We start from the raw sequence: 66623 nt of genomic DNA, 5'->3' as shown, positions 1-66623 counted from the left end.
TTCTCTCTTCTTCCCAAACCCATGAGATGCTATGACCTCTGCCTTTTATCTATCACAACCCTATCTGCAAACCATGACACCACCAAGAGAATCAAAAAGAGAAAATGTACGTATTAGCGAAGGAGTGTCTAAAGTATAACCAAAGTCTGAAGAATAAAGAAATTAAAATATGCTCTAAAGATTTAATGTACCGATATTACTAAGGAAGAGAAAATAACACAAAACTGGGACTTCTGTGAAAAATCTGAGATGTGCAGCCACTTCTAATCTCTCTCCCTTGGCAGTCCACACTACATTAAACCCTCTCTGTTTATTGGGAAATTAGGTTTTGGGTGCTAAATAATGATTATGTTTGGAGAATCTGAGAATGCTAACTCTGAAAAATAAAATCTGATTCTATCTCCTGACCAGGAGACCACCAGACCCAATCCTCCTGCTCAGGTTGCTAGCCAGGGAGTGGGTAAGGTGGGGCAGGCTCTTACCTTGGAAGGCCTCTTCACACTCATCCAGCCTTCGCTTCTTGTAAGTGGGCTAAGGACACAGAGACGGGAATTAGCCTGCTCTTGACATACCCCCATCACAAGTCACCCTTCAAGCAAGTCCAATCCCTTCTTTGGCCCCATTAGTTGTTTTATTAATTTATGCACAATTTACTAAGCACACACAAGGCTTTAAGAAAACATTCTTGCCACAAAACAACTTACACTTTTTCCTTTCAAATAACACATTAAGCAATTAGGGGAGGGGGTGGATACTATACACAACAGGGAAAATGAACCATTAAATGCAAGATGAGGATAATTAAGGGAATATGTACAAATCTTCTGGTTCCACAAAGAAGCACAATATTCAATCAACAAACATGTATTTAGCACTTAATACATGTAGCAGGTACAGTACTAAGTGTTGGGGATACAGATGATTAAGACAGTTTCTGCTTTCCAGAATTGCAAGCTCTATCGATGAGACAGTAATTCAAACAACAATACAGTGTTATCAGTGTTATTTTAAAATGTGAACGAACAACTTGACAAGCGCTAGGTGCTAAAGATGCAGGGGCAAAGACAGGGACTACAATTCTATAGCAAGAACTACTCATCCTGTAAACAATGCTCAAGACATTTGGATGGGTAAGAAAAATCTTGCTTAGAGCCAGAGGGACAGACCAGATAACTTGAGGGAACCTGTAGCTATTAGTCCTATTTGGAACTCACTCCAGGACAGTGGAGCATTAGGTTATACACTTCATGCTATAAATGAAAATTAGGGTTGAAAAGGGGTGTACTGGAATCATCATGTCTGTAAGAGCCCTTGTTCCTAGATCCGAATCCCGCTGTCTCCTCGTACATGTTCAAACTGACCAGGAAATAGAGAACAGAGAATAGAGAACCTATTGCTTCAGAATACAAAGAAAAACACAGGACACTCACACCGTCCAGTCCATCGTGGCTATTGGTGAGAAGAATGGGGTCAGGGACTGGGAGATTCATGTCTGAGTGGATCTGAGTTAGGTCATGGATGTTTAGGATTGGTTCCTGAAAGAGAGACACCCACCCCCAAAACAACATTAGTCTTTTCAAAATGAACAAAGAAGTATTTCATTTGAAGGGCAAGAAATGAGTTTTACAGTACAAAACAAAACAGAATCAACACATGATTTGTCCCACTTGACAGAAAGACCAGTGCCAAAAAAATTGGGGAATCAGAAGAAAATAAAAGGGTCTCTCACCTTCAAAAAACTATCAAGTTCTAACAACTTCTTTGGGAAAAAATTTGCCACCAAGTCTTCTGCCTACAGATGAAGGAAAATACAGCTCAATTAATAATTGTGGGATGGTCTCTCTCTACAGATCTCTTCTTTGGAAACTCCCAACTACCAACCAACACTTATGTTTCTGTTTATTGTACTCACCTCACTTGTGATCCGCTCCCTGAAAGAATCAACCTAAAATTAACAAAGAGAGCAATTCAGTAACAGCCAAGTCAGTACCTGGCCAATAGAGGTAAGGGCAGGATGGGAAAACCCAAATCCAGCTGTCTTCCCCTCACCTTGTAATTGTAATGAGAAGCTGAGAGGCCCCCAGACTGTAAATACTTTATTTTTTTGAGGATCCATTTCTCCATCTCGGAGAGGGAAGCGGGGCTTAAGAGCAGCACCCACCTGTCTTCCCTCCCACCCTCCCTCCAGTGTCTGAAGCTGTCTGAATTTGAGAGCAAACAAAAGACAGGTAGAGAGGGGAGGTGTGAGCTCACAAACGTGCCATCCCCATCCAGACCCAGCCTTTGATACCAGGCAGGCCTGACGCCAAGGGTAGGGGGAGAGCAGCGGTAGCATCCGGAGGCGGGGGGACGTTTCTGGGCTGGGGGACTTCCAGCTGTCACTGGCCTACAGTGCTGAGTCCACCACGTGTCCGCGGAGGTCTCCCAGGGGCTCTCCACCACCAGACGCGGTTTAGAAGGCCACCCTATAATATCCTCTCCCCCGGTGCCATCTCTGGGAGTGGGGGGCTGGGCTGAGCCGAGCGGAAGCTCAGAGCTGATGTCCCCAGGGAGACAAAGACGCCATGGGGAGTGGGGAGCCGGTCAGACTGCTCGGAGATCGAAGCGAGGGGTAAGGAGGCCCGGACCGGTGCCGCTACCTTGAGCTTCACTTCCTGATCCACCTTCAGCAACGAGGCCATGGCCGGGCCGGGCCGTGTCCGCTCCACTGGAGACCGGAGGCGCTGTGGGCTCCGGGGAGGGGGTCAGAGGGACGGGAGGAATCTCGGCTGTTCTAGGGACTCGGCCGCCCTCGCTGGCTCACTCACTGCTCGCTTGCACCCTCCCTCCGTGCCGTCCGCCCGCCCGCCTGCTGCCTGCTGCCTGCTCGCTCTCTCGCTCGCCCTCCCGGCTTTCGCCGCTCACGCCGGAAGTTACGTCACAGCCAATCGCCGGGACTCCGGCGAGGATGAGCACGTGCCCTGCGCAGCCGCGCTGAGATCTAGCTCTGGACGCGGCGGGCTGGAGTCTTATCTCCCGGCTTCCTGAGCGGGTAAGGGTGAAGAAGTGGGGAGGGCGGCAGAAGGTAGTTTGCCGAAAACTGAACATTAGAGAGACTCGAGTACTGTTTGACCCTCTGTCGGCTCGGCACTCGCCTTCACCGAAGGGACCTTCTGAACCGCAGCCGCCTCGAGGACAGGACGGACAACGCCGTCGCGCCCCAGTGACGTGGGACCGAGGAAGCCGGCGGTCCCGGCGCTGGGCTCGGGGGTTCTAGTCTGTGACTCTTGCTGCCTCCTCCCGTCGGCCCAAGCTCTAGTGTTAGGCTAGAGCCAACTGAAGACAAGTTCTGTTGTACCAGGCTTCCCCGCCTTTCTCCGCCACTTACTCTCATACACTTCCAGACCTCAGAGAACAGCTGCCTGCCTGATGGGCAAGTTGGCGCCCAGAGTCAGGCAGTGCTTGTCCAAGGCTACACAGTGTTTCCAGTAAATCCTGGACCAGAACCCAGATCTCCTGACTTCCACGACAAACGCCATATCCATTCTCCTAATAAAAGGCAGAGACCGTATCTCTTCACTCATCCATTCATTCGGCCTGTCTCTTAACATTGGTTCTTTCACTCAATAAAGTAGAAGACACTGCACTAGGCCGTGGGACAGCGTTGTCCCGGAGCCTAGAAATAATGTTCTTTATGTAATTAAAATTAGATAGTAGCCACATTAAAAAGTAAAACAGGTGAAAGTAATTTTGATCAGTGCTTCAACCCAGTTTATCCAAACATCATTTTAACATGTCATCAATATAAAAATATGAATGAGATCTTATACACTCTTTTCTCATGCTAAGTCTTCGAAATCCAGTATGAGTTTTATACATACTGTACATCTCAGTTCAGAGGTGCCACACTCCTGTATTGAAAAGCACATCTCTGGGACATCAAAGGTAAACAAGCGTCAAGTTCTCTGGCCTCCTGGGTCTTAATACTGGGGAAAGACATTAAAAAATAACCTGACAACATAATTGCAAAATATGGTAAATATTAGGAAACAAGTGACTGACATAGAGAACACCAGGGGTCTATTTTACGTAGAATGGCCAAGGACAGCCTCTCAGATGGTGTGACAAGGGAGGATCTAGAGGATGTAAAGGGTTTAACTGGGGAAGAGTGAGGGGAAGAGGCTCCGAAGGTACAAGGTACTTAGAGATGCAGCACAGGCAAATGCCCTGGGGAGGGGAAGAGGTTGTTCTGTTGAAGAAATTGAAAGACTCCTTAGTGAACTGCGGGTGGGAGTGGGGTGGCAGGATTGTTAGGAAAACACTTTGGATTAAGTGCAAAGGCAGGTCGTCTGATTTACGTTTTGGGGTCATTCTGGCCGTTCAGCATTATTCCTGGGCAGGCCAGGAATAATGTGGGAAGCACAAGAGAGATGGTGGGAATATGCGGTTAAATGAAGTGCCACTGACTGGGGTCTTCAGAATCAGACCTAGCTGCAGATCCCACCCCAACTCCTTACTAACTGATATTTTGGGGAAGATGACTGAAACGCTGAGTCTCAAATCCCCCATCCGTAAAATGGAATTTTGGTAACAAATAAATAATATGTAACTCCGTGTTTGTGAATATTGGAAATTAGGAATATGTAAAAGAACTAGCACAGGGGCGCCTGGGTGGCGCAGTCGGTTAGGCGTCCGACTTCAGCTCAGGTCACGATCTCGCGGTCCGTGAGTTCGAGCCCCGCGTCGGGCTCTGGGCTGATGGCTCAGAGCCTGGAGCCTGCTTCCGATTCTGTGTCTCCCTCTCTCTCTGCCCCTCCCCCGTTCATGCTCTGTCTCTATCTCAAAAATAAATAAACGTTAAAAAAAAAAAAAAAAAAAACCCCGGGGAAATTAAAAAAAAAAAAAAAGAACTAGCACAGTGTCTGAACACAAGGCAGGCAGCAGATAAATAGCAGCCACCAGTCGGATATGCTACCTGCTAGTGCTTAGCATGAAGAGGTTACTCCTTAAACTATATAATTATTATCATCCCTGCTTCCAAACTCAAAGTCCTTTTCCATTTCTTCCAGACTACATACGACATAGCCCATACTGCCGATCTTGCTTATTAACGTCTGCTAGTTTTCTCTCTTTTACCTCTGCTTTTTGTTAACACTTTGCACCTGGTAACTTTTGAACTCTGATCTGGAACCTCAGGAATCCTTTCCCAAATCAACTTCATCCTATGGTAAGTATGCCATTGCCCTGCATTTCTTTCAGAATCAGTAACTTTAAGTTGAAAACTTAATGTTTGTGCTTGTCGAAATATGACTTTGTTCTCAAATAATTGTATTTTGTCTTCAGATAGGTTGTAAGAAGATGGATACAGGGTACACATTCCTTCTTTATTTCCCTTCCTCTCCTATCCAAATGTTTTATGTAATACTCCACTCATTTTTTATTTATTTGTTCAGCGAACAGTTGTCGAGGGCACCACTATATTTAACAAACTGTTCATTCTTGGTGCTTGTGAATCAAACGTGATCACCGATGACTGGTCTCACCTTAAATTCATGTTCACAGATCTCAAATGGGTGCACAACACTGCCTGAGAGCCTACTACATGCTCTTGACAAGTTTACTCTCCCACACTGCAAAGTCATTTCCCTAATCATTTATCACCCCTCCCCTCCCCCATGTCCCCTTCCAGTTGCTACTCACCCCAAGGGTAAACAATACCCTCAGTTCTAAAACACCATAGATTAGTTGTTTTGAACATCACGTAAATGGAATCATACATTATGTACTCAGTGGAGATGGGGGAGGGAGTCGAGGGACAGTTACATGGGTGTGTTCATTTGTGAAAATTCATTGAGTTGTACATTTAGGATTTTTGTCCTTTTCTATATGTGTTTTATACTTCAGTACACAGTTTTGTTTGTTTTAAGTATGCCAGATGGAGAAAACAAGGAAGATGGTGGTGGGGTTGGAGGACCGTAGGCTAGTCTCGTCTTTTTTTCTTTTTTTAATGTTTATTTATTTTGAGAGAGAGAGAGAGACAGAGACAGAGTGTGAGCAGAGGAGGGACAGAGAGGGAGACACAGAATCCGAAGCAGGCTCCAGACTCCAAGCTGTCAGCACGGAGCCTGACGCGGGGCTTGAACTCATGAACCGTGAGATCATGACCCGAGCCGAAGATGGATGCTTAACCGACTGAGCCACCCAGGCACCCCCACATCCATCTTTGTATCCAGATTGTCCCTTTTTATTCAACGTTTTTTATTTATTTTTGGGACAGAGAGAGACAGAGCATGAACGGGGGAGGGGCAGAGAGAGAGGGAGACACAGAATCGGAAACAGGCTCCAGGCTCCGAGCCATCAGCCCAGAGCCTGACGCGGGGCTCGAACTCACGGACCGCGAGATCGTGACCTGGCTGAAGTCGGACGCTTAACCGACTGCACCACCCAGGCGCCCCAAGATTGTCCCTTTTTAAAGGACATCAGTCAAATTGGATTAGGGCCCAACCTAATGACCTGATTGACTTGATCATCAGCAAAGACCCTATTTCCAAATCAGGCCATATTCACAGGTACTGGGGGGTTAGGACTTGAACACATTTTGTGGGGACACAATTCCACCCTTAATACCTACCATTACTGATCATCTTATTTGTTTATAAGTTTACTGTCAAATTCTCTCCTCCAGAATATAAACTACTAGAACAGTTCATTAGTGTATCCTTACAGAGGTAGAAGAGTAACTAGCACATAGTAGGTCCTCAATAAATATTTATTGAATTGATGACTTAGGGTACTGTTTTTTGAGAGACAGTACATAAGCGGTAGAGGGAGAGAGAATCTTAATCAGGCCCCAGGCCCAGTGCAGAGCCCAACGTGGAGCTTGGTCTCACAACTGTGAGATCATGACCTGAGCCAAAATCAAGACTCTGATGTTCAACCACATGAGCCACCCAGGCACCCCAATGACAGTGTATTTTGTCCATTATTGACAATCCCTCAAGCATTATGCATGCTGACTGTCACATATTCCCCAAGCAGCAGGGCACAGGCACTTTACTAAATGCCAGGCATTGCTCTTTGTGTTTAATATTAGTAGTTTATTTAATCATCACATCACTCTATGTGACATATACTATTATTCTCATTTTATAAATCAGAAAACAAGGCACAGAGCAGTTGAACAACTTGTTCAAGGTCAGAGCTGGGGAATGACAAAGATAGGTTTTGAACCCAGGCAGTCTAGACTTCTAAGTCCCTAGTTGTAATCTCTATATGCTCTTCTCTGTTTTTTTTTTAGTTTTTAAAAAAAATATTTATTATTGAGAGACAGAGCAAGACATGAGCATGGGAAGGGCGGACAGAGGAGGAGACACAGAACCGGAAGCAGGCTCCAGGCTCTGAGCTGTCAGCACAGAGCCCAACACGGGGCCAGAACCCACTAACTGGGAGATCATGACCTGAGCCGGAGTCGGATGCCCAACCGACTGAGCCACCCAGGTGTCCCTATGCTCTTGGCTTTAAAAGCTCATTACATCTCTGGACCTTTCTGAGATGGTGTTGGTGGCAGCCAAGCAGGAAGAAATGTAGAACTATGAACCGGCCAAACCAGGCCAAGGTGAGAATTCTTTGGGGATGATTCCATTCACCTCCTCCAGGTTGAGTATGTGTTGGAGGGGAGGGGGTGTCATGCTGAAAGACCCAAGAGGAAAAAGGTTGTAATCTCTAATTAGTTAGCAATACCAGGAGAAGAGCAATCTAGTCCCACACACTGCATCTAATACCAGTTATAGAAAGGTCACATAAACTTAAAATAATAGGAAAGTTATTTCTGGAAGTGGGAACAACTGTCTTTTTTTTTAAATAGAATTTAATTTTAACATTTATTTATTTATTTATTTATTTATTTATTTAGTACAACCTTCTAAGCAATATAAGTCACCAAGAAAAAAAGGAAAGATTTGATTTCATAAAACTTTGAAACTTTTCCACATCTGGAAAACACCTTAATAGACCCTTCACACAGATTGATGAAAAATATTGAGAAAAATATTAAGGGCCTAGCAGATAAATGAGCAAAGGATGGAAACAGAAAATTCACAAAAGAGGAACTCCTACAGCAAGCCAGTATATACAAGTAACAGATGATGCCAATTAAAATGACAGGCAAGTGCCATTTTTTAGCCCATGTTCCTCAGATATATGATACCTAATACTGGCCAACACATCGTGAAACAGGCTCTCTCATTCTGGAGGCAGAATGTAATTATGTGCAACCTTTTTTGAAAGCAATTGCTAATGTTAATCAGTAGACATGGAATAGCCATGCTCTTTTAATTCAGAAATCCCAATTGTGAGACCCTATCACAAGGCATCAGTCAGCTCTTCATGGCAGCATGAATGTAACCACCAAAACTGGAAGCGATGGAAATTTCCAGCAAAAAAGAAACACATCGGGGTGCCTGGGTGGCTCAGTCAGTTGAGCGTCTGACTTCGGCTCAGGTCGTGATCTCACGGTCTGTGAGTTCGAGCCCCGGGTCGGGCTCTGTGCTGACCTGGAGCCTGTTTCAGATTCTGTGTCTCCCTCTCTCTCTGCCCCTCCCCCGCTCATGCTCTGTCTCTCTCTCTCTCTCTCTCTCTCTCTCTCTCTGTCAAAAATAAATAAACATTAAAATTAAAAAAAATACATTAAGGTCACTCATTGGATGTAATGCAGCCATGAGAATGACAACTATGAAAATTATGTAGCAAAATGAAAAATAATATATAATGTTAAATTTTAAGGTTTAAAATTTTTTTTAATTTATTTTTGAGAGAGAGACAGAGAGAGAGAGACAGAGTATGAGTGGGGGAGGGGCATAAAGAGAGGGAGATATGGAATCCAAAGCAGGCTCCAGGCTCTGAGCTGTCAGCACAGAACCCGACGTGGGGCTCAAAAGTGTGAACTGCCATATCATGACCTGAGCCAAAGCTGGACGCTTAACTGACTGAGCCACCCAGGCACCCCTAAAGTTTGTTTTTTTTGTTTTTTGTTTTTTTTTGAGAGAGAGAGAGAGAGACAGAGAGAGAGACAGAGAGAGAGAGAGAGAAGGGGAGGGGCAGAGAGAGAGGGAGAGAGAGAATCCCATGCAGGTTCTGCGATTTCAGCACAGAGCCCAATGCAGGGCTCGAACCCATGAACCCTGAGATCATGACCTGAGCTGAAATCAAGAGTCGGACACTTAGCTGACTGAGCCACCCAGGTGCCCCTGTAATGTTAAATTTTAAAAGCAGGATACAAAAATTGCAGATAGGTTATAAGTACAAATACAACTGTGTTAAAATCCATAGGAAAAACACACCTTAATGGAGAATATAAAAAATAATAACTTCTTGTATTTGTTATATTATCTTTCTATAAAGGTTTGATTTTGTTGTAAATGAATTACAGGCTTATTGTGGAAAACAAAACAAAACAAAACCCAGCAATACAAACTTGCATTAAGTAGAAGAAAAAGTCTCTGTCCTATTGTTCAGTCACAGCTTGTTGTGTATCACTTCCTGTAACGTGTAACATCATATCATATACCATGTTTTTTTCTGTACAAATAAATTCATACCATGTATACTGCCTATAATTTTTATTTCAATTGACAATCAGTCATCTCTTGCCTCAATTCATGGAAAACCTCTTAGCTGGTCTCCCTGCTTCCACCCTTGCCCTGCTTCAGACTATTCTCAAAGTGGCCAAATGAACCAAAAAAGCAAGTTTACTTTATTTTCTTTTAATGATTGCATGGTATTCTGCTGAATGAATAACACCATAATTTATTTAAACAATCCCCTATTGCTGAAAGACATTTAGCAGTGAACATTCTTGTACATATACATTTGTGCACCTGAATATCTATTAGGAAAATTCCTAGAGATTTTGTAAGTCAAAGAATATGAACATTGAAAATTTTGATAGACATTTCCAATTTGACCTCTGAAAAGATTATACTAATGGACACTCCCAGCCAATGGTATTCTATAGTTGTGCAGATGTTAACAGTGGATGTTATCAACCGGTTCAGCTTTTATCAATCTCATAAATGAGAAATGCTGCCTCACTTAAGTTTAATTTCCATTGACTTGGTTACAAGTTAAATGAAACATCTATTTCTTTATCAATCATTTGTTTTTCTGTGAGCTGCTTTTTCATATTTTTTGCCCATTTCATTCCAGGCCCATTGGTATTTTTATGCATTGAATAGAGTTCTGTATATTGAGGAAATTCCCTTCTATCTTGAGCTGCAACCATTTTCTACATTTTTCTTTTGTAAATTTTTTTTACAGTGTCATTGATGGTGCAGAAAGTTTTAATTTCTAACGAGTAAAATTCAATATTTTCCTTTTTTCGGGTTTTGATTTTCATGTCCTGCTTAGACAGACCTTCTCTACTGAAGATTATAAAAAATATTCACCAAATGCTTTCATCGAGTGCCTTTAGTTATTGTATTTTTTAAAAAAATATTTTTAATGTTTATTTATTTTTGAGAGAGAGAGCAAGCAGGGGAGGGATAAAAAGAGGGGAACAGAAGATCCAAAGCAAGCTCTGTGCTGACAGCAGAGAGCCGGATGGGGGCGCTGGAACTCGTGAATCATGTGATCACGACCTGAGCCAAAATCAAAGGCTTAAGGACTGAGCCACCCAGGCGTCCCAATCATTGTATTTTTGATGCTTAAATTTGTGACCAAACTTGGAGCTTCTTTGGTGTAACCAGGGAGGCAGAGATTCAGCTCACTACTACGCACTATCTACTATCTTCAGGCTCTTTGGCTCCATTCATCACTTATTAAGTAGTTCATTTCCCCACTGAAATGGAATACTAGCTTTACCACCTACTAAATACCCTGTACACTTGGTCTATTTTTGAACTATATTATTTCCATTGATCGGTCTATTCCTGCACCAAAACAAAAAGGTTTTCGTTTTATAATTTTAATATCTGAATATTTAGTATCAGAAGGGCTCGATTTTTCCTGATTAATAACTGAAAATTTAAAATATATAATAAAACAATAAAATTTACCTTCTCACCTTCCCCTCCAAGTGTGTCTACCACTTTCAGGGGTGTTTATTTTTATTTATTTATTTTTTTAATTTTTTTTTCAACGTTTTTTATTTATTTTTGGGACAGAGAGAGACAGAGCATGAACGGGGGAGGGGCAGAGAGAGAGGGAGACACAGAATCGGAAACAGGCTCCGAGCCATCAGCCCAGAGCCTGATGCGGGGCTCGAACTCACGGACCGCGAGATCGTGACCTGGCTGAAGTCGGACGCTTAACCGACTGCGCCACCCAGGCGCCCCTCAGGGGTGTTTAAAAGAAAGCCGGGTTCTCCCAAGGAGAAACTTTTAAAACTGATACTGCAAGAAGAATTAAAGTGGTTCTGCTCGGAAGTGACACATCTAAAGAAAAGTCACAGAATTACAAATCGGCAGTCTCCTCATTCTCAACTCGTCCTTCACCTCCCCTCGCTACCGTTGCCCACCCGCCGACGCCTGCCGCGCTTCCCAGCTTAGCCTCTAGGGGGCGCGACGGGGCCCGTAGGCGAGTGGACCCGTTCTGACCTCTGGAGCGCCGGCAGGGCGGTCGTGGCGTCACGTCCGGTCCGGGCGGAAGTCCTCCCCTGGCCGACCGGGAAGTAGCTGAAGACTGGGCGATGGCAGTTCTGGAGGCCTCCCTCCGGGGCAGACCCGACGCCACGGTGCCCCCGCGGTAGACCGGACCACGGTGGCGGGCACCGGGTTCCAAGGTGACGGGCGTCGGGGGCTGAGCCGGGGACTTAGAAGGGAGCCTGGGAACCCTGACGGCCCCTGTTGCAGCCCCTCCCTGACTCTGGGCTGGTAAATTGCCTTTGCCAGCGCTGCCCCGGAAACGGGTCTGCCTGGTATCAGACCGTTCCTACAGGGAACGGCGCGGGCGAGGATTTGCCCCCTTGACTACACCAGCAAGGCAGGTGGTAGCCCCGGACCAGGGGCTCGAGGGCGCTGATTCTCCCTAACATCGCCTCCTCTCCACCGCCGCAGGGATGGAGGGGTCTAAAACGTCCAGCAGCACCATGCAGGTGAGCTTCGTGTGCCAGCGTTGCAGCCAGCCCCTGAAACTGGACACGAGCTTCAAGATCCTGGACCGTGTCACTATCCAGGAGCTCACAGGTCAGCGAGACCCTTGAAAAGAGGGTGGTCAAGATCGTGGAAAATGGGCAGCTTTAGAGATGTAGGTCTTAAGGTAGCTATCTTTGTAGTCGGCCATAGACTCTCGCTGTATGAACCTAGGAAAGTCATTTCATCTCTCGGGCTCCCTATTTTCTCTTTGGGAACGTGAAGAAGTTCTGACACTGTATCCTGAGAGCTTCCTATTCTAAGGAGAGGTCCTTAGTGTTCTGCTCCTGCTGTTTCAGAGTAATGTGTGTGTATAATAATAAGCACCATTTGTTGAGGGCTTACCATATACCAAGTGCAGTGCGTGCATTACTTCATCTGTGCAACAGCCCCTACGGGAGAGTACAATCATCATTTTACACATGAGGAATTGAGGCTCAGAGAGCTTAAGTGACTTATCAGTGGCCAACAGCTGGTAAATGGAGGAGCAGAGTGTTAAAGTCCCACAGTAAGATGAAGTTAGAAAAGGAACAAAAAGGCTGAATAGGTAGTTTAAATAAGCTCAAGGGTCCAGAGTCAGCCTGCTTGGATTTAAATCATAACTCAATTACTAGCTGACTGACTTTTTGCAAGTTACTCTATTTTCTAAGCCCTGGTTTCTTGGTTTATCTGTAAAATGTAAAATGACCTCAGGATAGTTGTAAGGATCAAATATGATGAACATAAGTACTTAAGAATATACTGGGCAAATAGTACTCAATAAATGTTAGCTATTATCATTACTACCAATTTCTCTTTTTTGAGTAGAATTAACTCTGATACATTTTTAGCCTTTTATTATGGAAATTTTCCATCGTATGGTCAAGAGAACAGCGTAATGAACTCCCTTGTATCCGTGACCCAGCTTCAACAATTAGCCACATTCTGCCATTCTTGTGTTCTCTGTATCTTCACTCACCTCCCATCCCCGCTCAATTATTTTGCTTTTTATTCTTTTTAAAAAATAAATTGGCATGTCTTTATTTTTTTATCTTTTTTTTTTTTAATATGAAATTTATCGTCAAATTGTTTCCATACAACACCCAGTGCTCATCCCAACGGGTGCCCTCCTCGATGCCCATCACCCACCTTCCCCTCCCTCCCACCCCCCATCAACCTTCAGTTCTCAGTTTTTAAGAGTCTGTTATGTTTTGGCTCCCTCCCTCTCTAACCTCTTTTTTTTTTCCTTCCCCTCCCCATGGTCTTCTGGTAAGTTTCTCAGGATCCACATAAGAGTGAAAACATATGGTATCTGTCTTTGTAGGACTTATTTCACTTAGCATTACACTCTTTTCACTTAGCATAATACTCTCCAGTTCCATCCATGTTGCCACAAAAGGGCATATTTCATTCTTTCTCATTGCCACGTAGTATTCCATTGTGCATATAAACCATAATTTCTTTATCCTTTCATCAGTTGATGGACATTTAAAGGCTCTTTCCATAATTTGGCTATTGTTGAAAGTGCTGCTATAAACATTGGGGTACAAGTGCCCCTGTGCATCAGCACTCCTGTATCCCTTGGGTAAATTCCTAGCAGTGCTATTGCTGGGTCATACGGTAGATCTATTTTTAATTTTTTGAGGAACCTCCACACTGTTTTCCAGAGAGGCTGCACCAGTTTGCATTCCCACCAACAGTGCAGGAGGGTTCCCGTTTCTCCACATCCTCGCCAGCATCTATAGTCTCCTGACTTGTTCCTTTTTGCCACTCTGACTGGTGTGAGGTGGTATATGAGTGTGGTTTTGATTTGTTTTTTTCCCTGATGAGGAGCGATGTTGAGCATCTTTTCATGTGAATTGGCATGTCTTTAAATGCACAAGTGTTAGCTGTGCTTTAAAACAATTTTTTTTTAATCTTTATTTTTGAGAGGTGGGGGGGGAGTGCAGAGAGAGAAAGGTACAGAGGATCTGAAGCAAGCTTTTCACAGACAGCAGAGAGCCTGATGTGGGGCTTGAACTCATGGACCATGAGATTATGACCTGAGCCGAATTTGCACACTCAACTGACTGAGCCACCCAGACACCCCTAAAAAATTTTTTTAAGGTTTATTTATTTAATCTCGACACCCCACATGGGGCTCAAACTCATAATCCTGAGATTAAGTTGCATGCTCTCCTGACCAAACCAGCCAGTTGTCTTTAGCTGTGCATTTTTGACAAAATGGGTAACTCAGTATAACTCAGATCATGGTGATGTAGAAAGTTTCCTCATGTTCCCTCACTTTCCTTCCTAGTTACTCTGGAGGAAAGGGGATGTTGACATTTGTTGTGGAAAACCTCAAAGTATATAATGAGCCCTCACATACCCATCACCTCCACAATTATCAGTGCCTATTTAATCATGTTTCATCTACAGCCCCATCTATTCCCCTCCCACCCTGGAGCAAATCCCAAACATAAAAATACTGTAAATGTTTTGGTAAATATTTTTGAAAGACAAGGTGTCTTTTTGTTTTTAATTTTTTTTAATGTTTATTTATTTTTGAGAGAGAGACAGAGTGTGAGCAGGGGAAGGGCAGAGAGAGAAGGAGACACAAAAGTCGAAGCAGGCTCCAGGCTCTGAGCTGTCAGCACAGAGCCCGATGCGGGGCTCGAACCCACGAACTATGAGATCATGACCTGAGCTGAAGTCGGCCGCTTAACCGACTGAGCCACCCAGGCGCCCCAATAAGGTGCCTTTTTTTTTTTTTTTAACGTTTATTTATTTTTGAGACAGAGAGAGATAGAGCATGAACGGGGGAGGGTCAGAGAGAGAGGGAGACACAGAATCTGAAACAGGCTCCAGGCTCTGAGCTGTCAGCACAGAGCCCGATGCGGGGCTCGAACCCACGAACTGTGAGATCGTGACCTGAGCTGAAGTCGGACGCTTAGCCGACTGAGCCACCCAGGCGCCCCAATAAGGTGTCTTTTTAAAAACACAGCCATTAGAGGCTCCTGGGTGGCTCAGTCAGTTAAGCATCGGACTTTGGCTCAGGTCATGATCTCACAGTTTGTGGGTTCAAGCCCCTCACCGGGCTCTGTGCTGACAGCTCGGAGCCTGGAGCCTGCTTTGGATTCCATGTCTCCCTCTCTCTCTGCCCCTTCCCCTCACACACACACACACACACACACACACACACACACACACTGTCTCTCTCAAAAATAAATAAACATTTAAAAAATTTCAAAACACAATCATACACATAATCAAACACAATATAATCATACACATAATAATGATACACATAATAATCATACACAATTATCAAACACATAAAAAATTTAACAGTTCCTTAATCTGATTTTAATGGGGGCAAGGGGAAGAAGAGATTTCATCTATGTGCAATTGGTACTTTAAGAAAAGGGTGGTGGGGCGCCTGGGTGGCTCAGTCAGTTAAGCTTCTGACTTTGTCTCAGATCGTGCTCTCGCAGTTTGTGCTGAGCTCAGAGCCTGGAACCTGCTTCAGATTCTGTGCTCCCTCTCTGCCCCTCCCCCACTCACACTCTGTCTGTCTCTCAAAAATAAACGTTAAGGAAAAGGTGGAAGGCAGCGCATGGGTGCCTCAGTCAGTTAAGCGTCCTACTTCAGCTCAAGTCATGATCTCACAGTTCCTGGGTTCGAGCCCCTCATCGGGTTCTTTGCTGACAGCTCAGAGCTTGGAGCCTACTTGGATTCTGTGTCTTCCTCTCTCCCCAACCCTCCCACCCCCACTTGTGCTGTGTCTCTGTTTCTCTCTCTCTCTCTCTCTCTCTAAAATAAATAATAAACATTAAAAAATTTTTTTTAATAAATTTTAAAAATTAAAAAGGTGGAGGTGGGAGTGGTGATGAGAATTTGTTTTTATCATTTCCCATATTTTCATACACAATCTGACTTTGTTAAGACTCTAACTCAATATTTTCCTTGTCCTTAGCTCCATTACTTGCCACAGCCCAGGTGAAACCAGGAGAGACCCAAGAGGAAGAGGCTAACTCAGGAGAAGTATGAAACACTGGAATGCAAACTGGGTTTCTGCAGGGTACTTGGTGCTTCTAGAGTGCCCAGACTTTTGGAAACTCTGGTTAACAAGAGACATTCTACATGATCAGGCCACTGTGGGTCGTTGGGGAGGTATAGAAGTACACCTGAGGTTACAGGATTACTGACTGAGGCATCAGTTTAAAAATGTGGGGAGGGGTTTTTTAGTTGAAGCAGAATTACAAGCCATTAGAGGTAGGAGGTGAGATGACCTATGTGTCCAGGTCATCCCAGGGCATGCCTGGTTTATGTCTATTGTCCTAGCTAATTATTAATATCTACTGCTCTCCATTCTCAAAAGTGTCTTAGTTTGGAGTAGAGTATGATTACGCTAGCCAGAAGGGATTGTCAGTATCAGAGAACATGTCATTTTTAAGCTGTGGTAACGTTAGTAATAATTTTCTTTGCTGAAGGTAGATGTCATAAGAGTTTGATGACATATCAATTATGTCAAAGTATCAAAAACATATAAATCATCTACCTTGTCGTATGCCATGGCAAACTTCATTGCAGTCTGATCTGCCTTTTTCCATTTGCCATGATTTAGGGCCTTCTCTCCCCTACCCCTGACTGGTCAGTGTTGAGAAAATGCAGATTTAACCACACAATAACTACTATCACATAGATATCACATGGTTTGCCACAAAAAATCACATGGGACTTGGGGTTTGTCTGTATGAGGGGTCCTTTCTTAGTGCACATATACCAAGGATTGGCTAGATCATACCCATTTCTTACATCTCTGTGGTTTATCAGGTCCTGTGGTTATCAATCAAAGGTAAAGCCAAATGGTTCTGAGGCTCTTTGGGAAATAGACTCCCCTTGTAAGCTGCCAGAATTCTAATGCCCTCTTATTTCCTTCCCAGGAGCCATTTATTGAAACTCGCCAGGATGGTGTCTCTCGCAGATTCATCCCCCCAGCCAGGTGCCTACTACTCCTCAGCCCCCTGTTCCTTGCCAAAGGCCAGTAGAATTTTAATGGAACCCAGAATTGAGACCTGGAGCCAGGTGATGGAAATAAATCCTCATCCAGCCTTTTGGCTCTTCCAGAAAGGGCGTATTCTCTTATACCTGGCCCGTCACCTTCAAGTATTGATTTTTTCCTGTAGCCGTTCACACAGTGGGAAGGGACAGTAGCTCTCATGACGAAGAATTGAGAAAAGTTGAGGAAGTGAATGACTAATAAGAGAGAGGGGCTCTTGAAAAGTTTTAAAATAGCAGATGTTGTTAGATGTTCAAGTTCTTAATCGTTGATGCATGTGAAGGCTGCTGGTGAGGGGTATGATATTTAAAAATGGTCTTTCCTGATTGTCCTTCCTTTTCTACTATAGACACACACACATGTCAGTTTTTGATGCCCCCTCTCCCTCCTTAGTCCATCCAGGCCAACCTTCGTGCTGAGTGCCCCTGTGGAAGACCAGCATGGCCTTCCCTTGGGAGAGAGGTACCCTTGGGAGGTCAGTCGGGCTAGGAGTGGGTATGCGCCTTGAGGCCCCTCAGCCAGTGCTTGAGAGTCTCTGCCACTGCCACTGCAGTAGGTGGAGTGGAGGAGGCCTCTCTGCTCCCTCATGTGGCCCGTGGGCGGGGGGCTGTCTGCAGGATGATGTCCACAGAAAGTGCCAACAGCTTCACTCTGATCGGGGAGGCATCTGATGGCGGCACCATGGAGAACCTCAGCCGAAGACTGAAGGCAAGTCAGCACCGTAGCAGCATCAGGCGGCGGGCCTGGCTGGTAGAGGGGGTGGCCGGGCAGGTAGCCTGGGGCAGGCCCTCCCCTGACTCTCCCACACCCCACGCTTCCAGGTCACTGGGGACCTTTTTGACATCATGTCAGGCCAGACAGATGTGGATCACCCACTGTGTGAGGAATGCACAGATACCCTTTTAGACCAGCTGGACACTCAGCTCAACGTCACTGAAAATGAGTGTCAGAACTACAAGTGAGTGCCTCTAGAGCCAGTGCCCGGAAGCGGAGATCTGGACCGTGAAGCTGTCACTGCTCGGAGACTGCTTGGCTCTTACCCAGGCGCTGTGCTCCGCTCAGGTAAACAGAATGACAGGTTCCCCGCGGTGAGTGTATTCTGCCCGTGTCTTTGGCAGACGCTGTTTAGAGATCTTAGAGCAAATGAATGAGGATGACAGTGGACAGCTACAGATGGAGCTGAAGGAGCTGGCGTTAGAGGAGGAGAGGCTGATCCAGGAGCTGGAAGACGTGGAAAAGAACCGCAAGATAGTGGCAGAAAATCTCGAGAAGGTCCAGGCTGAGGCTGAGAGACTGGATCAGGAGGAAGCTCAGTGAGTGGTCACCCTGTTCCTCTGTCTCCCTTCCCACGAGGCTCCAGGAGAAGCAGTGGCTTCTGACTGAATGTGTCTGAGCAGTTTGTCAGCTGCAGTCGCCTGTCATTTGGTAGCCTGTCTGCTCCAGATCCCGCATACTGTTTGCGGGCCCTGCTTCTCAAGGTCTGTTGGGAGGGTTATGTGTGAAGGGTCAGCATGATTAAGTGAAAAAAGCATGTTGGTTGAATAGAGAGCAGAGAAAGAAGGGTTCTAAGTTGCATTGCTGCCCTGCGGGGGGAGCTGAGCTCGTTTGGGTAAGTCAGCCACCGAAGCTGGCATCCTCCTCTAGAAAGATGGACGTGTTGGCCTACATTCGTTCTTTCCCAGCCCGGAAATGTCACTGGTGATCTTGACCTGAGAGAACCCCCTGTGTAGTGGAGGAGACACAGTATCCACATTAACTAAAGTTGGGGGAGTGATGGACAGAGAAAAAAGTTAATGTTTTCAAAGGAGTGAACAAGTTACATCGGAAATGGTGTATGCCAACTATACAGAAGGACAGTGAGTGCACAGAAGTGAAGTTTTGGAAGTTCACCTGTGGTCAGTTCCTGGAAGAAGCCACTCTTAACGCCCTGACCCCACTTCTGGAAAAAAATTAGAAATACAAGAGGCATTTGGTCCTGGTTTAGGAAGAGTCCTGTTTGCCTCTATCTTTTGCACGTGGGCAGCTGCAATTTGAGACATTTCTGTCCCTCGCAGGCAAAACAGCTAGGATCTGTATGTTCCTTTGAATGGGATCTGTGCCAAATGGAAAGGATGCTGTGACTAGGTCTAACCATAACCACTAGAATACATCGTTCTGGGGGGTGGTGAGAGAGAAATTCTAGCCCTGAACCTACAGCCTTCAATGGCCACCTTGCTGCTCACAGGTATCAGAGGGAATACAGTGAATTTAAGCGACAGCAGCTGGAGCTGGACGATGAGCTGAAGAGTGTGGAAAACCAGATGCGTTACGCCCAGATGCAGCTGGACAAGCTGAAGAAAACCAACGTCTTTAATGCAACCTTCCACATCTGGTAATGCGGGTTGGAGGGTGAGGAGTGCCCGGAAAGCACTGCACGCCTGCGCCTTAGCTGGTGACTGCCAAGCCGGGGTGCCCGCCTCCATGAAATAGGGCTGTGCGTCGTCTCCCCATCCAGGTTGCTTTCATTCCTTGTGATGGGATAGACGTCTCAGGGGGTTGGAATTCTAGAGCTTGGTGACATTCACTCTCCCAAGGAAAGGGAAAGATCTGAGCCCTCCAGCCCCATGAAAACTTTGTCATCTGCCTGGTGCTGATTTCTTAACCCCTAGGGTCATTGATGTATTTATTCGACATTTCATCCATTTAACTAGTATCTGTTGAGTATCTCACACGTGGTAGGCACTATGGTAAGCGCCAGAAGGGCAACAGCAAACAACATGCGTTCTGCCTTCTGGTTGCTTACAGCCTCGTGGAAGAGACGGATACGTGACAGACTGTCGTTATGCGGTATGATAGCTGTAACCCTCGGGTGCTCTGGGGCCACCTAAAGACACTTTGCCCAATTTGGGAAGGCCGCATGCAGAGTTTTCCCCAGGGGAGGTTGATGCTTAAGCTGAGGCACGAAGTGGAAGTTTGCAGAGGGAGGGGGCTTGTTCCTGGCAGAGGAACATCATGTGCAAAGACACGGAGGAACGTGGGAGTGGGGCATCCGAAGAACTGAAAGGAGCTTATTGTGACTGGAGATCGAGTTGAAGGGGAGAGTGACAGGATATGAAACTGGAGAGTGACCAGTTCCCCCAAGGACCTTGTAGGCCTCATTAAGGGATTTGGACTTCATCCAAAAGGCACTGGAAACCACTGAAGCATTTTAGGCAGGAAAGTGACATAATTACTTTTGCATTTGTAAATGATAGTTTCACCTGCAATGTGGGAGATGATGGGGGCGGGGCGGGGAGAGGACGCCCCCTTTGGTAAGGAGACTTGTCAGTAGGACTCTAAGCAGGAAAAGATAGAGCAGTGGCATGGAGTTTGGAAAAAAATGGACAAATTGAAGAGATTTAGGGAGTCCAATCAAGAGAGCTTGGTGGTTTTTTTTTTTTTTTTTAATTTTTTTTAACGTTTATTCGTTTTTGAGACAGAGAGAGACAGAGCATGAATGGGGGAAGGTCAGAGAGAGAGGGAGACACAGAATCTGAAACAGGCTCCAGGCTCGGAGCTGTCAGCACAGAGCCCGACGCAGGGCTCGACCTCACAGACTGCGAGATCGTGACCTGAGCCGAAGTCGGACGCCCAACCCACTGAGCCACCCAGGCGCCCCGAGAGCTTGGTGGTTTTTGAGGGGAGGGAGCAGGGAGAGAGCATTCAAGGGTGATGCCCCTGTTTCTACTTTGGCATCTGAGCACAAGGGGTAAAGATGACAGTTCATATTTGGACGTATGTTTATTTATTTACTTACCTACCTATCTGTGTTTGTATTTGTTTAACATGTTGAGTTCATTTATTTTGAGACAGAGAGTGCGAGTAGGGGAGGGGCAGAGAGAGAGAAAGAGAATCCCACACAGGCTCTGCAATGACAGTGCAGGGCTTGAACTCACAAACTGTGAGATCATGACCTGAGCCAAAATGAAGAGTTGGATGCTTAACCGACTGAGCCAACTCATGTGCCCCAGACGTGTATTTAAAGTGCCAAGTAGAGGGGCGCCTGGGTGGAGCAGTCGGTTAAGTGTCCGACTTCGGCTCAGGTCATGAACTTGCGGTTTGTGAGTTCGAGCCCCGCATATCAGGCTCTGTGCTGACAGCTTGGAGCCTGCTTCAGATTCTGTGTCTCCCTCTCTCTCTGCACCTTCCCTGCTCATGCTCTGTCTCTCTCTGTCTCTCAAAAATAAATAAATGTTAAAAAAAATAAATAAATAAAGTGCCAAGTAGAGGGGCGCCTGGCTGGTTCAGTCAGTAGAGCATATGACTCCTGATCTCACGGTTGTGAGTTCAAGTCCCACGTTGGGTGTAGAGCTTACCTAAGAAAAAATAAAGTGCCAAATAAAGCTTACCATGAATCTGAAGATGAGGGAGATCTATACCAGCGTTTAGGTGCAAACAGGAAGCCTCAAAGTTGCCGAGTGTTGAGTTCTCCCTGTATTTTCTCCTGCCCTCCTGCCTTAGGCACAGTGGACAGTTTGGCACAATCAATAACTTCCGACTGGGTCGCCTGCCCAGTGTTCCTGTGGAATGGAATGAGATCAATGCTGCGTGGGGCCAAACAGTGCTGCTACTCCATGCCCTGGCCAATAAGATGGGTCTGAAATTCCAGAGGTAAGAAGTGCACCCCTTTCTTGGGGTGTGGCATGTCTTTGGGTTTTTTTTTTTAACGTTTATTTTTATTTTTGAGAGACAGAAATAGAGCATGAGTGGGGGAGGGTCAGAGAGAGAGAGAGGGAGACACAGAATCTGAAGCAGGCTCCAGCCCCTGAGCTGTCAGCACAGAGCCTGACATGGGGCTCGAACTCATGGTCCGCGAGATCATGACCTGAGCCGAAGTCGGACGCCCAACCGACTGAGCCACCCAGACGCCCCCGGGTGTGGCATGTCTTTGATGTAATTTGTATTTCCAGCCTGGTACTCTCCTCTGCTGCGGCAAGAACCCTTGTTCACAACACACCGAGAGTTTTCTGCCTGTGGAGACTCCCGTCGGCTTCTGGTCGGCTTCTGGTAGAGACTCCCAGAAAAGTTGCTTTCCACTCATCAAGCAGTCCTTGAGCTGCATGACCGTGGCTGTGGTCCCCAACCCATCGTCTCCAGAACCTTGGGGGTTCCTCAGGCTGTTTTTAGCTTTTGTTTTGTTTTTTTTTTCAGCCTAAACCAAAACCTACATTTACCTGTGAAAGACCCCCAGACAATTATGTAATAAATGTAGTTCAGCAAACAGAATCTTTTAAACATGGGAGTCTATGGGGAGATGAGAGACAGAGGTGGAAATAGTAAAAGTAGTCCTTGGATAGGATGAAGCATGAAAATCACTGGGTTATAACATTTCAATAATCGCTTCAGGAGGAGCCCTGTATCCACCTCTGTATGCGTCTCCATTTTAGGTATCGACTTGTTCCCTACGGAAACCATTCATATCTGGAGTCTCTGACAGACAAATCTAAGGTACTCTGGGAAGCCCCATCTTCAGTGGGATGCAGAATCCTGGTACCTCCTGACAAAATGGTTTGCTTTTGATAATAGCGTTTCTTAGTTTGTTCCTTAGGTGGAGGTGTCTCATGATCCTATGTCTTGTTCAATGCCTTGTCTAGTTCAGGATTAGCTCTTTGGGGCCTACAGACAAAAAGTAGGTTTTTACAGTCTGTTGAAAAGGGCTAAGGGCAGATCAGAGGGGGATGTGTATGGTAGGCTAGGAAAGGAGTCACTGTGAGGTATTTAATACATCTCTGGTGATAAAACAGTTCCTGGGCATTGCATTTGCCCAGGATTACTGCTTCCAGTGAAATACAGACAAACAGGACTTGAGAAATGGAGAGTCTTGGGAACACCCTCTGGTAGCCTGTCTTGGTGCCACACCCTCAGCCAGTTCTCTCTTCTTGGGCAGGAGCTGCCATTATATTGTTCTGGGGGGTTGCGGTTTTTCTGGGACAACAAGTTTGACCATGCCATGGTGGCTTTCCTGGACTGTGTGCAGCAGTTCAAAGAAGAGGTTGAGAAAGGCGAGACACGTTTTTGTCTTCCTTACAGGTCAGTATTCCCTAATGCTCCATGAACCTAGAGTAGGACCAAATAGAGCATAACCAAAGGGACAGTAAGAATGGAGGCAAAACATAGTCTAAATGGTAGGAAAGCAAAATCATGACACTGATGGGCAAAGAGTGATTCAACACTATAAGCAGGACAGAATATGACCATCTGGTCACATATTCTCTTCGGTGCTCTGGGGGATTTTCTTAGCACAGAGCTCAAGCTGGCTCTCTAATTTCAGGAAGCTTTCCTCTTAAGCCCTTGGAAATACATAGGAATGCTTCCTTTGGTCAAATGTTGTAGGAGCCCAGTGATAGATGCAGACCTTAGTTCAAGAGAACAAGGCTGAGCTGCTTCTGTCACCCCAAAACAAAGCATTTCTTTTCTCCTGCCTCCCTTCTCTCCCCATGAGTTCAGGGATGCCTAGGAAAACAGTCAGGGGTACTGTAACCCTCACTTACCCTCTGCTCCAGGCTTCTCATTTGTTTGGGTGTGTGTCCTGTCCCTGTACTCTGCAATGACAATGAGGCTCTTGTGACAGCCTTCTTGATGTTTGGCTTTTAAGCAAATCCAAAATACACTACCATTCCTCGCCAAGAGTTCTTTAGTAGATAAAATGACGTGAATGGTCCCATGATCAAGTCCCTGCCCATTTGCCTGAACTGACTTAACTTGGATCTCAGTTACTAATGAGCTCTGCTGTGTGCATCTGCAGGATGGATGTGGAGAAAGGCAAGATTGAAGACACAGGAGGCAGTGGCGGCTCCTATTCCATCAAAACCCAGTTTAACTCCGAGGAACAGTGGACAAAAGCTCTCAAGTTCATGCTGACGAATCTTAAGTGGGGTCTTGCTTGGGTATCCTCACAGTTTTATAACAAATGACTTTTTTTCTTAGGGAGATGTTTGCCTTAAAGGTTTTAATTTTTTTTTTTTTTGAAAAAAAAAAAAAAAAAAAACGTTTTAAATTAAATTCGGGTACTATTAACAGCACATGTTTACAATACCAAAACAGAAAAAAATCTACAAAAGCCACTTTATTTCAGGATATCATGTGACAGATAGTTTCCAGAGCTACAATGTGTCATGTACAGATATCAGCCTTTGTCATAAGTTTGACTCTTAACCCCAAACCTTCCTTTCCCTCTCTCCCCCCAAAACAACTAATTTAAAATTGTTTTTGTTTTTGTTTTTGTTTTGTTAACTGAGTTGAATTGAGATCAATGTGTTTTCACTGGGTTTTATCTCTCTCAACTTCCTGCACTTACAATATGAAATAGAAACTTTTGTCTCCACTGAGACGACGAGATGTGTGAGATGTACAGCTGGATAACGTGAGAAAATGACACATAAGCTTTGGTCACCAGATGATGTGATCAGAAGCTTGAAATTTAACACTTGTCCTCACTTGCTTCCAGTGCTGAATGCCTACTCTGCTCTCTGTTAGAGATATGAAATGGTGTTTGATATTGTTTGAGACATTATGGAGAGATTTAATTATTTGTAATAAAAGATTTACTGCAGTCTGATTACTGCCCAGAAGTGCACTGCTGGTTTTTTTGTTGACTAAAATAGAGCACTTTGTATCCTGGGAGTATTGAGTTCAAGTGCAGGTATGTGAAAGCTCTGTTGAAACATGTTTAGAGATGGATTGGTGTTAGTTTTAAAAAAGACTAATGGAATAGACAGCTGTGGAGGAAGCCCTATTTGTGTACATGTCAATGACAGAACAGAGATGTTAAACTAACTTTAAGGGGAAATAAAGGCTGCCTCCTTGATGCTCAGTCAAGGTCACCCAAACAGTCTCGGTTTTCAAGCCCCTGGTTAACACTAATTTCCACATCCTATGTTCTCTTTCCGTGAAATGAACAGTTAAGGAAAAGCTATAAATAACTTGTTAAACAAAAACGAACCAACTTCACTAATGTTCTATCTCCTCCCAGCTCCTTGACGTTTTCAGTCTGATACAACAAAAAGGACATGCTTGTCAACTTTAACTCTTTGTCCGATGCAGAAAAGTGCACATGAAGTTGGAACACAAAACATAGTCCAAAAGATACTTGGAACTTTTGTACCCTGAGTTGAAGAGTAAACAAAAGGAGGGATAAGCGCAGTGGTGAAGGCTGTTGAATACTTGGCGGGTGGAGCCCGCCTCACGTGTTGGAGGAAGTGGCAGCCCGCAGAGCTCTGGCCTCCAGGTGGGGGGGGACAGGCTGTCGCCCCGGAGTGTTGGCGCCCACGCTGTGAGTCAGGATTGCGTAAGAGAACTCAGCGATGCTTTCCAGGGCAATGCCAGTGATGCTCTGCAAATGCTCCACAACCTTCAGAAATAGACGGATTTTTTTTATTACTAAATAATCTCCACGTGTTTTAGTGCACAGACACATCGCTCATGCTGTTCTCTCAAGCCAGATGTAAATTTTTTCATTTCAGTTTACCGAGAAGATTAAATCCAGATCCCAGTGTTTGCCAATGGCCGAATTACATTAGGATGGATACCTTTACCCTGATAGTGTTAGCCTGGAAAGTTTCTGCTAGACATCTCATTGTGCTGGAGATAAGGTCTGTGAAATATAAATGGGACACTTGGGCCTTGACATTGTCTTCTATTTGGGACGATATACTTATTGGACTTGAACTATCTGATAGTGGATGTTGTCAGAGAGGGAAATGAATGAGCTGAACACGGACCTCCATTTCCAGCTCCATAAGGGAAAAACTGGAGAGCGCTTTTCAGACCTACTCTAGCATTTCCTCTCCCAAATCCTGCTTATTCATCCTAATCCTGGGTCTTGACTTATCATTTAGAAGTTGTCTTTTCTTTTCCTTTAACTGATGGGAGAATGCTTTCTATTAAGTGAATTCTGACCGTGCTGGTCCTGCTCAGTGGTGCGTACCTGGCTCCAGCACTCATGGTTTTGGATGAAAGCACTTGCCGCAATGATTCCTACTCCCAACAGCATGAAGTCTTCCTTCACTGAAACAAACTTTTCCCTGAGTGATTAAAACCATATTAATTTTGGAGCTAGAATGAAATTTGGTCTTCCAAACCCGAGGGTCATGGAACTTCAACTAAGAGTTGTTTATGTTGATCATCTTGGACTTTTTGAGATATGGAAGGAAATGGCCAAATAATAGCTAATTGACCCCCTCCCCAGCCCAACTGGGATTAAAACCTGAGCCTTCTGACTCGTTTATGGGCCTTTTGTTGTCCCATCGGTCTTCCTAACAAATGTAACTGCGAGTCTTTTTACCAGTCTGACTTTACAGTAATCAAACACTTTTGTCCAAGTTGCAGCCCTGTGACTATAAGGGCCGTCCAGTAATCTCAAATTTAAGCAGCCATAAAGGAAGAACTAAGAAAGAAAGTATGTTAATTACCTGAAGTCATTTAAATTTAAAACGAAATACTTCAGAGTTTTGCTGATTGGGCTTAGTCATCTGCATCCAAGCAATACTGGAAGTTAATTAAAAACAGGTAACCTGTGCAGGTTATCTGTGGCCTGGATGCCTTACTGGGGAAATTCCATTCCCATGGTATGTTCTCGAGGTATGTTCCTAACTCGCTATTTCTGGAAGAGGCCTACCCTAAAGGAGTTGCCTTACCCTTGCAGCTGACTGGGTATGGAGTTTTCAATTGAAGCCCTGAGCAGGCTCTCATATACGGGTTCGTGCAGGAGATAGACAAGGTCGAGCAGAGTCAGGCAGGTTGCATGCAGCTGTGTGGCTGGAACCAAACAGCCATTGTATCCTAGATGGAGTGTGGGCATGGTAAAGAACATTAAGTGCATCTTCTCTGACCGTAATCACCATTGTCATGTGACATAAAGCTCTTGAGCTAATGATAATGAGTTCTGTAGGAGATCTCTTTAGTTGGGAGGTCAATTTTATTTTATTTTTATTTTTTTGGAGGTCAATTTTAAAATGTTTATTTTGAGAGAGAGTGTGTGCGTTCGAGCAGGGGAGGGGCAGAGAGAGAGAATCCCAAGAAGGCACCGTGCTGCCAGTGTAGAGCCCGACATGGGGCTTGATCTCACAAACCATGAGATCATGACCTGAGCCTAAACCAAGGTGCCCCAGGAGGTCAATTTTAAAGGATAAAGGGAGGGGTGCCTGGTGACTCAGTCCATCAAGCATCCAACTTTGGTTCAGGTCATGATCTTGCAGTTCACGCATTTGAGCCCCATGTCAGGCTCTATGCTGACAGCTCAGAGCCTGGAGCCTGCTTCAGATTCTGTGTCTCCCTCTCTCTCTGCCCCTCCCCCCCCACACTCTCTCTCTTTCTCTCTCTCAAAAATAAACGTTAAAGAAAAAAAGGATAAAGGGAGAGGTAGAGAACTCTCCATCTACAGTATATATACAGATAAGAGTATATTTGTTTGTTCCCATCTTATCTCATACCTCTCTAGAAAATCACCTCTTTGATCCTACAGCAAGAGTGCCTAGTGAGTCCAAATAGAAGCCAGGTGCTGAGACCTGAGTTTCCTTCCCTGACAAGTACCAGAGGGGACACTTGACTGTGTCCCCAGTCTTCCTGCTCCCCCCCGCCAGACTTCCTGCTGTTTCTCATTGGCAGGTTCTTTCCACGGCTTCCAAACCTCTGGGCACATTCTTGTTGCCTTCTATGGATGACTCCAACCCATATTCTCTGACACACGTAATAAAGTACCTAAAACCTCCAGAAGCATCTCTACATATGCCAGGGGAGTAGGCAGATTGATTTGGAAGTTCAGGGACTTCAAAACATCAAGCTCTGACTCCAGCAGTTCCTCCTTAGTGTGCACATACCCCAGAGACTGGAGGAAATTCAGGACTGTAACGTTGCTGATAATCTGAGCAAAGAAAAACAAAACAGTGAGAGGGAGAGAAGGGTGTCAGAATAAAGGTCATACATCTTGGCACAGTATACAAAGCTTTTCACAATCCAGCCCATGCCTTCATCGCGTCTTCTCTCTTAGTAATTGCCCCTTACGCCCCCACGCCGTCATATAGGATTACTTGCAGTTTCTGAGCCCGTCCAGCTCTCCAGGCCTGTATGCGTGCTGTTTCCTAGGTCTGGATCTCCCTTTCCTCCCCCTCCTCTCCCCCCGCTTTCCTTAACTCCTCTCCATCTTTTTTAAGGACCTTCCCATCTCCTGCCCATACCCCCTTCAAAAAGTCATGGTCTCTAAATATACTTCCTTGACTCTCCAAGGCTGTGGGTGTACATTCATAGCCATCTGTATTTACACTAATCAGAGCACTCTCCCACATTATTTGCCTGCATGTCTTTTCTCATTGGATAATAAATTCCTTGAGATCGCAGGCAATATGTTTAATGTTGTACCCATGGCACCTAGTGCAGCATCTGACCATAGAAGACAGTGAACATTTGTTGAGTGAATGGTATTTTACTATACAGGCATTGGGTAGGGGTATGGAAACATTTTATCCCCTATAAATGTGACCATTTGTCTTTAATACTGATAGGTCTGTTGGTAATTCAGGCACCTTATCTAAACTGTCCTTGAGTCCAAGGGGAGGAAAGGTGACCTGTATGAATGGTGGCATCTGTCCAGCAATTATACTTTGGGAACAGAACTTCAGGCTATTTAATAACTGCCTCTGTGTGACTGTGTGTGTGTGTGTGTGTGTGTGTGTGCGCGCGCGCATGTGTAGGAGGTATGCCTAGGAAGCATAATCACACTCTGGAATTTCCACAGGAGTAGTAACACCTAGCTTAGGAGCAGGTTTCTCACAGTCACCTTTGGACGAGCTGGTTTCTCCTAACATTCAGGTGTCCATGAGAGACCCCAGTTCCTTACTTTGTAGTGGAAGGAAAGTTTGCTCGCCAGTTGAACACATGACACAAGACGCAGGATAAACTTGTTGAAAAGCTGTTCTTTCAGAGCTTTCCAATTCTGAGGCTCTGTCTTCTCTCTCAGCTGGGTCGTGGCTTGCCTACAGATATTCTCTGCCTGCTTAACCATAAACCTGTAAGGAAGGGCAGAGGAGAGTAAACCATCCGCACTCACTCAAACTAAAGGGAGTTTGTGCTATCGAACTATGCTATGTCTCCTCCTCTCCGATATCAGTCCCTTGGTGAGACATGTGCATTTGTAAGTAACAGAGGGTGTAAAACCAGGTCTCATGGTAAGGGACAACTGTACTTTTTTAAGACTTGGAGACATTAGCTATTCTGAGAGGTACCACTCACAAAGACCTATGCTCAGGGCTTTACCTTTCTAGGATTTCTACAGCCTGGTAGCTCACGGATTTCTCCAGACACCATTGTTCAGACAGGAGAAAAACAAACTCTGCCAAAACAGGAAAGAAGAGCCTAATTCACAAGGTGCAACCAAAACCACTCTGTGAACTCCTGGCATTGTGTAAAAGCCACGAGGGGGCCGAGGGAAGAGGGTCAGGGGCTGAGAAGGCGGAGACTGGAACAACACAAGCTGAGCTTAGTTCCCTTTCCTGCCAACAGGCAGATCCAAGCTGACAGAGCCCCCTTGGTGACCCTTGAGCCTTCCTGTGGGTCTCAGCTGATAAAAGGCTTGGCCAGCTACACACAAACATACCAGCTGGTCCAGTTGGCCTCTACACCATGCTGGGAACCTCCAGCTTCAAGAGAGATTCTTGGATGGATAAAAACCCTAACCCCTATATTCTGTTTTCAGTGGAATGTTGACAGGAACAGAAAAGTCCCTCCTGGAGCTTCAATACTCTTCGTAACAGTGTTTGTTTAGTAACCACCCTCTGGAGAACTCCCATTGCTTTACAAACAGGATTCACCTTACAGCTGGACACCATCTCTCCACCACCAGTTTGTTGGGTAAATCTGCAGTGGCTGAGCCTGTCCGCAGGAGCAAGTTTGTTACTGGGGAGTGGCTTGTTTTGAAGAAATATCCCCTACGTCAGGGACCACAGCCCACTTTGTGAGGGGGGCAAGGGCATTGGGAAGATGGGAAGGGCAAGATACCTTGGCAAAATCTTAGGCCGCCTCTGTTTCTCTTTGAAAGAACAGCCCCAGATAGAATTCTATTTAGTTTGCATTATCATTAGAGGGTGGAAACAAGGGTAAATGTTAGTTCTCAACAAAGAAAGCTCCACAGAACTTGGGACTTTTAGCGCTGGTTAGCAAAGAATTATGCATAGTCAAATGACCATGTGTCTTCAGAGAAAATTTGCCTTTCTTAGGCACATAAAAGTTAAGCTGGCGCAAGACAGTTGAACAGTCTGCTCAACACATGTTACACATATGTACAAAACCTGCTGTTATAGAAACTAAAGCCCTGCTAGCAGTGCCCAATGCAGAAGATAATTAGTTTAAGCAATTAAGCAAAATACCCTAGCACACGTAACTGTGTGTTATTAGTCCTTTTGTTTGCTGGAGGTTAGGCCTTACTTCTTCGGTGTGTGTGTGTGTGTGTGTGTGTGTGTGTGTGTGTAGTTCTTTGGGTTTGGTTTGGGACTGAATTATCTGGGCAGTTGTTTCTATTTTCTAGTTTAATTTGCCAAGCAAACTGAGCTAGGGTTAGATGCAATAGATGATGGTTACGCTTTCCCTTCCTGCTGGCTCTCCCTCCAGCACTTAAAAACATACATCATTTACCTAAAAGACCCTCCCCTTCTATCTTCTTAAGCTAGTTTTGCATCACTGTTAACTTTCTCGAGAGCCTTTGCTTAAACCTGCTGCTTCCACTTCCTCGTAAATTCCCTGACGTTCTGTGGTTTGGCTTCTGCTTTTATCAACTTGCCGAAATGATGGTCTCAAAGGCCAGAAAACAGGTTCAAACTGTTAAACATCATCACCTTTTTGCAACTTTCAATCCCGTCGTTCATATCCCTGAGGCAGCTGAAATTGCTGACCATCATCCTTCTTGAAACTCTCCTCTTGGCTTCCAGAGGTGCCTTGGTTCTGTTCCTATCTCCCTATTTGTAAGAATTTCCTTCATGACTCTTCTCCCTACTCCAGTTGCCTGAACACAAAATGTTTCCCAAGGGAGGAAATGTCTTTGACTTGCTTCTCTTTTCTCCTTCTCAGACTCATTCTCTACCAGTTTCAACAGTATCACTATGGAGATAACTCCAAAACCATTATCTCTAATTCTGACCTCTCTTCTGACTTTTTTTTAAAAACATCTTACTAGAAACCTTCCTTTAGAGGTTCTACAAGCCCCTGAAACTCAGTGGATCTGAAACCAAAGCTGTTCTCTTTCACAAACAAAAGTCATGCCCTGTTTTATTATTTTTTACTAGATGTATGTATTTCTCTTAATGGCACCACTATATTCCCATTGTCTTAGACTCAACCCTTTGGCATGGTCTTCTTTGCCTTCTCCACCTCTTAAATTCACCCACAGCAGAACCCAAGATTTTGTCTCTGAAATGTTTTTAATCCATCCTCCCCTGTCATTCCCTCTGCCCTATTGCCTAAACTAGTGACAGAAGATTCCTACTGGTCTACCTCTCTCCTATCCCTCCCTACTCCACTCCATTCTATACATCGCAGCCAAAATAATTTTTTCTAGGGGGAAGGTTACAGTCATATCACTCCCCTATTTGAAAACCTTCAATGCCTTCTTGTTTTCCTACTAAGCCAAGTATAAACAGTCCCCCACCCCGGCCCTTGGCGTTCAAAGTCCCATATGGAATGTCTCCAAACTACTTTTCTGGTCTTAATTTCAACTCCTCTTCCACATGCTCTGGACAACCTGGACTTAACCACTGTACCCACACTCACCCGAAGCTTCCCTGTTTCCATGGCTTTACTCAGGTTAGCCCCTTCTGGTAGAAATGCTGCCCCCCTCCTCCACCTTCATCAACCAAAACCTCATCCTGCTTTGTGGTCTACCATGCCTGGAGAACACTCTTAAATCTTCCTAACCTCACCTCACACTATCGCTCCTTTCCATCCCCAGAAAGCTTCTTTTATCTGCTATGTCACTTAACTAACAGTACCTGTACCTGGTCATTTACAGATTTGTTCTAATATCCTCTAAAGATTAGGCATGGTTTGAAAGCAGGGGCTGAATCTCTATTTTGTCCTTCTGTCCCAAGCGGTGTGGGGAAGCACTCTACATGGGTTGAAATCAAGGGTAGGGTGCTGGTGTTATCTTGTTCATCACTGTATCCCCCGTACCTCGCATATAGTGGTTACTAACAACACTTATTTGAATGAAGAAGGCAAACAGAATCTCCAGGCTGGGGTGCCTCCCAGACAGGTGCCCCAGTCTCCCACAAAACCATCTCCCGGGCCCTGGGTCCACACCCACGATCCGGGTCTCCCTGAAGCTGCCCATCCGGCCGGCAGCCCCCTGCACGGCTCGCTCATTCTGCTGCGCCAGGTGAAGCAGAGCGTCTTCGATCGTCTCTGTGGCAACAGCTCCAAATTGAAAGTCACTGAGGGAGGCCAATCTTGACCTCACAGGTTCCTGCATTTTCAGAAGCCTTTGGGGGCACCCGGACGGCTCACGGGATCCATAAACCGACCCCCTTAGCTTCACCCCAGAGTCCTCCGCCACACTCTGTCTGGGACTCCTCGTCCCCTTCTGTGTGCTTGTCTTCACCTCGAGTCTGAGGAAAACCCAGTTTCCCCCACTGCCTCGAGCCTTCTACAGCCCTTTCTCGCCCTAACGGCCACGGACCCCTCAGCCAATCAGAGAGCTCGGCTGGTTCGCCACCCCCCCCCCCCTTCCCCTAAGGCCAAGAGCCGCACTCCCCTCGCGAAAGAAAACGCGGACTACAATTCCCAGAGTCCGCTGCTGCGGCCAAGGACGGCTATTCCCAGCAAGCCCCGCGCCTTGGGGCTACGAAGGGCGGAGCGGCAACATGGCGGCGCCAGGAGCTGGTGATTCTCTCGATGCCAAGAGTGGAAAGGCCCCCGTGGCTCAGCGCATCGACCCAACTCGCGAGAAGCTGACTCCCGCGCAGCTGCAGTTCATGCGGCAGGTGCAGCTCGCCCAGTGGCAGAAGACTCTACCACAGCGGCGGACCCGGAACATCGTGACCGGCCTGGGCATCGGGGCCCTGGTGTTAGCTATTTGTATCCGTTCGAACTGTAGGCTCAGGAGACGGCATATGGGGGCAGGGACAGGGGAACAGTGGCGAGTACTAGGTAGTGTGGGGGTGGTAAAAAGAGCCAGAGCTGTGAAAGTCTTGGCCATTTCTGATGCTGAGCCAAGCGTTTAATGTACCTTACTTTGTCACTGTAAGATGCTCTTTTAATATGCCTTGTCAATAATAACGGAATAATCAAGGCTCAGAAAAGCAGAGGGCGGAAGATCCAATCACTGATTTGGGAGGGTGAGAGAATAACAAGGGCGGTGGAACAAGGCTAGGAAAAGGCAATGTGCATACTCCAAGTGGTTTCCTGAACCCACTTCCCCAGATGGTTACACCTTCTACTCCGTGTCCCAGGAGCGTTTCCTAGATGAGCTGGAGGACGAGGCCAAAGCTGCCCGAGCCCGAGCCATGGAGAGGGCATCGGGACCCTGAACCAGATGGGCGCTATGCATCTCCAACCTGCTGGAGCCCCTTCACGTGGTGGATGATGCCCCATGACCCTGTGGAAATCAAACCCTGCACACAGATTTGCTGGCCTCAACCTTGGACGATGAATGAGCCCAAGAAGCCAGGGATTTATTGCGTTTGGCCTGGTCAAGGGAATATTGGCCACTTCATGCTCACTGTGTCCAGTCACTGAGCCCTTCTTATAGTATGTTTCCTTATTTGAGAGTTGTGCAACCTTGACCTTGGCTTTTCTTGGTCTTTCTAACTTTGTGGTTTACCTTCTCCACCTCCCAGGGGCTTAGCTGTTATAGGGGTGGGGTGGCAGCTCTGTGTGGTGTTGGAGCCTAAAGTGGAAAAGATGGGGTTAGGTTGAGAATAATAAACTGAGTCACCTCTCTTGGAGCCAAGATGAGTGTGTTGAAGCTGAGGGATGGCATGACCATGCTGGAAAGCTCCACAAGCAGTAGCTGCAGCAGTGGCATTGCCCCAGGGAGCTGTAAATGTTTAACTAGAATTACTTTTTTCCATGAGATGTTTCCATCTGATTTAAGGGAGAGATCATGGTAGGTCACTGGGCTGTGTGAGACCAAACTATGTCTCCAGGGAGGGAAGGTCACTCTTTTGTCCTCTACCCTTAAAAACAATACACCCCAACTCCAACTTTCCTGCCTTTACCCATTCTGAGAGGTGTAGATGAAAGATGAGGGAATTAAAATTCTTTGAATTTCCACTTGGACCTTGCTTTGTAGGCCTAAGGTGGAGTCTAGATGAGATCTTAGCTTGGTCAAGTGCATCGTTGGTTGATCTTGCAGTTTCCTCATGAACTGCTGGCAGGAAGCCAGAAAGCTGGGCAGCTTCTAGCCTTTCTCCCATTGTGAGAAGAGTCCCTTCTAAATTTTCCCCTGCCTTACCCCACAAGCCTTTACTCCCAGTTCTTAAGACACAACAGAGTCAGAATCACAGATTCCTAGTTTTCAGCATTTTAATTGACTGTTGCCAATTCTATGTGAGTACACCCCCTACACTTGTTCAGCTGGGAGTGTGCCCTCTAGAAGCATTAGGGCTTGAGTGGAATTGCTTAGTGGTTGACCTTTGGCTGGGGAGGTGGAGGAATGAGGATGGTAGGTTGCAGAATTGACACCTTCTACACAGTAAATCATTCCCTGTGTTTGGCTCTTCCTTCTAATGGAGCAGCACTCTCCATGCCCCTTTGGCCTTCTACTTCCTCAGTACTGGGGTCTTCTTGCGGAGCTGTGTTGGTCAGCAGATTCTGAGAGCACGAACTCCATCATGGGCCCTGGTATGGGAGAGACACATGGCTTCTGTTCTGAATTCACTGGAGGGAAAAGAAAAAGCACTGACGAAACCTTCAGGATGGGAGAAGGGTGAAGCTGCAGCCAGTTACCATTCCCTGGGCTCGCCCTCCCTTGGGCCTGCCCTCACCATCCTGCCAACATCCCCGGCGAATGTCACCCCCTTGCTTGCCCGCTGCTCCTGGGAGCCGGTGCTGCTGCCACTCAGGGAGTTCCTTCGCATGATGCCTGGGTGCAGGATGGGGAGGGAGAGCACTGAGTGAGGGAAGGGGCCACGGGGAGAGGGGGGCTAATGCCCCCAAACCAAGGGGCAGACCCCCAGGGCCTGGAAGAAAGTCAGATCAGTAGGGAAGGGGACCTGGGAAAGAAGGGAGCCTGGCCACTGCGGTCTCACCAGGGCCCGGGGGCTCAGAGCGCTGCAGGCTGTTGCGGCGGGAGGTGGGGAAACTGCCCTTGGAGAGGCGGCGCTGGCGGCTGGACAGCATAGCAGCTGGGGCCACAATACCCGGCGGGGGCTGCTTCCCAAGCCGGCTGTACAAGTCCTCAATTTCCTTTTTCTGTAGTGTCTGTAGTGCCTCCACCTCCGACAAGTGCCTGAGGAAGCACCAGGACCATGAGGGCTAGCCACATGCTTTGCTCTCCCAAGTCCACCTCTTATCCTTCCTCCCCAGACTCACTTCTGCCGAAGACTCTGAAGCTGAGCCCAGAATTCCTCATCCTCCCCGCTGCTCTCTGACTCCTCACTGCTCAGACACAGGCTGCTGTATGAGTAGTTCATCCACACTGGGCTGGGATGGCTCTGGGGTGGGGGGCTGCCCCCCCCTCGGGGTTCCTTCCCATCGTCCCCTTCCTCCTCAGCTCCAGCCGCTAGGCCTTCAGCTGCACGGTCACTTTCGGCTAGAGCCTCCCTGGCCTCCGGCCCGCCTCCAGCACTATCCTCTGTGTCTGAGCTCTCCGAGGTCAGCTGAGGGGTTGGAGGCTTCAGGGAAGTGGAGAGAGTTGGGAATGTTGGTTGCAGGGGTAGAGGCTCAGCTGGTTCCTTGGATGAAGTCACTTGGAAACGCCCCACAAGCTGTGGCTTTCCCTCTGTCGAGAGAGAAGGAAAGAGTCATGAAAGAAGGGAGAGAAATTGGCAGGGTATGAAGTGGAAGGTGGCAGGGGAAGGTCAGTGGTCAGAGGCCTCACCTTCAGAGATGGGCGCTAGTCTGGCTTCGCCCAGGAGTGGCCGAGCAGGATTTGGTGGGACCTGCAAAGTGTGGGTCCATGAGAAGGGAAATGATCCAGAGTGGAGCTCCCCTAACCATCCCTCTTGGTTTCCTACTCACCTCACTCTCGGTCTCAGCTGTTGGGGGTGAAGGCCTATCCTGGCCACAAGGAGCAGGGGGAGGGGGCAGGGGCAAGCTAGGGAGGGGAGCAGGAGGGGCTGGAGGAGACTGGGACAGGAGCCCAGGTGAGGGAGACAGCAGGGACTGGGCCACGGTCATCACAGCCAGTGAGAAGGCACTAGCCAGAGAGAGGAGAGGGGCTGCTGTGGTGGAGGGAAGGGGGGAAGCAGAGGGGCAGTGGGGAAAGGAAGGAGGAGTAATGGTGACCTGAGAACAACTGGGAGAGAAGGCAGGTGGAGAAGGGAGAAGGCAACTCGGCAGAGACTGAGAGGCAGGGCCAGGGAACTGGGCAGCACTGGGGGAGAATGCCAGTGGGGAGCTGAGGGTCTGTGGAGAGAGATTTGAAGAGACTTGGGAGAATGGGACAGGACTGGGGCAACATGGGGGAGAAGTGATGGGGAAAATGGGACTTGGGGAGACAGGAGTTCCGGGGGAAAACAGGTTTCCAGGAGACAAGGGGGTTCCAGGAGAAGATGGCGAGGTGGAGAAGGCTGCCCAGCAACTCTGCTCCAGGGAGGTGCTGCTCTGGAGCTCTGCTGGCGAGAAAGGTGTGCTGAGTGCCCTGTCCCCCAATCCCTAAGCCCTTCCCAGGAGCAGCTGCAAAGGTTGTGATGAGTAGGGACAGAACGCAGTACATACCACGGGATGGGTCTGGGAGGGGGTCAGAGAGGGCAGGCAATGATGCTGGCTCCACCTGAGGGAGAGGAAGGGGCCCATGGTCACAGTGGGGAAGAGCTGAGTCTTAGATGGCAGTTCAGCCAGGGCTTAATCTAGGGCTCATGAACTTCTAGGAGCCTAAAGAGGAGTTTCAAGGGACTCAAAAGTGCATGTGCTAAAATATTTACAGGTAGGGGGGTATGATGTCTGCAATTCACTCCCAAATGGTTCAGAAAAAAATAATATGTGCACATACATACAGAGACGGGAGAGAAGAAGAGAATGATAAAGCTAACATGACAAAACAGTAATAGTTGGCAAATCTGGGCAAAGAGTAGGAGTTCTTTGTACAATTCTTGCAACTTCTCTCTGTAAGTCTGAAATTCTACCAGAATAATGGGTTAAAAAGAAAAGTATGCATTGAACACATTTTTCTAGAACAAGGGCCCATGGCTTTCATCAGATACTCAAATGGGGTAAGAACCACTGTGTTAGGGTCACACAGATGAAGGAGTTAGAGTCACGGGGGCTGGTGTTGGCAGAGAGTAATGAAGTCTGGAGCAGAGAGTCTGTCCCCCCCCCAAAGATGATCTAAGAGGTCTGACCTGGGGGCCCAGGGGGTCCTCAGCAGCCTCTACAGGGCCAGTATCTCTCTTCAACAGGGTCTCCACTCGCTGGATGATCTCCCGAATGCGGCTCAGGAATCCGGCTCGCTCCGAGGGCAGAATGAACTCATTATACACCTGGCAAGGGTCAGCAGGAAGGGGACAGAGGGCTGTTATCTCGCTCATCTCTCTCCCCTGCACTGATCTTTAAAAACCAACCCTTCGGGGCACCTGGGTGGCTCAGTCAGTTAAGCATCCGACTTTGGCTCAGGTCATGATCTCACAGTCTGTGAGTTCGAGCCCTGCATCTGGCTCTGTGCTCACAGCTTGGAGCCTGCTTCAGATACTGTGTCTCCCTCTCTCTGACCCTCCGTCGTTCAGGCTCTGTATTTCTCTGTCTCAAAAATAAATAAACATTAAAAAAAAGTTTTTAAAAACCAACACTTTACCCCACTGCTCTGCCAACCACCCACCTAAAATAAGTATTCAGTAAGTATCTACTGTATGCCAGGCACCATGTGGTGCGAGGAGAAATACACCTTCGAGGACAGGAGCTAACATCCCTAGGATGCATCATGGCCCAGATGCTTTACATGTCTGAGCTCATCTAACACCAACAACAGCTCTCTCGGGTCTGTGTTAACAACCCCATTTTATTTTATTGATTTTTTAAAAAAAGATTTAATTTTAAGTAACCTCTACACCCAACATGGGGCTCGAACTCACAACCCCAAGATCAAGAGTTGCATGCTCTACTGACTGAGCCAGCCAGGTGCCCCAACAACCCCATTTTAGAGTTAAGATAACCAATGCTCAAAAAGGTTAAGTTCAGTCTGCCTAACATCACAGGATTTGCCCCCAGACTTGTCTAAAGCCGGAGCCTGAGTTCTTCCCATGGTTGCATCATATGCTTTTGGACATAACTCCTGCTCTCATAGGGCTCATAAACCATGCAGGCTTACACACACACACACACACACACACACTAAGTGAAAATAAGGCAATAAATGGCAAACATAACATTCAATTTCACAAACACTAGAGCACATACTATGTGCCAGGCATTGTTGTAGGTACGGGTACATTGTTCTAGGTGAGGAATGCAGAAAAGCATGTAACAAAGTCCTAGTCCCGAAGAAGTCCAAGATCTAGTAGAAGAGACACATATCTACACAACTCAATTTACTGCAAGTCAGTCCATGGTAGGAAAGGCACTGTGGTCAAGGTACAGATCAAATGCAATACCAGCAGAAAGGGAGAGGTGTCTAATGGGTACAGTTTCAGATTTGCAAGATGAAGAAGTTCTGGAGATCTGTTTCACGACAAAGTGAATATACTTGACCCCACTGAACTGTATACTTAAAAATGGTTAACATGGTAAATTTTATGGTATGTGTTTTCTGCCACAATTTTTTTTAAATGCCATTCCAAAGAGAGAGCAGGTCATGCCACCGAGGGGGGATATGGGAAGCTGGGATGGCCACACAGAGCTGAGCCTCAAAGCAACCCTTCATCGAGGACCTACCATGTACGGACACTTCTCGTATAATTTCATTTCTCATATGTGATCTCACTTCTCATAAATTACATATCATATCAGAACACCTTTGCCAAATGAGTACTATCGTTTTACTGATGAGCAACTGAGGTTCAGAGAGCTTAAGAAATTTGCCCCAATTCACCAAATCAGTAAATCACAGAGCTGAAATTTGAACTCGGGTCTTCAGTGAAAGCCCACTCTTTCCTGTTCCATGCTGTTCGTCGGGAAGAGAAGGGCAGAGAGAATGGCATGAATTAACAGCTGTGAGGTATGAGAGGACATAGGACATTCACAAAACAGTCAAGACCAGAGCAGAGCTGGGAGTGCTGGGAGTTTTAAAGGCCATGCTCCAGGGGTGCCTGGGTGGCTCAGTCAGTTAAGCATCCGACTTCGGCTCAGGTCATCATCTCCCAGTTCGTGAGTTCAAGCCCTGTGTCAGGCTCTGTGCTGACACATCAGAGCCTGGAGCCCGCTTCAGATTCTGTGTCCCTCTCTGGCTCTGCCCCTCCCCCACTCATCTCTGTCTCTGTCTCTCTCTCAAGAATAAACATTAAAAGAAAAGAGCTTAAAAAAAAAAAAGAAAGGCCATTCTCCAGAATTGGGACCTTACTCTGTAACTACAGGTAGCCATTAACAATGTAGGGGCAAGGGGGCACCTGGGTGGCTCAGTCAGTTAAGCATCCAACTCTTGGTTTTGACTCAGGTCATGAACTCAGGGTTTTATGAGTTCAAGCCCTGCATTGGATTCTGTGCTGGCAGCATGGAGCCTGCTTGGGATTTTCTCTCTCTCTCTCTCTCTCTCTCGCTCAAAATAAATAAGCTTTAAAAAAAATGTAGGGACAAACAGCAGGAAGAGCAGACCCAAGTCTGCTGTAGACGCGTGGAGGGTGACCCCTGTGGTCAGGGGGAGGGGTCCCTTTGGCTGTGTGGGATCTGAGTGTGCTTGAAAGCCTAGTAGAGAAGCCTTTCAAGGCAAGAGACCCCTGAGGAGATGGAGGCAGAAGCGGAAAGGCAGCCAGCCTCGTCAGGGGACCATTCAGACACCAGTGTGGTCGGAGGAAAGATTCTTGAAGGGTCAAGTGGCTTGATGGAAGATGATAAGCCGGTGTGCCGAGTGATATTTTGTCTTTGTCCTGGATACAAGGTGAGTGACATGATGGAGGGGAAGCTTTAAAGAGAGTTCCCGAAGCCTGATGCTTCTCGCATTCCCCTCACTCCTTCACCACAGAGGCTGGCATCCATTTCCCCCACTCCAGGGAAGCTGGTTTCGCACAAAGACCTTCTCCTGACAAAAGTCAGTGTGGGCTCGCCTCAGGCTTTACCCCACATCACCTCCTTGAAACTGTCTTTTCCCTCAGTTTTCCCTAACATTTTCTAGGGCTCCTCCTACCTCTCAGGCTCCACCTCTGTGTCCTTTGATGACCTATTTCACCCATCCCAGAAATGGGGGTATCCACTGAGACCCACTCTCAGACCCTCTCTGCCTCTGGCTTCTCAAGCTCGTCTCCCTTCACTCTCCCTTCCATGCTGACAACTCCTCGATCCACTTCTGCCTCCAGGCCTGCCTGACCGTGTTGTGCTCCCAGGGAGGATCTTGCCAGCCTCTCTGTCATTCAAGGTCATCATGACCCCTAAGAACATCTACTTTCATTTTCCAACTTCTTCTCTCCTTTAACGGTCTACTCCCACTAGCTTCTCCACGCTCCAAATTGCCCATGATATCCTCTCTCCCTAACTCCCTATCATTTCAACTCAGCAAATGTTTCCTGAGCATCTATTATTTGTATTGTATTACATCAATAAATGTCTGGAAGGGTGCCAGGGTGGCTCAGTCAGTTAAGCGTCCAACTCTTGATCTCAGCTCAGGTCATGATCTCACGTTCGTGGGATCGAGCCCCGCATTGGGTTCTGTGCTGACAGTGCAGAGCCCTCAAGGGATTCTCTCTCCTTCTCTCGCTGCCCTTCTCCTACTCATGCTCCTTCTCTCTCTCAAAATAAATAAATACACTTAAATAAATAGAATAAAAAACTGGATTACAGAGTAACTTATTTTCCTGAAACAACCCTCAGATGCTCCCCTTTTCTTCTTTTCTTCCCCCATAATCCATTTTCTCCTTGGACCATTTGTGGCTTCTTGTATCCATCTGCCAACTGGATTCCCTACCCCCGACCCTCTCCCACTTCCCATGGCAGAATGGTCTTCTTAAAGCCTATTCTCACCATGTTACACTCCATCTAACTCTTAAGACTGTCTATAATCTGAGCCTACTCCACATGCCCAACCTCACTTCCACAAGTCTCCTAGAGGAACTCTTAGTTCTAGTGACAGTGGTCTCCTCATGAAGCCCCCCTCCTCCACCCCATATTCCAAGTCACTCCCTGCTTCCATGCCTGTCCTGATGCTGTACTTCCTCTAGACCTGCCCTTTTCAGTCTTCACTGCTGTTCTTAACCATCTGTCACGACTTTGAATAAGTTCTACATCTTCTCCCTGTTGTCCCCAGACCACCCTTTACTCATGGCCACAGTATCATGTGTCTAGCGTGTACCTCACCACAGCATCTGTGTGTACCCTGTGTTAGTCTGAAATTGCTCTAGCTGAGGATCCAAACCTCACTGAATAGATAAAAATTGCCCTCAGAACAAGAGCAGATGTCTTCAGTGTCATCATGCTTTAAAAACCCTTGCTGTTGGGTGGGAGGAAGGGATAGTTCAGTACCAGGGGACATCCGGAGGGAGACTCTTATCCTAGACCCAAAGACTCTGTCCTCCTCTCCCTCCCCCCTCACCATGGCAGCCGCAATCTCTTCCGGGCTGTCGCCATCCAGATCAAATCGGAAGGTCACCATCTTGCTGTTGTGCGTCTGTAGCTGGCACTCAACCACTCTGTCATTCTGGTCTGAGACCTTCAGATTCAAAGTCAGCAGAGGAGAGGAGGTCAAGCCCTCTGTCCTCATCACATGCCCCCACCCCACTCCAACCAAGTGACAGTGGCCAGATTGGAACTGGACAGAAGCAGACTCTGCCCCCAAAGTCTGATATTAGAAACCAGACTGGCTGCCTCTATGGTACCAGTCACACACTGTTCTCCCCTTTTTTGGCTGACCTCCCTCACCCGCCCCTGACAGTTCCCTCCTGGTCCCGTAGGTTACTCCCCATCTCCTATGCCCCTTCCTTACACTAGTGACCCGAAGCCGGGATCGGGGTCTACGCCGGAGATTTCTCCCCGGGGGTCTCCTCATGCGTCCCATCCCTTCTCCCACATCACTAAGACCTGATGCTGCATCTGAGGCATAGCTAGAAAAGAAAAAGGACGTAGGAGTGTCAGAATGGACACTGGGACCCGCCATATGTCTCACCCTTGCCCCCCAACCCCTACCAGAACCTACCTGTCTCCTGGGGAAAAGTCACTGCCAGGGCCAGAACGTGGAATGGACAGGGCAAAAGCCTGAAATGGGAAATAGGTTCACGAGGTCAGAGGAAGACAATTGTGGGGGTTCAGGGAGATGGTGTCAAGGATGCTGGGGGTACTAGGCAGAGGGAATTAAGGAAGATGAGGACAGAGTGGTGGATTTCCAGGGACATGGGGCTAGGTCATGGGGTTGGGTTTTACAAGGAGAAAGATAGGTCACAGGCTTGGAATGTCTGGGAGCCCCCCACGTGACCCCCTCTCACCGAGGGCAGGCAGAGATGGGACTCAGCGGGGCTGGATGGCACCCCCCCAGGGGGCTGAAAGGCAGGGTCTGAGGCATCCAGGAAGCCGGAGGAGCTGAGGTAGCCATCAGTCTCGCAATCCGCTGGTGGGGGAGGGAGGGGATCAAAAAAGGGGAAATAAAGGGTGGCAGAGCAGGGTGGGGGGGCTGCCTGAGCAAGAAGGGGCCTGGAGCTGTGGGAGTTCTTTCCCAGAAGGAGCTTCGTGGCTAGTTGTGGAAGGCAGGGTAAGTGACAGTGCTGCTGGATTGGACTTCTGGGTGGGGCGGGGGCAGAGGCCAAGGGTTCTGGGACCTAGGTCACATCCCATATCCCAAGGTCAGGGGTGGCTTACAGGTGGTAGATGAGTAGCTGGCATGGCGGAAGAGGAAAGACTGGTGCTGGTCTGCCTCTGGCTCCTCAGGCTCAGGGGGGAAGACACTGGGGGGACCAGGAGTCTTGGGGACAGCTGCTGGTGGGGGTCCTGGTGCAGGGGGGAGGGCTTCCAACTCCCTAGCTTTGCGCAGCTTCTCACGCTTCCGCTGGATGGCAGCAACTCGTTCACGTACTGCGCGGGCCACTGGCTGGTAGTCAGCTTCACAGACTAGACCCAGGGCCACCTGGAGTTAAGAGGGCGAGGAGCACGGTTTGAGGTGAGGACTCCACTCAAAGACCCATCAGGACACCTTCTTGAGGCCTCGGGATATTTCTCCTGGAGAAAGGACACTAATATTTATTGATCATGCACTGTGTCCATTAACTGGCAACTCTTTACATTATCATCATTAAATTCTCCCAACAACCTTCTGAAGTGGGCTTAGCCCTGTTTTAGAAATAAGTAAAGCCGTGACTAGTTCATGGTTATCTAGTAAATCGACTGCTCTCAGGGGTAAGGGGGAACATTTGGCAATATTTGGAGACACCTGTAGTTGTCACACCTCAGTCCTACTAGCATCTAGTGAGTAGAAGACAGGAATTCTTCTCAACATCCTACAATACACAGGACAGTCTCCCAACTAAAGGTATCAATAGTGTGTCATCATCAAGAATCCCCTGTTTGGGGCACCTGGGTGGGCTCAGCTGGTTGAGCAGCTGACTCTTGATTTCAGTTCAGGTCATGATCTCAGGGTCATGGGATCAAGCCTAACATGCTGAAGATTCTCTCTCTCCTCCTCTCTCTTTGCCCCTTTCCTTCTGTTCCCTCTCTCTCTCTCTCAAATAAAAAGTGGGGGGGGGGCACCTAGGTGGCTCAGTCAGTTAAGCATCTGACTCTTGATTTCAGCTCAGGTAACGATCTCATGGTTCATGAGTTCAAGCCCCCATGTCAGGCTCTGCGCTGACAGTGTGGAACCTGCTTGGGATTGTCTCTCTCCCTCGCTCTCTGCCCCTCCCCAGCTTGTGTGCCAACATATATGCATTCTCTCTCCCTCTCTCTCTCAAAAATAAATACTTAAACATTAAAAAAAAAAAGAAAAGAAAAGAATCCCTGTACATAATGGATCAAGATTTGATCCTAGGTCAGGTTTGAGCTGTGCTAAGTACACCTGTTCTGCTACATTTAAAAACACATTCTCAGGTTCCCTATCCAGACCTACCATAGAGGATCCCCACACTTTCAACTGCCATTCTTCTATCAAGAACCTCATACTCTCTCCCCTTCTCAGGCCTTCCTAAACAGTCCTGCATCTTCTCTCTCCCATGTATGCCTCTCCTGCGCTGGCAGCTTCTGTTCATCAACTCCTTATTCATCTCCAACTTTGCAGCACATGTAAGGGAGGTGGGGCAGGGTGATCTGACTTAAGATCTGAACAGCCTGAGTTTAAATCCAGCTCTGCCACTTACTTGCTCAGGACCTTGGACAAGATATTCAACCTCTCTGAACCTTCCATTTCCTCATCAATACATCAGGATAAAATCACTCCCGGCAGGGTTGGTAACAACAATCGAATGCATGTGAAAGTGCTCTAAGCCATGTACAAATGTGGGATTATTAATGAGCTCCAACCATGTGCCGAGCACTGTCAGAGACAGAAAAATCAATAGAACACAGTCTCTGCCTTCAAGGAATTTATAGTCCAGTGGAGGAGAGAGACAGGAGTGTATCCTGGTATAAAACAGGACCAATGGTGGTGGGTCCTGTAATGGAGGACCTGCTGAACTGGAACAAAGCATTTAATTTTGACCCTAGAGGGGGCAGGTTTCCTGAAATTCCTGGTTCTGAGCACGGAGGAAGAAAGAGGGGAGGAAGAAAAAACAAAACAAAACAAAACAAAAACAAAAACAAAAAAAACCAAGGCGGGGGTGGAAAAGAGAAAAATAAATAAATTGGAGAGAAGAGCATTCCAGGGAAATCAGAGCAGCAGGAAGCAGAGCAAGGCAGGCTGGAGGACCCAGGGCTTGCTCTGGAAAAGGAAATGTGCAGTGAGCCCGCACTTGGGGCGTTCGTGTGTTCAGGCGCGCGGGCCAGGGGGACACTTACCAGACGCTCTGAGAGGGGCAGGTTGGGTGCCCCTCCCACCACCCTGGCGCCCCCACCCGCATGGCACTGACCGGCCACGCACAAGCCCAGCCGCAGGGCAGTCTGTCCTCTGCTCACCATCTCCTGCGCCACCTCCTCTGCCGCGTCCCGGCCCAGTTGGAACAGGAACTCTATGGCCTGGTTGTCCCGCGGGCGCCCCCCGCGCCGCGCGTCCTCCATGCGCAGCCAGAGCTTGAGGCCGGGCTTCTCGCCGTCGTCCTCCTCCGCCAGCTCCACGTGCACGCCGCGCTCCTCGCGGAAGAAGGCGTGAGCCAGGAGGTCCTGGATGGTGAATCTGGGGGGAGTGCTGCGGTGAGCGGAGCCTTGCCGCCGTCCCCCCACCCCTGCCCCTGAATCCACCCCCATCCTGCCCCCTCCACCCCACCTCTCGTTCTTATCTGTGCGGATGCAGCCTTCAATGATCTCCTTCACCTCGGGCATCTTCACCTTATAGAAGCTGTTCGGCTTTGTGCCCTAGAGGAAAGGGGACGCATGAGGCCTCCAGGCCTCTGCGCCCCAGCTCTCTGCTTGCCCCTCACCCCGTCTGGGGCAGCAGGGCATGCAATCGCAAAGGCACCGCGACAGCTACTGGACGGTTTGATTTCAAATCCCAGCCCAAGTATCGACAGTATGACCTTGAACAAGTCTCCCAGTGTGCCAGTTTTCCCATTTGTAAAGCGCAGGGCGGGACGAGACGCCCTGCTCACGCTGCGGGTGAAAGATCAGATGTGAAATTGTTTGCAAACTCTAGAGAGTGCTACACACATCATTATTCTAAACAGCTAGTAAGGGGATAGGGCGTGTGTGCATCCAATATCCTTCAGTGTTTACCAGAGCATCTTTGCGTCTAGCCTGCTTTCTCTAAGGGAAAGGGCATTGACGCGGGCTGGTAAGGGTCGGAAAATGGGAGGAGATCTGGAATTGTCTCCCCTCCCCGCCCCCTCTCACCGAAGTGACTTTGCGGTAGATTTGCGCGGCATTCTGGCACTCGGAGTAAGGGTACTCTGAGGTAGCCATCTCCAGCATGCACATGCCAAACGCGTACACGTCCACCGCCTCATCGTACTTTTCCTCGTACATCTCCGGGGCCATGAACTCCGGGGTCCCTGTAGGATCCACAGCAGGCATTAGGCTGCAGAGCCTCCCTCTGGCTTCCTCCTTCCTCATGGGCGTACCACAGGCCAGGTGGGAGGGAGGGGGAGGACGGAGAGGGTGAGCAACCTCAGGAGTTCTGGAGTGCTAGTAACGGACCCTTCCCCACCGTGTGTGTGTGTGTGTGTGTGTGTGTGTGTGTGTGTATGTGTGTGGGAGGGGTGAGGGGGGGAGAGAGGATGCCATAAGTCTCCCCACTTTCCCCATGCTCTTGTAACTCCGTGCAACTCCAAGGACCCAGTTGGGGAGACTGGGCCCCCAGGGTCTCTTCTAACGCGGGGGAGGTAGGAATAGCAAGGACCTCCTGGAGGAACGCACCTATCACGCTCTTGGCAAAGGAGGCGCGCTTGAGCGTGGCCAGGCCCAGGTCCCCGATCTTGACCGACCCTGAAGGGCCTGTGATAAAGACGTTGTCGCACTTGAGATCCCGGTGCAGAATGGGGGGTACCCGGGTGTGTAGGAAATGAAGCCCCCGAAGGATCTGGCGGCTCCAGCGCTGAAGAACTCTCGGCTTCATCTCACGGAACCGCCTCAGGTATCTGGGGGAGGGGTGCAGAGCCAGGGTCAGGGCGGAGACACGGGGGGGGGGGGGGGGGGAGACCCCCACTGGGAAGTTACCCTAGTTCCACCGGCACCGCCAGGTACACATTTTCTCTCAGCATTATTCTAGCTCAGTCCGCGGTGCGCCCCACAGAGAAACTGAGTCGGGGGTGTGGTAGTAGACCCGAGATTACAAAATGGGTCAGGCATAAATTCACAGATAAGGCTGCGCCAAGGGGCTGTGGGGGTGCTGGAAGGGATGACTAACTGCCTTGGGCGTGGGGGAGGGCTTCGGAAAGGAAATAACTTTTATGTTGCATCTTGAAGGATGAGTAGGGGTTCAAGGGTGAAAAGGGGAAGGGATGGAGACTTTCCAGGCCGAGGGGACACTGTGCTCCAAGGCACGCAGGCGGTGATAGGGCAGGGTGGGAGGAGGTGCTGGGAATTCAGTTTTTGTAGAATTTAGGCTCAAGAGGAGGCTAAATCCTAAGGACTTTGTGAGTAGGTTAGGGAGTGTGGACTTTTTCCTGAGGGTGGTGGGAAACCTTTAAGGGGTTTTAAGGAATGGAGAGAGGCTGACCAGACTGCGGGAAGACAGGACTGCTCCGAAAGGTGAGGGCAGAGTGGGGGAAGGCCCTTTAGGGGGCTGCTGCAGGGCTCCAGACCACTGAGGTGGCAGCGCATGGAACAGGGAAAGCAGAGTGGGGCATTTTAAGAAGGGCCTTGGAGACAGACTGGTGGAGAAGGTGGATGTACAGAGCGGAGACAAAGGAGGCATCTGGGGAGACGCCCAAGTTTCAGCTGGAGTGCTGGGTAGACACTGCCACTCACCAAGGCAGGGATGCAGTAGGGGTGGGTGAGCGCCTGATTTTGGACCTAAATCTGGAGTTTGGGGAGCCTGGGAGAAGTTCCAGAAGGAGTGGGGACCTCCCACCACCAGTTCACCCACCAACCAACACTACCACCAGGCGCAGAGCTCACGTCTTGAGCGTGCCGGAGGTCATGAGTTCGGTGACCAGTACGATGCAAACCTGGCCCTTCAGCACCGACTTCCACGAATCGTAGAAGCGGACGATGTTGGGATGTTGCAGCCCCTTGAGCATCTCCACTTCCTCAGAGAATCGCTGCCGCTCCGTTCGAGAGAGTTTCCGAGTCTGTGGGGGTAGGGGATGGGTGGGAGTCAAGATCACATCAGGCCCAGGACCCCCCCAGAAACGAGGAAGGGCCTAGGTCGCGAATGGGGCTAGGTCATCGCTCGCCCAAGGAGCTGTATACCCCGAATTCTCGGTCCGCCCCCTCCGGCTGCTGCAAGGACACGCCCATCCTGGGCCTGGGGCCGCCCCTGGACCCCCCCGCTGGACACAAGGGCCTTTATGCAGCCCCGTCCAGGAGCCCCGAGCTCAATAGCGCCTTTGTGGCCTCCCTGGCCAGCCGTGGGGCGGGAGGGGACGCCCCACGGGCTGGCAGCGGGCAGGCAGCAGGCGGGCAGCAGGCTGACAGCGGGCAGAGAATTGGGGCCCTCAACGGGGTTGGCCCCAGAAACTGGGAACTGCTAGATCCAGACAGGAGGCCGGAGGGCTGCAGAGGGAGTTACAGAGAGAGAGAGAAAGATCCAGGACCAGGAGACCGCCCCCTGCCCCTGGCCGTCCCGCCCCCCTCTCATATCCCTCGCCACCCGTCCCCCCACCCCATTGGTTTGGCTGCCTCTCCTTGCCTGGCCTACAGCCTAGGGCGCGCCACTGGCAGGCGCAAGGGGCGAGCCCAGTGCCAGGGCTGGAGGGGAGGACCCTTACCCAGGCTCTGCCCAAAGCTGCTGCTGGCCCAGATTTAACTGGGTTCTTCCCTTCATGAGAAGAAATCCTTCACACCAACATCCCCCTAAAGCCCATTGGGTTCAGTGCCTTTGGGTCTGGGAAGGGAGAGCCCAGGTAGACAGTGGGATGAGGAGAAGGACTGGATTCAGGCCAGGGCTGGAGCTCTCTGTCTCCCCCTCCCCCAGTTGTGGAGAAGTCTAGAAGTCTGACTGTTCCAGAAGGGGCCTGGGAGGGCCCCATCCTGCTACCACCACTCTAAATCTTTTGGAAATGGAGAGGACCCTGCCCCAGCTTCTAGCTTCCATCATCCCAGCCTCCTAATCTGCAAAGATCCAGGGTGAAGGAGGAGGACCAGGGTCACACTGAGGGTTTCAGTACTAAGGGGAACGGGAAAGGAAGAGATTGTTACTACTGAGGGAAATTGGTCCCCTTCAGATCCAAACTGGCTACCTCCCCGATTTAGCATCCTATCTTCCACCTCTCAGGGTTGAGTACAGAGACTTCAAAGTTAAAATGTCCACAACCCATAGGGGAGCTTCCATGTACCCCATGCCTCAGTTTTTCCTTCTGCAGCCCAGAATCAGTCAGATCCATTAATCATCAGAGCAAGGTGGGGCAGGAGTGTCCAGACATTTGACTGGAAAAATAGAACTCTCCCTTGCTGCTGTCCCCTAGGTTTCTCATCCCCGGACCTCCAAAGGGTCCCATCCCAGGTGCCACAGAGGGGGTGCCCAGCCGCACCTGCAGCTCACACCAGGCCACCTCCACCGTGGTGTCGGTGTCCAGCCCTCGATACACCGTCTTGAACGAGCCACGTCCAATCTCGATGTCAAACTTGAGGTATCGGCCGTCCGGGGACGTTGCCACTGCCTGGGTCTCCGTGTCTTCCTTTTCCTCCTGCTCCCTCTGCCGCTCCCGAGCCGCGGCTTCGGGGACCCTCGGCGGTTCCCGGGACCCCGGGCCTCCTGCCGAGACTGCTAGCTCTGGACGCGCTGAGTCTGCAGCCTTCGCGGGGGCTCCCCCGGTCCACGGGCCCTCGGGGGGTTCTGGGCAGCTAGGCGGTGGGCTTTTCGCGGGGCCGGGTTCAGCGGAGTCCGGAGGCTCAGGGGGCTCCGGAGCGGGTGAGGCTGGCTGGGACCAAGAGCTCAGCAGCCCCAAGTCGACTGAGCTGCGGCGGCTGAGACGGGAAGAGCGCGGCCGGGTCTCAGCCTTCCCGGAGAAGCGGCGCGCCCGGCGAGGAGGGGGCCCGAGGCGGGGCGGCCCCGCGGCAGCGAGAGGCGGCGGGGGCCGCAGGGCCAGGTCGGCCTCCGCCTGGGACATGGGGACCGCAGTCTCGGAGGCCGGGGGTGCCAGCATGAGGAAGGGCCGGCGCCGCAGGGCAGCAAGCCGGGCGGCTGGAGAGGAGGCGGTCTGACAGGCGGACTGGCTGGGTGCGCAGCGCTCGGGTTGAGCTACAGGGGCCCCAGTCCGGGCTCGACCGTCCTGCAGCCCCGCCCCCGGCCCCGCCCTCATCCCCCCAGGGCGGCCCCCTCGGAGCGGCCAGCCGCGCGGAATCGGGTGCGCAGCCCCTCACCTCGGCCGCCCCGCCCCCGGCCGCAGGCCCTCCTCTCCCTCGCCTCCCGGTGCACCGCCCGGAGGCTCATTCCGAAGTCGACCGGGTGCGAGGCGGCCGCGTGTCCTCCCGCACTAAGAGTGAGCAAACCTGTCGGGGGGCGGGGGTAGCTGGGGGAGGCACGATGCTGGGGTTGGGAGAGGAAACGTGACGGCGGCCCTCCGGCCCTAGAAGCGTGGGGGGAGAGAGGGGTGGTTAAGGGAAGGTTACCACCCGCCTGCAAGCCCCAGATAAGGTAGCGCCACCCCCTCCTGTTCGTCCGGAGTAGCCCCAGGCCGACAATACAGAGGTCAATGGAAAGGTCTGGTTTTCTCCCAAGCCGCTGACCCTCTAGGCTGCACAGGGATGGGTGTGTGCACCCCAGGACAAGTCCCTCCCCCAAGCCAAGGACCCGGTCACCCATCCCCTCCGCCTTCCTACCTTGGCCGCAGCCTAGCCCTGGCCACAGTAGCTGTTTTTGCTCTGTGGGCTCTCCTTCCTCCTCCTTCTGTTTGCCCAAGTTCCCAATAAACCAAAGTCCATATCCGGTTTACACCCCTTCAGCTCCCCTTGGCCTCAACTACCCCACCCCGGACCAGTGGGATGGAGGGAGGGGCTTCAGAGCAGTTCAGGACTTTCATGGGGGAGAAGGGGAAGCCATGAAGTTATTCCAATTCAGAAAGCAGTCTGTCCCTAAGCTGTGTTCCATCAGCACTCCCCCACACAGCCCACCCAGCAGATGTAAAACCACAGGCCCCCTGGAGCCTGCCAGCACGGGGGCACCTTTTCATTTACAAAGGCCATAGGCCTCCTCTACCCTCTCCTAGGCTGGGATTCACTCGGGGGGCAACACTGAATTCACAGCCCTCCCTATGCCCATTCCAGTAGTAACTTCCAACAGGAGGCAGTGGGGATGAGCTTTTTAATATCATAAAATCAGTGTCGGGCCTGGCCTCTCACTGCCAGGCCCCTTCCTGGGCCTCCTATCTTCATGTTGCCTGGAAGGCTGCCTGCAGCCAGGGCTTCTCCCATCCCCTAAGAAGGATCCAGCACCAGCCTGAGAGGGGAGGCAATAGCAGCTAAGGGGGTGGGAAGGGGAAGAGACAGAAGCTTGTGCAGGCGTGTGTATGTACTTACGTGTGTGAACACATGTGGAGTTATAGGTTTACAGACCCTGGCTCAGGGACAGTCTAGGATGGGAGAGGAGGTAGGGCAAGGAGAAGCACATCTTTTCTCCCAGGCGCCTCAGCCTCGCCCTTCCCCAGGGACAGAAACGTGGGGTAAGTGGGAAACCCATCCCTGGACTGGAGCCCTTTTGAGTCTGGTGGAGTCACAGATCCAGTCTGTGGGGTCACTGGGTCTGTCTCCTTTTGAAAGCCCTGGAAGGGTGGGAGGTAAGAAGTAAAAGGAGACAGGTCTCTGCTAGAAGAACTTGACGCCTCGGCCATCGCTGACAGTGATGATCTCAGCCTTGTGCTCCTGCTGTAGGGCCTGCAGAGCCCGGAGTAGGGTTGCTTCATCCAGCCCATGGAACTCTGGAAGGGAGAGATGGGTAGTCAGGGACACTTGGCTCCTGGGGGCTCAAGGCCCCTGAGGAGAAGTCTAGCTGGAAGCTGGGACCCCTTGAGGCCAGGGTAGACATGTACCACCTATACTGCTGCCGCTGCCACCAATCCTTCCTGGGTACGCCTTAAGAGTAAGGGGTGAGAGAAAGCCAGAGTCTGCACAAAATGTGAGTTCACACTTATTTTCCCCTTCTGGGTTCTTCTGTTGGACTCAACCCTCATGTGTATCCCCCACCCATGTGCCATTAGTATCTGATGTATGAGAGTGACACCATCTACTTTTGGGCCACAAAGTGGGGGACAATTAAACCTAGGAACGTCAAGGTCCTTGACACTGGACACTGACCCTAGTTTGCACACCTGTACCCATTAGGAGCACCTGTCCTAACACAAAGTATAGCCATACCTCTGACCAGGAGACTGTTAAGGGCCAGCACAGATATCTGCCCTTTCCTAGTTAAAAGGAACGAGGCTGGGAGCCAAGGGCCAGCTGAATATCTGGAGATATGGCAAGATATTGCAGGGAGATGTGAGAAGCAGGTGGCAAGCCCTAACAGGCTCGCACACCTCACTCCCTGCGGGGGCCTACGGCTTGAGTCAGGGAGCTTGCTTTCTGAGGAAGCCTCCAGTTTTGCCCAGCATGAGTGGTGGGCTGGGCATGGTTGCGGCACTGAAGTCATGGGGCAATGGTGGGAGTAGCAAGCAGAGGCCTGTAGGGCAGGGGGGAACAGCCAAGAGCTATAAACTCTGTTACGGCAGCCAGGGCCTGGCAGAAAGGGGAGCTGCCCTTTCTTCCCCAGCTGAGATTGGAACTTTTGGTGATCCTGGGATCAGAATATGAAGTCAGAGATGAAAAAGCTAAGAGTATATTTACACTATGTAAAAATCAAACAGTATATAAATCCTCACCTGGCTAGAAACTAAAGTATTTAAAAGGCCTAGGGGTGGGGATGGTGGTGTTGGCCCAATCCCTTCAGCTGACACCCACAAATCTTGAGCCCTCTGTAAGTATAAAGGGTGAAAGAAAGCCAGCGTCAGCAAAGAATGAGATTTCAGGCTTAATCTTCTGCGCCGGTTCCTCATTCAGTATCTACACTGGGAATTCTTAACTTTTCATGGATCACAGATGCCCTTGACAATCTTTTAATATGGACTCTATCCCTAGAAAAATGCACATATCCCACTGACAAAATTTGGGGGTATTTTGCATGTAAATTCAGGTGGCTTAGGGAAACCTTGGACATGGGTTAAGAGCCCTTCTATCATGTAGTATTTGGAATTCAAAGGCAGGGATGGGAAGTCTGAATGTCAGCTGAACAAGGACTGGAGGATTCAGATGACAAAACTGGAGGGAAAGGGAGAAGCATTACCCTCATCCTCTGTGTCTTCCCCATTGGTGAGCTCATAGAGAGTGAACACGGAGTTGTTCTGGCCACTCCTGGAAACCTATAGACACAGAAAACAGCGACTGAATAAGGACCAGGGATCTCCTGGAAGGTGAGCTCACTGACTCCACCTATCTGACCCACGAATGATACCTGTTCCCAAACCAGGGCTCACTGTCACCTCGGCAGGAGTGGCCTAAAAACCACAACCCCTACAGGTGCTATATTTATACGTGTATACACATATACGGAACCACTAAACCACAGGCCTTCACATGTCTGAGGAGTGACCTCTCATTTTGTTTTCCTGTTCAGGAATAGGTGGCATGTGTTTGTTATATTTAGGTTGTTGATGCTTCTTCCCCTCTTCTCTCCCTTGGGAAAGTTTAGGACTGGTGGTGGCTAGGAATTTGGGGAAGACAGTTTGTCCCTACACCCATACTGGTTCAGAATGTCTCATTCATATTGTGGACAGCCCCAAAGCGCCTAGTGGGGGAGGGGCCCCAGGGTTGTTGTTGTTGTTGTTTTTTTTTTGCCTTTCCTTTCCCCATTTATCTTCTGTGGCCAGAGACGCCAGCCAACAATAGTACTCATGGTTCCCAGCACTGCATTCTCCAAACATGGCCTCACGTAGCCTCTGGCCTCCTATAAAGGTAGGGAAGTTCTATGCAGCCTAGGAAATTGAGTCATTGAAAGAGGTTTGCCTGGAAGACCTATACTTCCTCTTTCTTTCCCTTCCCACTTTGCTCAGTCCAGACCTAGGAACACCAGGTATCTGCTGAACACAGATATAATTCTCCTTTGCCATGGGTCACTGCGGCAGAACAGTCTCACCCACTGATAGATGAGTTTCCCCCATTCTTCTGGCCTTCGCCACATGATCAGGAAGCTAGATTTGTTCTTATCCAACCATTCCAGGTTTCCTACAAAAAAGATACTTATGAAAGTATCTTACGCTAAGAAGGGACAAAAGGCAAAACCAAGGTATAAAGAGTGGAAGAGATTCAGCTTTCAGGAAGTGAAATCCAAGAATTGTTTTACTATTATTATCTGCAAGGCACCAATTCTCCTTCCACCTCTCTCCAGGTCTCAGAACACAGATGGAGAGATTTCAATAATGAATACCAATAGGGAAAAGGACCCAGGGAATTGGACTATCTTCTATATAGAACACTATGGGCTCCAAGCCAGGGGAGAGAAAAAGAAAGTTGTTAAAAGCAAAGACTCGTGGGGCACCTGGCTGGCTCAGTCAGTGGAGTGGGTGACTCTTGATCTTGAGGTTGTGGGTTCGAGCCCCATGCTGGGTGAGAGAGATTACTTAAAACTAAAATCTCAGAGAAACGTGGCTGGCTCAGTTGGTAGAGCATGGGACTCTTGATCTCAGGGGTTGTGAGTTTGAGCCCCATGTTGGGTACAGAGATTACTTAATAAATAAAAGTTAAAAGAAATAAAATAAAATAAAATAAAATAAAATAAAATAAAATAAAAAGCAAAGACTTGTGCCAAGCTGCCCTCAGGAAAACCCAACTAGGAGGAAAAATAAGGAAATCTGAGGACCTGAACCCACCTTTCTTCCTCAGTTCCTCTAATACAACCTGGATTGATTCCACAGGAAGCTTCCCTGGTTTAAAGTTAAGGGAACAGCATTGATGGAATGAATTAGATGGGATAAAAACTCTTGAGGCCAGTCTCATGCGAAGAACCACCTGTCCCCTTCCTCTCCCTCCCACACACATATATGTGCAATTCCCCAAAAAGCTATAAATTGGCACTTCCTGGATAAAGGGGGGAGGAAGGTAAAGAGATACTAGTTCAATTAAAAGGAAGAGATTTATGGGGGCACCTGGGTGGCTCAGTCGGTTAAGGGTGGGACTTCAGTTCAGGTCATGATCTCACAGTTCCTGAGTTCAAGCCCCGAGTTAGGTTCTGTGCTGACAGCTCAGAGCCTGGGGCCTGCTTCGGATTTTGTGTCTCTCTTTCTCTCTCTGTCCCTATCCCACTTGTGCCCTCTCACTCTCAAAAATAAATAAACATTAAAAAAAAAAAAAAAAAAAAGGAAGAGCTTTAGAAATGAAAGGCACTCCCTTTTGTCACCATCTGTCTCCTCTTCTTCCTTCAGACTTTCTCCACAGATATTTTAGCAATGAATCAGGAAGCAAAAACAAATGACCCTTACTTCCTGGGAGAAGGAGAGTAGGTGGAGAAAATTACTTAAGGTAGTACCAGAGTTTGAGCTTCACTCAGAAGAGGACAGGAGATTCAGAGTCAAAAGGGCTCAGGTTGGAAAACCCGGGACTTGGCTTTGGGTCAGAGATTCTAAGCCCAGAATGACACCTGGGTATTCATCACTACCTAGGACTGGAGGGTCTGATGCTGCATTTGCATTGGGGGTTGGGGCTTAAAATGGAAGTCAGCTACACATATGGCTCCTTCCCAAGTCCAGTCTGGGTGGGAACCTGCCTACTGGGGTGAAGGGGGTGTGAAGTCTGGGCATGTGTGCAAGTGCAGAAGTGCGTGTGTGTGGGCTGTGGAAGAGCCTGAGGGAGGATACGCTGTAGCTTCACGTTGTTGAAGAGCGGGCTCTCCTGAGCTTCCATCACCGTCATGCTGGACTGTCTGTGCAGGCGGCAGAAGGACAGGACCAGCGAGCACCAGGCGGCCAGCTGCTTCTGCCGAGTGTCCACATTCGGCTGCAACCTGCCGGGTGAAGGGGGTGGGGCGCAGAATTAGAGGGCGTGAGAGGGCGAGAGGCAGCACAGACGCAGGCGCGTCTGGGGGACAAAGTGAGGGACTAAGGGGTGGTGGCGAGCGGGTCCTTTCTCCCCCTCCCCATTTGAAGCATCAGGGCTGAGCCCGGGGTCCGGGGCAGGGGAGGGAGGCACAGCGGGGCTTCTCGGGGTCTGAGCCTCACGTAAAGAAGGGCGGGAAGCGATACTGCCACGGCCACTCGAAACTCATCGCCATCGTAGTAGCCCAGGAAACCCGGAACCTCCGGGCAAAGGACTTCCGGGCTCCGCTTCTGCACGTCCGGGCAAAAAGCACAGCAGAAAGGTTCCGGAGGCCTTTCCCGAGAAGGGCCGCCCAACGGAAGGTATCTTGCTTCTCTGCCAGTCTCTTGCTATGAACCTAAAAATCCGTACCGTTTAGAGCCCAGAGAAGTCTCATTCAGCTCTAGAAATGGGCAGTGACTTCCCCCAAAGCGGCACAGCTTGATAGTTTGTTTCACTCTGCTAAGGCTTCTTTTAATGTTAACACGTGTTAGTTGCATTTAACTTCACTCACAATTCCCCAGCCTCCTCAATTACTGTGTCCTTCGACTCCACCATTCCCTGGTCTCCTGCAGCACCCATGGGAGCATATTTGTAGCTTTTATTGCTGAAAATGGGTCAGATTCCATGATTCACTGCTGCCATTTTGGACCACAGCCATCTACCTCTCACATCCTCACCTTCCTAGTCTCAAGACTCCGGACCCATTGTGGTCGTATTTGACTCCTTACCCAGCCTAGACTACCCAATTCTGTCTGAACATGCTAGCTGAACCCCAGATTCCCTGAATAACCTCACTGCTGGGCTCTCGGTGCAGCCCAACACTTTTATTGACTCCCTGTCACATCCCTCCAGGTAACTCTTCACATTTCTCCAGTCGTCAAGTCATTCCACCTGTCTCCGTCTTCCTCCTTTCTGCAGAATGCCTTTCTCTATTTTGTGAACTTGAGGCCGAACATGTGAACTTCTTAATCTTTCCCTTTTTGTCCCTCTTTGTCACCACACTTAATGCATCCCACAAGAATTTCTCTCCACTTTTACCCCTTCATTTTGGATTCAAAGGAAGAAGTGTCACTCTTCCTTTACAAGGCCAACCTTTGGCATATCTTCTTGCCTCTCTTTCCCAAGGGCCTCCAGGACTTCTCTGGGTGTCATCTACCCTCTTTTCCTTTCCTCTGGCTCCTCTCCCCTAGTTGACAAATATGCATAGGCCATCCCTACTTGAAAATATGTACAGTTTCCTTGACTCTGTCACCCTCTCAATTTCCTATCTGATCTTTAACCTTTCCCCCACCCAAGTTCACCCTTCATTGTGCACAGTTCCTGATCCACAGTAGTACCCAGCAAATATTTGTTGCATGAATGGATGAACCATTCTGTTGACAATGTTCTTTCGAAAGGCACTATCTCCTTTGCTTCCATGGCACTGCTTTATCCTTGTTCTGCTAGTGTCTCTCTGATCTTTCTGTCTCATTTCCCCCTCATTCTTTAAATGTGTAATTTTCCATGGGGCACCTGGGTGGCTCAGTCAGCTAAGCATCCAACTTTGGCTCAGGTCATGATCTTGCGGTTTGTAGGTTTGAGCCCTGTGTCAGGCTCTGTGCTGACAGCTCAGGGCCTGGAGCCCGCTTCTGATTCTGTGTCCCTCTCTCTCTCTGCCCCTCCCCCACTTGCACTCGCTCTCTCTCTCTCTCTCTCAAATATAAACATTAAAAAAATAAAATAAATGTGCACATTTCCTAAGAACCTAACCTCAGCTTTCTTTCCTTTCCTTTTCTTTTTTTCTTTTATTTATTTTGAGAGAGAGAGAACCATGTGAGCAGGGGAGGTACAGAGATGGAGAGAGAGAATCCCAAGCAGGCTCTGCACTGTCAGTGTGGAGCCCGACTTGGAGCTCAAACTCATGAACCATGAGATCATGACCTGAGCTACATTCAACCGACTGAACCACCCAGGTGCCCTCTCAGCTTTCTTTTCTTTCTTTCTTTCTTTCTTTCTTTCTTTCTTTCTTTCTTTCTTTTTTTTTTTAATGTTTATTTATTTTTGAGACAGAGAGAGAGACAAAGTGTGAGTGAGGGAGGGCAGAGAGGGAGACACAGAATCTGAAGCAGGCTCTAGGCTTTGAGCTGTCAGCATAGAGCCCAACATGGGGCCTGAACTCACGGACCTCGAGCTCATAGCCTGAGCCAAAGTTGGAAGCTTAACCGACTGAGCCACCCAGGTGCCCTTTTAGCTTTCTTTTCAATACATCTTCTGTCTTGAGAACTTTCATCCTTCTCATGGTTTCACTTGACATTTCTGTGCAAAAGATTCCTAAATCTGTATTTCCAGCTCCAATCTCTTTCCACCACCAACACCCCTCCCATTTCTAACTCTCTGTGGGACATAAAAGCTTGTTCCATTTTTAGCTCATATTGTAAATCCCTTTCTTCATGCCAGCTTCTCTCCCTAATGGCCATTTTCTACCATTACTTCCATCATTGTCCTAGTAACTCAGATGCAAAGCCTCAATCAGCTCTAACCTCTCCTCTCTTTCATCTCCTTCATATCCAAAGTCCCTCCCCTGTTTTTAATCATTTCTTCTACTTTTTATTTTCTACTTCCCATTCATCGCTCCTTTGACCCATGTCCTCTTTTTCTCAAGCCTGGATTATCACAATATTTTCCTAATTCACCTGTTTTCCTATTCTCTTCCCTAGGGGAAATGCACTCCATCCTAAGGCCTAGTCATGTACAAACTCTGCAATCACCCTCCTGTGATCACACCTCAGCTAGGTGTGACCCCTCCTTTTTTTGCACTTAGATAACATTTGGTTTGTATCCCTTTCGTGACTCTAATCACACACTCCATTGCTTTTGTTGATTGGTACACATGTCAGCTCCCGTACTAGATGGAAAGTCATTGAGAGCAGAAACCAAGTCCTAACTTATCTTTCCAACACAATATACCATACACAGTATTTTATACCAGTATGCCCTTGATGTACATTAGCAAAACACATGAAGGCAAATATGGGCCAAAAGGAGGATAGATATATCCCTGGGGAAGACCAATGCATTCATGGGAACAGAGCAGAGACTTATCTCAGGTGAAAACCCAAAATGTCCTAGGGAACAGGTATGCCCCTAGAGAGACAGATATGCCCTGAGAGAAGTCTATCTCAGAGGATGAGTAGATACATTCTAGGAAGCATACGGGTATCTATCTGTGGAATAGACAGGCATGTCCCAAGGAAATGGATATGCATGTACTCAGGGAGGCAAATATTTCAGCAAGGAGGGAAGGAAAGTCCCTGACAAGGCTCCACGTGCCACAGAAAATAAACAGGGGTCTTTATGGAGAACAAAGTTGTTCTCTAGTATTTTTTTAATGTTTATTTGTTTTAGGGAGAGAGAGAGACAAACAGAGCACAAGCAGGGCAGGGGCAGAGAGAGGACACACACTCCAAAGCAGGCTCCAGGCTCTGTCTGAGCTGTCAGCACACAGCCTGATGTGGGGCTCGAGCCCACAAACCATGACATCATGACCTGAGCCAAAGTCAGACACTTAATTGACTGAGCCATCCAGCTGTCCTTGTTCTCTAGTATTTTTGATGATCTGGAAGAAATGAAGATGAAGGTCCTCTGGGGAAAACTGGGCCTCACTGTCCAGGGAACATGTAAGAGTATTCATATACAGAAATGGTGAGTTCAGAGGCTAGGTATGTCCCTAGAAAGTGGGAAGGTGTCTTAGAGGAGTATCAGTATGGATATCAGGAAGCTGATAGAAGGGTTTGCTAAGAACTAATGGTTGCTATGGGGATGACAGATGTTTGATTCCAGGGTCCAGGCTCCTCAGCTTTGAGCTTCTTCCAGGTCATATCCATCTTCTGGCTGTTAGCTCCAGTGGACACCAGGGGGCAGTGTGCTAACAGGCTGTAAGCCACACCCCCAGGGTCCAGGACAATGTAGGATGAGGGCCAGGGACCTGGACAGGGAGTTCTGTGGTGGAGTTAGTAGAGTAAGTCCCACTGCCTTTCCCTTCAATCCTGAGCTCTTTAGGAATGAACTCTTTTTGGCCATATCAAGGTTTCCATTCCTAGGCCCTGGGAGTAAACTGAGGCATGAAAAAGAGGAAAATTCAGAGCCCCTAGGCAGTCCCCCTTCCTTCTCGCAGGAGTCACAGCAGAGATTCCACCCTTGCCCCTTCCCCCACACCTCCCCAGCTGCCATCCAAGCCGGAAGGGAGTCTCTTCCTGCAGGTTTCCTGGTGTTGGTTTTGGATAAGGACAGGAAAGGCCCAGCCCTGGGAGGAAGCAGTGTAGGGGGTGGCTTTCAAGTGGGGGGAGAGGAATAGTGAGGAGCAGACAAGTGAACAAGACAGTGCTGGTATCCACATTTTCCAGCTCTGCTGCCCAGAGCTGTGGGAAATGGTAGAGACTCTGGGATGGGGAGGGGATAGTACCAAAAAAAAAAAAAAAAAAAGTTTTATTTTGAAGATTACAAAACTTGTGCCACCACTGGGCTTCCATTTCCAGCAATTCAAGGGTCTGTGGTGGGGGTGAGAGTGAGAGAAGGAGGCAGGGAGGGGAAGAGAGAGACCTGGTGGTGGCAGGGGAAAGGAGTAAGATGACTGCTAATAGCTCATACCACCACCCTAGGCCTGGGCCTCGCTGTCTTTACTCCTCCACACCACAAGGGTGACAAGGAAGGGGATGAGGCAGATGGGGGCTATGATCATGGCCAGGAGCACATCCTCTGGAGGGTCTGATAAGGTGGGCTGCATCAAGGAGCAGTTGGCAAAGTGGATCTGGTGAGTCTCAAAGATGATCTCTTCTGCCAAGGGATTGGGGAAACCCAGGCCAAATGCTTCTGCAAAATGCTCCAAGCAATATTGCAGGTCGCTATAGGGCCTGGAAGCAAGGGAAGAGTAGAGTGAATATGGGGTTGGGCCCAGAGAGAGGAATACCCCACGCTCAAGGCCCACACACAAGGAGCAGGCCCCACCCCTGGTCCAAGCTGCCCTAGCACTGCCCCTACCTGCTAATCATGGTCCAGTCGCACCAGTCCTTGGGGATAGAGTCCATCTGCTCCTTATAAGATTGCCAGCAAAACCGGGCATTCACCTTATAGTCCTCCATCTTGTTCTCTGTGGGCACAGATGCTGCACATTGACCAAACCCCTGGCCCTCCCTCCAAGCCCTCAGGTCCAGGTACTTCCACTGTTCCTGTCTTCAGACATGGCAGCCACCAGGAACAGCCTCAGAAAGTTTCCCAAGGAGAGAGTCTCAGCTCAGAAAAATGTTAATGCCTTCCATGTGCTCAGCACTTCCCAGCCTGACGGGAACATCCATATACGTTTTTTTCTGGGGTCTTCTAACCCACCTGAGGTGAGCCAGCTCAGAGCTGGGGGGGGGGGGGGGGGGGGGGGGGGGGTTGTGGGCTGAGAGGGAGAAAGACCACAAGGAACCCCAGGAGAGAACGGAAGGGAGTTTAGTGCGATTTCATTTGGGGTTGGGGCCTGCCTTGTGGGAAAGGGACCCTCCCCACTGACCTAGCTCTCCTCGTTGCCCTCGGCCACCTTCCCAGAGTCGCGCGGTACACACCTTCTGACTTCAAGCTGCCTTCAGTGGGAAGAAGCTGAGCCAGGGACTCCTGGGGCTTCAGGACAGCTGTGAGCAGAAATGGGGGAGGGAAGGAGGATGGCGGGGATCTAGGCGGTGGAGCCTGGAGGAGGGGTCTGAGACCCTTGGAAGTCAGAGCTACTCGCAGAAGAGAAAGAAGAATAATCCAGGCTCCCAAGGGGTGCTTCAGTGACTGGAAGAGAGGGCTGATACCAGCTCCCTCCCACTCACATCCAGACCCCAAACCCTCTTCCTCCAGGCCAGCCCCAGATCTCCCAAGACCTCTCCGCCGGGCCCCCGGCACCCCACGTTCCTCCAAGTGGGAAGCAGTTCGCGCTGCGCCTTCACCGAGGTGGAGCCGGGGACTGTCGGAGGACAGCGCTGTTCCGCCCTCACCCCGGGGCCCGTTTCGGCCTCGGCGGTCCAGCCCCCCCTCCCCTCCGGGCCTCCCGCGCCTCCCGCCCGAGCCCCGGGGCGCAGCGCTCACCGCCCAGCAGGAGGAGGAGGCGGAGCGCTGCCGGTCGCCCCGCGAGGGTCGTAGAGAACCGCGGGCCGCCGGCGGCGCGCTCTGCCCGGAGCGAGGCCATCGCGCGGCTAGCAGGCGAGGAGGGGCGGTGGCGCTGAGCCGGGCCCGGGCGGGGGCGCCTATATCCCCGGCCCAAGCCCCAGGAAGCCGCGCCGCTTCCTCGCAGGGGCTGGGACGGCTGCGGCCACGTGGGGGGCGGGGGCGACGCCCGGGGCCCGCAGGCCGGAGGGGGAGTCGATGCCCCACCCCGCCCCGGCGCCCGCCGCTCCCTCCGGCGGGTCGGCGTTGGCCCACCCTTTCTTCTAGCTCACCCTGCGGGGCTGGACAGCTCCCCTCGTAACCCCAGAACCGGGACGCATTTCCTGGGCTGAGCCGCGTGGCGCCCAAGGACTCTCCCGGGTCTCTGAGCATCCGCTCCCGGGACCCTGGTCGTCCCATTCTCTTTCGATGCGGGGGCTGAGGAAGGGGGTTAGCGTGTTGCTATCGCGGACCTGCAGAAGAAAGGGGCTGGGAGTTCGGAGGGCCTCTCCACGCCGCAGTATCTAAGGAAGGAGGTTGGGGCTGTCTTGGGACGTGGGGGAAGGGGCTCCTGGAGCTGGGCTCAGAGTTCCCCTTCCCCGGGAACACCCACTGATGTCAACTCACCCGCCAAAACTGGGGAGGAGGAGATGAGGGAGCCAGCCCTCCAGAGTCAGGAGAAGGCCTGGGGATACCCTCCCTTCAGAGGCACGTCCTGGGGCCTCGATCCACACATCTGATTGGGGGGAAGGGCAAAAGTAAGATTATTTCATTCCTAGGAAAGAGGTGCCATAAGGCGGGGGGGGGGGGGGCAAAAGTAAAAAAGATTACTCCATTCCTAGGAAGAAATGGAGTCACTACTTGAAGCCACTACTCTTCAAGACCAAGGTTGTGAAAAGGGAAGGGTTTATTTAGAACCTACTATGGGTGACTTCATTCGCAAAGTGGGTACCTTATTGTCCCTGTTTTACAGGGAAAAAAGCGAAAGCTCAGGGAAAAGAGCCCAGAACTTAAGTTCAGAAGCTCTGACTGGTATTTCTGTCTTCCCACTCCCTAGCCAGATAGCCCAGAATGATCTCGGTTACCTTGATGATCTCCGCTTACTCTCCTGTAAAATAAGGACATACATCATCCTCCTGGATAAACTGTACTGAGGACAATGTATGTGAAAGGGCATTGGACTCACTCAGTGGACGTTTCCTTTCCTTCTTTCCTAAGGACTTGCCTAAGGTTACACTGCTACGAAGCAGCCAGGCTGGGCCTGGGGCCCCAGGGGCCCTGACTTCTGCCATACCACAGCTGTCTCTGTGTCCTGAGCCAGAGCTTCATTAGCCTGAAGTAGCCGAGCAGCCCAGGAGCTGGTTTGGCCCTGGCGTTCAACTCCAGACACAGCTGTCAGCACTGAACTTTCCTAAATTACTCCCAGACACTGACCCCTGGACTCAGCTGCTGCTCTTGTCCCAGTTTACTGATTTCTGCCCACCATAAATTATCTTTCATGATCTCTCTTCAAATCTTCATCTCAGGGTCTTAGGCTCTTGAATTATGGCCACTAAAAGCCTGTTGTCCTCCTCCATCACTAGGGTCAAGAGGTTGCCTTGATAAGGCATCCCAAAGAAGAAAGGAGGTGGCCCAGTTGGCAGGAACCCCAAAGCCCTCCTGGTGATTGTCATCTTCTGCAATGTGCAGGAAAGAGCCAGACAGCCTCAGAGCCACATCAGGCCAGGGACCGAATCCATTCGTTTCCTCCCACCCATGACTGCCCTTTTCAAGAAGGAAACATGGTCAAGAGGGAGATTTCTGGGTGATAAGATGGGAAGGGAAAGCATGGAGGGACAGAAAACAAAACAAACCATTTCCACTGGGCTGGGGCCAGAAACACCTGAGCCCACCGTGAATTAGGAATGAGGTTGGGGGTCAAGATTAAAGTTGACGAAAATAAATGCTGGGTTTTAAATAGGGCAGTATAGTATCGTTTGATAAAAACAAACAAACAAACAAACAAACACAAACGAACATTGGTTGGGATTCCAAAGGCAAGTTCTGCTTCTGTGTTGCTGTCTAATCTTGGGCAGGTCATTTCATATCTCTAGAGGTCAACATTTTCATATATAAAATGACCTTAGAATCAAAAGGGAAAATATAGGTGACTCAGTAGAAAATGTTATCTTTAGCCTGGAGCTGGGGTTCAGTTTGCAGCATGACATGGAGACCTCCAAAGGGAAGTTTGATGTAGTCATTCCTGAACTTGGGAGTCTAACCTTCCCATTGGAGAATCTGGGAATTTTCCTTCCTCCTGATTTTCCTCTTTCTACTTTTCCTTACCAGTTGGACATTTGGCTGTTTCATTGACTCCTGAGGGCATCCTGGTAACTGGGGGGTCTGGTATTGGGGTACTCTGGGGCTGAAAGAGGACCAGAGACTTCGCTTTGCCATAGAAGACAGTCCCATGTTTTGCAAGGAGGGGACAGAGAAGGGCTTCATTAAGGACAGAAGCTGGTTCTTTTATGCAAATCCTGTATTCCACCCATGGACGCCCTCTTCCCTTCCCTTTTAAACCCTACTGCTGCCTTAAAAACATACTTTATGCTATAAAAATATACTTAATTTTTTTTAATGTTTATTTGTTTCAAGAGAGACAGAGAGAGAGACAGACAGAGTGTGAGCAGGGAAGGGGTAGACAGAAAGGAAGACACAGAATCTGAAGCAGGCTCCAGGCTCTGAGCTGTTAGTACCTGAGCCAAAATCTTACACTTAACTAAGTCACCCTGGCACCCCAAAAATGTACTTTCTAATTGCAGGTAATACACAAGTATATACTCATTGCAAAATATTTAAACACAGAAAACTTTATACCTTTATTCCTTTCTCACTTCCCTATATATTTTGGACTTAAAAAAACATAAATGGGATATAATATCTCTGTTGTTTGATGACTTTTTTTTTTTACTTTAATAACATGTTTTGGGCTTCTTTTCACAATAGCACATACAGATGTGCCTCTTTTCTTTTAACTGTAGTATAATATTATCTGTAGTCTTTTTGTCTCATATCCAGTGGAGTCTGGTCTTTGTTTCCTATACACTTCCTTAGTCCTCTGTCCATATTCCACATCCACTCCTACTGCTTAGGAAGAGAGGGATCTAGTTCTGGTCCAGCTGGACATTAACCTGAGATTTATGGCCCCAACCTAGATTGACTTTTCCTTGATAGGGATCCTACTGCCAGGTAAATTCCCCTTCTTGTTACAGGGGAAGGGACATCCTGCCTGAAACAAGAAGAGAGGTGAGTTGATCCTTAAAAGAAGTGCGATTTTTAATCTTCACCCTTCCCCCTACACCCAAATCCAGAACAACATAGTGTGGAGTAAAAAGCACTGGGGGCCTCCTACACAATGAAATTGCATGCAGAGCATCCCGGAATCAGCATCTCTACCATGTAGAGACATTCACATATGCTGGCCTCTTCTCCAGCTGTCTGCAAAATAAAGAGCAGAGCTCAGGAGAGGATGTGGGGGAGAATCAGGGTCAGGGGAGCCAGAAGTCCTGGCTGGGAGGGGCTGATCCTTCCAAGCTGGAGAGAGGAAACAGATTTCTTTAGAGGGCAGGGAGGTAGCAGAGAGAACCAGAAGAGCTGCAGCTGGGGAGCCAGCTAGCTAAGGGAGGGAAGACAAAGACGTAGGGACACAGCTCCATCTCTCCCCATCTCCTCATCTCCAGAATGATGGAACACTCAGTGTGAGTATGGCCATCCCACAGAGGGAAGAATGGTTATTGGAGAAAACTTTGGCTCTCAAGTTAGAAGAAGCAGAGAAAATGATTAGGCCATATTCCTCATCAAATGCTGGTTCTTAATGTAGCTACCATTTATTGAACAATTACTATGTGATGCATAGTGTGTTCTCTGACACATGTGCTGAGCTTTGCAAATATGTCTTAAAACCTTACCACCGTAACATTAGAATTATCTTGTTTGTGGGTAAAATGGGGAAACAGGAATGATGTGCCCAAGGCCTCAAAGGTAATAACTGACAGTCAGGATTTAAACCTGGGACTGCTTGATGCTAAGCTTCATGTCTTAACCATTGTGATGTATCACCTCCCTCTCAATCTACATCTGAATATTGATTTCTTACTGGGTCTTGAAAATGATGTTGAAAAGAGGAGAAAAGGATAGAGAGTTTCTTCCAGGGCCAGATAGACCCCTCCAGAAATAAGAAGATGCTGCTTTACCCAACTACATACATACAACCTCCTCCTCCCTTCCTTCCCAGATCCGGGCTGGACCAT

At 48.9% G+C, this 66623-nt stretch overlaps 7 protein-coding genes across 15 annotated transcripts in view; 2 read left to right on the top strand and 5 right to left on the bottom strand.

Moving 5' to 3' along the window:
- PSME3 (proteasome activator subunit 3) overlaps positions 1 to 2916 on the bottom strand; it is a 5113-nt gene extending 2197 nt beyond the window's left edge. Inside the window, exons 1-5 of one of the 2 annotated variants that reach the window (XM_049636155.1) lie at positions 2640 to 2916; positions 1913 to 1945; positions 1730 to 1792; positions 1431 to 1535; positions 483 to 531 (exon numbers count right to left, since the gene is read on the bottom strand). In XM_049636155.1, the coding sequence (XP_049492112.1) occupies positions 483 to 531; positions 1431 to 1535; positions 1730 to 1792; positions 1913 to 1945; positions 2640 to 2681 (292 nt within the window). In that variant the 5' untranslated portion in view covers positions 2682 to 2916. Of the gene's footprint in view, positions 1 to 482; positions 532 to 1430; positions 1536 to 1729; positions 1793 to 1912; positions 1946 to 2049; positions 2600 to 2639 lie in introns of those variants that run through there. The other variant, XM_049636154.1, reaches the window with a different exon arrangement.
- Positions 2917 to 11610: 8694 nt separating this feature from the next.
- On the top strand, positions 11611 to 24700 carry BECN1 (beclin 1). Of its 2 annotated transcripts, XM_049636144.1 has the most exons (13): positions 11611 to 11755; positions 12030 to 12158; positions 16039 to 16106; positions 17009 to 17067; positions 17518 to 17586; positions 17742 to 17832; positions 17946 to 18082; positions 18243 to 18437; positions 19349 to 19495; positions 21604 to 21753; positions 22530 to 22590; positions 23030 to 23172; positions 23888 to 24700. In XM_049636144.1, the coding sequence occupies exons 2-13, from the start codon at positions 12032 to 12034 to the stop codon at positions 24054 to 24056; spliced, it is 1416 nt and encodes a 471-aa protein (XP_049492101.1). In that variant the 5' UTR covers positions 11611 to 11755; positions 12030 to 12031; the 3' UTR covers positions 24057 to 24700. The 2 variants fall into 2 exon arrangements, with proteins under 2 accessions (XP_049492101.1, XP_049492102.1); XM_049636145.1 differs by lacking the exon at positions 17518 to 17586 and having other exon boundaries at positions 11612 to 11755.
- CNTD1 (cyclin N-terminal domain containing 1) lies at positions 24077 to 32758 on the bottom strand. Of its 3 annotated transcripts, XM_049636148.1 has the most exons (7): positions 32425 to 32758; positions 29392 to 29467; positions 28976 to 29144; positions 27841 to 28003; positions 26778 to 26922; positions 26069 to 26165; positions 24077 to 25492 (listed from the first exon to the last, which is right to left on the bottom strand). In XM_049636148.1, exons 1-7 carry the CDS (start codon positions 32591 to 32593, stop codon positions 25325 to 25327), a joined length of 987 nt encoding a protein of 328 aa, XP_049492105.1. In that variant the 5' UTR covers positions 32594 to 32758; the 3' UTR covers positions 24077 to 25324. The 3 variants fall into 3 exon arrangements, with proteins under 3 accessions (XP_049492105.1, XP_049492104.1, XP_049492103.1); XM_049636147.1 differs by lacking the exon at positions 29392 to 29467 and having other exon boundaries at positions 32425 to 32511; XM_049636146.1 differs by lacking the exon at positions 26069 to 26165 and having other exon boundaries at positions 25403 to 25492; positions 32425 to 32674.
- A 119-nt stretch (positions 32759 to 32877) lies between these two features.
- On the top strand, positions 32878 to 34072 carry LOC125926588 (cytochrome c oxidase assembly factor 3 homolog, mitochondrial). Its single transcript, XM_049636153.1, has 2 exons — positions 32878 to 33198; positions 33544 to 34072. Exons 1-2 carry the CDS (start codon positions 32985 to 32987, stop codon positions 33648 to 33650), a joined length of 321 nt encoding a protein of 106 aa, XP_049492110.1. The 5' UTR covers positions 32878 to 32984; the 3' UTR covers positions 33651 to 34072.
- A 550-nt stretch (positions 34073 to 34622) lies between these two features.
- On the bottom strand, positions 34623 to 51278 carry WNK4 (WNK lysine deficient protein kinase 4). Of its 4 annotated transcripts, none has more exons than XM_049636142.1 (19): positions 49620 to 51278; positions 48046 to 48218; positions 46843 to 47063; positions 46321 to 46478; positions 45758 to 45846; positions 45451 to 45667; positions 43210 to 43474; positions 42840 to 42961; positions 42554 to 42612; positions 42344 to 42461; positions 41954 to 42070; positions 37626 to 37763; positions 37003 to 37057; positions 36304 to 36899; positions 36164 to 36224; positions 35656 to 36064; positions 35373 to 35572; positions 35109 to 35206; positions 34623 to 35001 (listed from the first exon to the last, which is right to left on the bottom strand). In XM_049636142.1, exons 1-19 carry the CDS (start codon positions 50388 to 50390, stop codon positions 34999 to 35001), a joined length of 3870 nt encoding a protein of 1289 aa, XP_049492099.1. In that variant the 5' UTR covers positions 50391 to 51278; the 3' UTR covers positions 34623 to 34998. The 4 variants fall into 4 exon arrangements, with proteins under 4 accessions (XP_049492099.1, XP_049492097.1, XP_049492098.1 ...); XM_049636140.1 differs by having other exon boundaries at positions 34623 to 34962; XM_049636141.1 differs by having other exon boundaries at positions 34623 to 34962; positions 36304 to 36896.
- Positions 51279 to 51372: 94 nt separating this feature from the next.
- On the bottom strand, positions 51373 to 56433 carry VPS25 (vacuolar protein sorting 25 homolog). Its single transcript, XM_049636152.1, has 6 exons — positions 56331 to 56433; positions 55971 to 56116; positions 54987 to 55040; positions 54254 to 54342; positions 53405 to 53480; positions 51373 to 52004 (listed from the first exon to the last, which is right to left on the bottom strand). The coding sequence occupies exons 1-6, from the start codon at positions 56381 to 56383 to the stop codon at positions 51892 to 51894; spliced, it is 531 nt and encodes a 176-aa protein (XP_049492109.1). The 5' UTR covers positions 56384 to 56433; the 3' UTR covers positions 51373 to 51891.
- Positions 56434 to 60636: 4203 nt separating this feature from the next.
- RAMP2 (receptor activity modifying protein 2) lies at positions 60637 to 62445 on the bottom strand. Of its 2 annotated transcripts, none has more exons than XM_049636150.1 (4): positions 62278 to 62445; positions 61773 to 61928; positions 61207 to 61315; positions 60637 to 61079 (listed from the first exon to the last, which is right to left on the bottom strand). In XM_049636150.1, the coding sequence occupies exons 1-4, from the start codon at positions 62375 to 62377 to the stop codon at positions 60824 to 60826; spliced, it is 621 nt and encodes a 206-aa protein (XP_049492107.1). In that variant the 5' UTR covers positions 62378 to 62445; the 3' UTR covers positions 60637 to 60823. The 2 variants fall into 2 exon arrangements, with proteins under 2 accessions (XP_049492107.1, XP_049492108.1); XM_049636151.1 differs by having other exon boundaries at positions 61773 to 61838; positions 62278 to 62439.
- Between the last annotated feature and the right edge of the window lie 4178 nt (positions 62446 to 66623).

The sequence above is a fragment of the Panthera uncia genome, chromosome E1 (assembly GCF_023721935.1).
Source record: "Panthera uncia isolate 11264 chromosome E1, Puncia_PCG_1.0, whole genome shotgun sequence".
In the NCBI taxonomy this organism is placed as follows: Eukaryota; Metazoa; Chordata; class Mammalia; order Carnivora; family Felidae; genus Panthera; species Panthera uncia.
This window is presented reverse-complemented; position numbering and strand designations above follow the sequence as displayed.

Excerpts from the sequence above, each read along its gene's own strand:
- CNTD1 (XM_049636148.1), bottom strand. The coding sequence starts at position 32,593 with ATGCAGGAACCTGTGAGGTCAAGATTGGCCTCCCTCAGTGACTTTCAA. Across the intron at positions 28,004-28,975 it reads AACTTTCCTTCCACTACAAA|ATTATCAGCAACGTTACAGT; the intron begins GTAAGGAACTGG and ends TTCTTTGCTCAG. Across the intron at positions 25,493-26,068 it reads ACCATGAGTGCTGGAGCCAG|GTTGTGGAGCATTTGCAGAG; the intron begins GTACGCACCACT and ends CTATTTCTGAAG.
- VPS25 (XM_049636152.1), bottom strand. The coding sequence starts at position 56,383 with ATGGCGATGAGTTTCGAGTGGCCGTGGCAGTATCGCTTCCCGCCCTTC. Across the intron at positions 56,117-56,330 it reads CGCTTCCCGCCCTTCTTTAC|GTTGCAGCCGAATGTGGACA; the intron begins GTGAGGCTCAGA and ends TTCACCCGGCAG. Across the intron at positions 55,041-55,970 it reads CAACAACGTGAAGCTACAGC|GGAAGCTTCCTGTGGAATCA; the intron begins GTATCCTCCCTC and ends ACTTTAAACCAG.
- WNK4 (XM_049636140.1), bottom strand. The coding sequence starts at position 50,390 with ATGAGGGCGGGGCCGGGGGCGGGGCTGCAGGACGGTCGAGCCCGGACT. Across the intron at positions 47,064-48,045 it reads ACCTCCGGCACGCTCAAGAC|ATACCTGAGGCGGTTCCGTG; the intron begins GTGAGCTCTGCG and ends CCCCTCCCCCAG. Across the intron at positions 36,225-36,303 it reads CAGCTGAGACCGAGAGTGAG|GTCCCACCAAATCCTGCTCG; the intron begins GTGAGTAGGAAA and ends CACACTTTGCAG.
- LOC125926588 (XM_049636153.1), top strand. The coding sequence starts at position 32,985 with ATGGCGGCGCCAGGAGCTGGTGATTCTCTCGATGCCAAGAGTGGAAAG. Across the intron at positions 33,199-33,543 it reads GGCCCTGGTGTTAGCTATTT|ATGGTTACACCTTCTACTCC; the intron begins GTATCCGTTCGA and ends CCACTTCCCCAG.
- RAMP2 (XM_049636150.1), bottom strand. The coding sequence starts at position 62,377 with ATGGCCTCGCTCCGGGCAGAGCGCGCCGCCGGCGGCCCGCGGTTCTCT. Across the intron at positions 61,929-62,277 it reads CCTCCTCCTCCTGCTGGGCG|CTCTGACTTCCAAGGGTCTC; the intron begins GTGAGCGCTGCG and ends TTCTGCGAGTAG. Across the intron at positions 61,316-61,772 it reads AGGCAGCTTGAAGTCAGAAG|AGAACAAGATGGAGGACTAT; the intron begins GTGTGTACCGCG and ends CTGTGCCCACAG.
- BECN1 (XM_049636144.1), top strand. The coding sequence starts at position 12,032 with ATGGAGGGGTCTAAAACGTCCAGCAGCACCATGCAGGTGAGCTTCGTG. Across the intron at positions 18,083-18,242 it reads AATGAGTGTCAGAACTACAA|ACGCTGTTTAGAGATCTTAG; the intron begins GTGAGTGCCTCT and ends TGTCTTTGGCAG. Across the intron at positions 21,754-22,529 it reads ATGGGTCTGAAATTCCAGAG|GTATCGACTTGTTCCCTACG; the intron begins GTAAGAAGTGCA and ends TCTCCATTTTAG.